General features: G+C 36.0%; 2 protein-coding genes and 1 long non-coding RNA gene across 3 annotated transcripts in view; 1 reads left to right on the plus strand and 2 right to left on the minus strand.

Annotated features, from left to right (window-relative positions):
* The window catches only part of acsl6 (acyl-CoA synthetase long chain family member 6), an 89,948-nt gene extending 80,588 nt beyond the window's left edge, over positions 1-9,360 (minus strand). Inside the window, exon 1 of the mRNA XM_062070157.1 lies at positions 9,229-9,360. Coding sequence (XP_061926141.1) covers positions 9,229-9,274 — 46 coding nt within the window. The 5' untranslated portion in view covers positions 9,275-9,360. The remainder of the gene's footprint in view (positions 1-9,228) is intronic.
* A 28,841-nt stretch (positions 9,361-38,201) lies between these two features.
* Positions 38,202-49,993, plus strand: irf1b (interferon regulatory factor 1b). Its single transcript, XM_062070159.1, has 10 exons — positions 38,202-38,330; positions 38,856-38,946; positions 39,028-39,127; positions 41,129-41,296; positions 41,371-41,402; positions 43,638-43,764; positions 43,834-43,935; positions 44,050-44,063; positions 46,529-46,652; positions 49,678-49,993. The coding sequence occupies exons 2-10, from the start codon at positions 38,860-38,862 to the stop codon at positions 49,845-49,847; spliced, it is 924 nt and encodes a 307-aa protein (XP_061926143.1). The 5' UTR covers positions 38,202-38,330; positions 38,856-38,859; the 3' UTR covers positions 49,848-49,993.
* Positions 49,994-57,136: 7,143 nt separating this feature from the next.
* Positions 57,137-72,089, minus strand: part of LOC133665434 (uncharacterized) — a 42,989-nt gene continuing 28,036 nt past the window's right edge. The window contains exon 3 of the long non-coding RNA XR_009828743.1: positions 57,137-57,522. This is a non-coding gene — a long non-coding RNA (uncharacterized LOC133665434). The remainder of the gene's footprint in view (positions 57,523-72,089) is intronic.

Raw genomic sequence — 72,089 nt, forward strand, 5'->3', positions numbered from 1 at the left:
AACATTGTGTTGCGTTCAGTGTCTATTATGGAGCATTTAGTTGTGTTTAGTGTCCAAGGAAATAGCTATGTGATGCGTTCAGCATCTTGGAGCATTGTGTTGCGTTCAGTGTCTAAGAAAATAGCAACGTGCTGCGTTCGGAGTCTACATCAGAGCATTGAGTGTCCAAGAAAATAGCTATGTACTGCATTCAGCGTCTATCTTGGAGCATTGTGTTGCGTTCAGTGTCCATGGAAATATATGCTGCGTTCAGTGTCTATCTTGGAGCACTGTGTTGCGTTCAGTGTCCAAGGAAATAGAAAGTGCTGCGTTCAGTGTCTATTATGGAGTATTTAGTTGTGTTCAGTGTCTATCTCAAGGCATTGTGTTGTGTTCAGTGTTTGAGGAAGTAGCATGGTGTTGCGTTCATTGTCCAACAAAAAGTAGTGTACAAGAAAGACATTTTTGTCCTGTAGTAACTGAAATAAAAAAAGGGTCCTCCAGGGGACACAAGTTTCTTCCAGGAGGTGAAAGTTTGTTGCTGCAGCTGGTGGGACAGAGAGGAGACACGCAGTCAGCGTTAAAAAAACAAAAGTGAGGTCTCTGAGTTTTCTGCTTTAATGTCCATCAATGGATTATGACCGCCATCGTACGTTATTTTATTTTCTTGCTTCCGAGTACGCCACTTTTAGGTTTCAATTAGCTTGGAAGTATGGAAATAAGGCCAGGATTTTTTTTGTATTATTATTAAAAAGTCATATATAATATATGACCACAAATAATACAAATAATAATTAGCTCTAATTAGGTCTAAATATAAAAAATAATCAATAGTATAAAAAAACCTTAGTATATGCAAAGAGACCATTTTTTTCAGGGCCGATACTGATACCGGTTATTAGTAGTCAAGGAGGCCGATAAGGGATATTTGGAGCCGATATTTATTTGCAGTACAAGTTATTTAAACATGAATATTCTTCGTTAATAAATAGCTCGTTAATAAATAGCTGGACAATGCTTTAAGGTGTTTTTTTAACATTATTTTTTAGGAGACGTGGGACCTGTAGCGACTAGTGTTGTCCCGATACCAATATTTCGATACTTTTCGGTACTTTGATACTTTTCTAAATGAAGGGCACCACAAAAAATGTCATTATTGGCTTTATTTTACGGTCCATTAAACATATGTTTCTTATTGCAAGTTTGTCCTTAAATAAAATAGTGAACAATAGACAACTTTTCTTTTAGTAGTAAGTAAACAAACAAAGGCTCTTAATTAGTCTGCTGACATATGCAGTAACATATTGTGTCATTTATCATTCTGTTATTTTGTCAACATCATTAAGGACAAGTGGTAGAAAATGAATGATTAATCCACTTGTTCATTTACTGTTAATATCTGCTGACTTTCTCTTTTAACATGTTCTATCTACACTTGTTAAAATGTAATAATCACTTATTCTTCTGTTGTTTGGATGCTTTACATTAGTTTTGGATGATACCACAAATTTAGGTATCGATTCGATACCAAGTAGTTACAGGATCATACATTGGTCATGTTCAAAGTCCTCATGTGTCCAGGGACGTATTTCCTGAGTTTATAAACATAATATGAATTTTTTAAAAAGGAAAAAAAGATTTTGTGACAATAAAAAAATATCGATGTAATCATAGTAGTATCGACTAGATACGCTCCTGAGCTTGGTATCATTACAGTGGATGTTAGGTGTAGATCCACCAATGGCGTTTGTTTACATTGTGATGCCGGTGAGATACGGTGTGTAGTGAAGCATGTTTAGCTATTCCTCGTCCTGCAGTGATAATGCTACTTGTAAGAAACTTACTTTATTTGTCGCCATGGAGGCGAGGATTAGTGATTTAGAAGTAGCTACCTTTATTACGTGTGTCTAAGAGGAGCATCAACATTTCAAAATATAGAAAATCTCCTGGGAAAATTGGTAAAAATATGGCATTTCTCTACATCAGAATACCTCACCATCTACTTAATTTTATACAATTTTATAACAGTTTATGGATTTAATACATTGTAAGGTTTCCTCGTGAGGAACCCTGAAATATTGTGAACATTTAAATAAAAACTATTCTCGGATCCTTCACGTAGATTATAGTTGAGACATTTTTCCAGCTGGATGACATCATTTCTTCCTGAATATTACAGAAAGTATGAGAATGTGTGAGCTGCTGCCTGTTCTTCTATAAATACTAAATGTAGTATTTAAAAGAGAGCAGGCAGCAGCTCACTTCTGTTGTGAAAAACAAAACAAAAAAAAGGTTGATAGCGATAAAAAAGGGTCGATACGTATATACGCCAATAATCAGCAATGATAAGGGTGAGAAAATATTCTAAATGACTAAAAATGACAAATAAATTCAAGTTAGAATGATTGTTTTGGGTAAAATGAAAACTTCACATTTGCTTTGCAGAACATTTGCTCGAACACTCAAGTGGCTCGACAGACGTTGACTTTCTATTGAGCTGGGATGAACGAGGCCGCGGTCGTGGATAAGCCCCGCCCCATCAGGCCATGACGGAGGCTGTCGCCAGTGATTAGCTAGCAGCTTGAAAATACCAAAGCTTATTATCCCTGGGAAGGAGGTTAATGAAGGGCCAACGAGGATCTCTTCTTCTCACTCTCTTATCTCCACGCCGTGCACAGATGTCTCGCTTTAAAGCGACCTCGTGACATCATCGGCGCCATCAACGCATCACTAGGATAGGGTTGAAACAGGGACACTGAAAAATCTTTCATAGGTTTGAATTTTTTTTTTTATAATAAATAGTTTTTACATTCATTTTATATTTAATTAGGTCCATAACGCGCATGAAAATCGATTGATAAATAGACAATTTATGATTTATTTAATAAACAACACATTGAATGGCAATGTCTGAAATGGGAAAATTGCCCCCACCAAGATGGCCGCCACGATGCTTAGCATGGCTGCTACATGCATCTACTTACTGTATATCCATGTACACGACACTGTTTCCATCAATATAAGTATGACGGCTAAACAGGAAGTAGAAGATGACTTAGCTTCGCACACTTTGCAGCGATTAGCGTGTGCTTGCTAACAGCGAGATTAAGACCTGGAAGCGTGCGAGGTGTGGCCGGCCCCTCCCCCGGCATCCTCAACACGGCTGAGTGACACACACACACACACACACACACACACACACACACACACACACACACACTGGTGATGGTGGCGCAGTGACACATGATGTTCCTTAACATAACTTGCTGAGCATAATAAACAAACCATACCATATACCGTATTGTACCATATACCATACCACACCAGACCATTCCAAATATCATACCAAACCATACCATATACCGTATTATACCATATACCATACCACACCAGACACCATACCATTCCAAATATCATACCAAACCATACCATATACCGTGTTATACCATACATCGCCAGACACCATTACATTTCAAATATCATACCAAATCATACCATATACCGTATTATACCATATACCGTACCACACCAGACACCATACCATTCCAAATATACCAAACCATACCATATACCATATACCATACCACACCAGACACCATACCATTCCAAATACCATACCAAACCATACCATATACCGTATTATACCATACATCTCAGTGGCCTAGTGGTTAGAGTGTCCGCCCTGAGATCAGTAGGTTGGAGTTCAAATCCCAGCCGAGTCATACCAAAGACTATAAAAATGGGACCCATAACCTCCCTGCTTGGCACTCAGCAACAAAGGGTTGGAGTTGGGGGTTAAATCACCAAAATGATTCCTGGGCGCGGCGCCGCTGCTGCCCACTGCTCCCCAAGGGGATGGGACAAATGCAGAGGACAAATTTCACCACATCTAGTGTGTGTGTGACAATCATTGGTACTTTAATCTTTAATCTTTAATACCATACCACACCAGACACCATACCATTCCAAATATCATACCAAATCATACCATGTACCGTATTATACCATATACCATACCACACCAGACACCATACCATTCCAAATATCATACCAAACCATACCATACACCGTATTATAACATATACCATACCACACCAGACACCATACCATTCCAAATATCATACCAAACCATACCATATACTGTATTGTACCATATACCATACCACACCAGACACCATACCATTCCAAATATCACACCAAACCATGCCATATTATACCATACCATATAATACCAAACCATACCATATACCTTATTACACCATATACCATACCACACCAGACACCATACCATTCCAAATATCATACCAAACCATACCATATACCGTATTATACATATACCATACCACACCAGACACAATACCATTCCAAATATCATACCAAACCATACCAGACACCATACCATTCACCATCCAAAATCGCTGCTGTTGTGTCCTTGGGCGGGACACTTCACCCTTTGCCCCCGGTGCCATTCACACCGGTGAATTGAATGATGAATGATAGGTGGTGGTCGGAGGGGCCGTAGGCGCAAACTGGCAGCCTCGCTTCCGTCAGTCTACCCAAGGGCAGCTGTGGCTACGAAAGTAGCTTACCACCACCAGGTGTGAATGAACGATGGGTTCCCATTTCTCGGTGAGCGCTTTGAGTATCTAATAATAGAAAAGCGCAATATAAAATCTAATCCATTATTATTATTATTATTATATTTGAAAGCAAAATGTTTATATTTATTATATTTTTCTTATTTTCCATAGGTCATAAAAAATATCAATATTTATCCATATAGACCGATATGAAACACTTATATCGTGATACATTTTTCAGTCGTATCGTACCATAAACCATACCAAACCATATATTGTAATATATACACTATACCAATCCATACTATACCAAACAATGTAGTGTACCATATACCATACCAAACCATACTCTGTACCATATACTATACTAATCCATACTATACCAAACAATGTAGTGTACCATATACCATACCAAACCATACTCTGTACCATATACTATACTAATCCATACTATACCAAACAATGTAGGGTACCATATACCATACCAGACCATACTCTGTACCATATACTATACTAATCCATACCATACCAAACCATTTAGTGTACTTTTTACAATATCAAACCATATACTGTAAAATATACAATACTAATCCATACTATACCAAACCATGTAGTGTACCATATACTATATCAAACCATATAGTGTACCATACACCATACCAAACCATATACTGTACCATATACTACACTAATCCATTCTATACCAAACCATGTAGTGTACCATGTACTATACTAATCCATACTATACCAAACCATGTAATGTACTTTTTACAATATCAAACCATATACTGTACCATATACTATACTAATCCATACTATACCAAACCATATAGTGTACCACGTACAATATCCAACCATATAGTATACCATATACCATGCCAAAACTTAAACCATACCAAACCATATGCTGTGCCATATATTATACAAACCAACTGGTGTACCATGTACAACATTTTGTATCATATACCATCCCAAACCATATTGTGTACCATAGACTATATACTGTATCATGTACAATTCCAAACCATACCGTTATCATATATTTTATACTGTTTCAAATACCATACCAAACCATATAGTGTACCATATACTTTATACTGTATCATTTACCATGCCAAATCATATAGTGTACCATACACCGTATACTGTATCATATATTATACCAAACCATATAGTGTACCATATAGTATATACTGTATCATATACCATACCAAACCATCTCGTGTAGTGTATACTATATACTGTATCATATACCATACCAAACCATGTATTGTAACATATACTGTATCATATACCGTACCAAGCTATATAGTGTACAATATACTGTATAATATACCATTCCAAACCATTCACCATATACTGTATCATATACTATACCAAGCCATATAGTGTACCATCTAGTACATATTGTATCATATACCATACCAAACCATATATTGTACCATATACTGTATCATATACCATACAAAGCCATATAGTGTACCATACGCCATAAACTGTATCATATACTATACCAAGCCATATAGTGTACCATATATTATATACTGTGTCATATACCATACCAAACCATCTTGTGTAGCGTATACTATATACTGTATCATATACTATACCAAGCCATATAGTGTACCATATAATATATACTGTATCATATACCATACCAAACCATATCGTGTAGCGTATACTATATACCACCTGAGGTTAACAATGAGACTAAAATTTCCCGGTCAGCCTAAACACACCACAGAGGAACAAAAAGCTGACTCTGCATTTACGCTGCAACCATTACACTCTGCCACAAAGTGATGAAGAGGAGGACACACTCCAAGCTGAAACAGCAACAGAGCACTTAAGATTCCAGTAGAACAACTGACGAGACATTCTAGAACGTGTTAGGGGGGAAAAAAGAACCACACACACACACACACACACACACACACACACACACACACACACACACACACACACACACACACACACACATGCACAGACGCACTGACTGACCACTTAATTAAGTACACCATCAGAAAGGAGGGAATACTCATTAAAGTCAGCCTTGTTATTTTTCAACCAATGGCTGTGAAGTCCATAATGTATTAAATTGAACATGTCGTATAATTCACAGTATTAAAAGTATAAGTTACAGTATTAGTAGTATAAGTTACAATATTAGACGTATGAGTTACAGTAGTAGAAGTATATGTTTACACGTTGTACTCGGGTTTACTCTGCACTAATTAACATCAATTATTAACCACCATGACAGGTGTGTTTTAACTGCTTTTATTCTTCTTTAAAACACTCTTATTTTTACTATTATCATATTCAGTGTTAGGAGTGCACAAAAAAAAAAATCGATTCACATCCCAACTGCAATTGTTAGTCATCACAATTCTAAATTGATTCATAATTTGAAAAAGGTGTGTGTGTGTGTGTATATATATATATATATATATATGTATATATATATATATATGTAATTTTTGAGCAATGACAGTAAAAAAAATAAAAATAGACTATATATATATATATATATATATATATATATATATATATATATATATATATATATATACACACACACATATATATATATACACATAGTACATACATATATATATATATAAAAAAATAAAAAAATATTTTTTTCTACTGTCATTGCTCAAAAATAATATATACATATATATATATACATATATATATATTATTTTGAGCAACGACAGTAAAAAAAGAAAAATAGACATATGTATGTATATATATATGTATACATTCACACATATATATGTATATATACAAATATATGTATGTCTCTTTTTCTTTTTATATATAGTTAGATGTAAGCACAAGTTAACACTTGCAGGGCATTACTGCCTGACGCACCTCCGACAGTGCCATGTGGTGCTGGCTGCAGGGTCGTCAGCCGGGAGCCACCCTTCACAGATGTTTCGCTCCTTTAATCCCGGAACATCTCTGGGTGGTGGAGCAGCGACAGGGACGTCTCCCTGCCACCCCCTGCAGCCAGCTGGAGGATCCATAGTGTACCCACATTCTAACCCCGGTGTTATTGCTGTTGTGTATATGGAATGAGTCCCAAGGGACTATGCATGGCAGGGACGTCCATCTCCCTGAGTCAAGCGTGGGCCTGACCGCATACCATAACATGGCAGCAGGGAAGCCTCCCTACTGCCCCTTGTCTACACGCCTTGCTTTCCCCACGCCTTGTCGTTTCTTCTGAGCCACAACCAGAAGCTCCCCTGTTCTGCCTCCTCTGCCAGGGACATATATAGTTATATGTATATATACATTTATATATATACACACAAATACATATATATATATACATATATATATATATATATATATATATATATATATATATATATATATATATATATATATATATATATATATATATATATATATATATATAAATATATATATATATACACACACATATATATATACACACATATATATATATATATATATATGTGTATACAAGTCTATTTTTCTTGTTATTACTGTCATTGCTCAAAAATAATAATGACTCAAAATAAATGTTGTTATAAATTATTGACCTATTTCAGGCATACATCACATTAAATATTGCATATTTTGCATTTTTGCCATAAAAACGGGGGTTTCTCTAACAAAAAAGCAATAAAAAAATACAAATGTAAACTTTATATCGACAGACAGATATGAAGTTGATCCACATATTTAAGTGTTGGAAAAAGAAAATGATCTGCCTTATTTTTTACGTTTTTATGACTGAGTCCCCCCCCAAGGACCATACTTGAGGGGAGCCATATATGTTAGAAAAAATAACATCTATATATTGTATTGGTTTTGAAAATAAAAAATATCAAAATGTATACGCTTTAATTTTTCAGTCTGCAGTGGGGGAAAAAAAAAAAGCAAAGATGAAAAAACATTCATTGGAAATTGTGCAGGTGTACCTAATACTGTGGCCTGCAAGATGACGGAGGTCAATGACCGACAACCTCCCACCACCGCCATGCTGCTCTCATTTCAGCACCTCGCTGGTGGACAGCTCCGTCCAATCAGCTGCCGCGTTTTCGTCTACGTCATCATCCCCGCTCCCCCCCCCCCCCCCCTCTCTTTTTAGCTCCATCCATGAGACATGGCGGAGGACACACATTAGAGGACAAGAAAAGACACGCCAAATAACGCGTGGAAAACAATAGTGGACGTCTGAGTAAAAAGGGCGGGGAATCGGGGGAAAATACCCGTATGTTTCCTTTAGTCACGTGTGCCCTGCCGCACAAAGTCATACATTCTCCATCTTCATTTAAAAACGAAATAACCCCGATGCGCTCTTTTTGACGTCATTTGACGTCACGTTAAAAAGGCGCTGCATTGACACGTGCACGCGCACCGTGCACGCCCCGGTCGTTATATATCGCCCTTCGTGCACGCCCGTGGGGAGGGCGGGGGGGGGGGGGGGGGACACCCACGCAAGTCCACGCAAAAAAATGCAGCACGGGTGGGAGAAGAGGACAGAAACGCCGGTATAGCGAACGAGGCGCGCGGCCTTGTCGTGCAAGAGAACAGGTGCGTCACGCGTGCACGCGGACAACCTGCATCCGTTCAGGTGCAAAGAATAATCATTTAAAAAAAAAAAAAAAAAGTGTGAAATAATTCCACTCACCCAAAAGGATCCACAGCGAGCAGGACACCAGCACGAAGGCGAGCATGTCTGTCTCATGCGGACGCGCTGATGTCCCCCAGCCGGGCACACGATCAGGACCGCAGCGGGGACTGCTGCAGAGACACCGGCAAGCTGGATTAACACCGGAGGGGAGGGGAGCGGGGGAGAGGGGGGAAGGGGGATGGTGGGAGGACAGAAAAAGAAGAAGAAGAAGAAGAAGAAGAAAACGAAGAAGAAGAAGACTTTAAAAAATGCAACATTTACAATTAAAATAAACCCCCCTTCTAAGTCCCCTCCCGTGACCTACAACGTGTAAAAATAAAAACAATGATGAAGGTGGTAAATGTGAAATAATAATTGTGCTGTAAAAAATGTAAATAATAGATGGGCGGATGTGGTCATTTCAAGAGCATGCGCGCTGACATGGGGCAATATTGCGTCACGGTGACGTGGTGGCGTCTAAGCCACGCCCCACTGAACGCAAGTAACCTCCGGGAGGGAGAAGCGCAAGTGAGCGAAAAAAGGGGAAGTCATATTAAGTCGTCATATTCATCTTCAGTCACAATACATTTATATATATATATATATATATATATATATATATATATATATATATATATATATATATATATATATATATATATATATATATATATATGTATGTATGTATGTATATATATATATATATATATATATATATATATATATATATATATATATATATACATATATATATATATATATATGTATGTACACACACATATATATGTATATATATACACATATATATATACATCCATCTATCTATATATATATGTATATACATATATACACATATACATACATATATACATATAGGCATATATATATACAGTAAATACATACATATATATATATACACATATATATACACATATTATATATATGTACATACATATATATATAGATATATATACACATATACATATAGATATATATACAAATATATATACATATATATATGTATACACATATGTACACATATACATACATATATACATATATATACTGTATATGTATACACATATGTACACATATACATACATATATACATATATATATATATATATATATATATATATATATATATATATATATATATATATACATGTATACACACATATATATATATATACATACATATATATACATACATATATATGCATATATACATATGCATATACATATATATATACATATAAACATATATATATATACATACACACATATATATATATATACATATATATACATATATACACATATATATACATATATACGTACATATATATACATACATATATATACATATATATACACATATACGTACATATATATACATACATACATACATATATGTATATACTGTATATGTATATATAAATGTATATATGTATATATATGTATGTGTATACATATATATGTATATATATGTACTATATATGTATATATACTGTATGTATATATATGTGTATATATATGTATATATGTGTATATATGTATGATTATATATATGTATGATTATATATACAGTATGTATGTATATATATACATATATATATATATATGTATATATATGTGTGTGTACATATATATGTACATACATATATATGTGTGTGTGTACATATATATGTATATACGTATATATGTGTGTGTACATATATATATGTATATATATACGTATATATATATATATATATATATATACACATGTATATGTATATATATATATATATATATATATATATATATATATATATATATATATACACATGTATATATATATATATATATATATATATATACATATACATGTATATATATATATATATATATATATATATATATATATATATATATATATATATATATATATATATATATATATATATATATATATATATATATATATATATATATATATATATGTATATATCATTATATTAGTGCTAACTTTTTTTTCTTTAATTCCGCAGCCATACACTTTACAGTCATATAATTTGGTATATGAATCATGCTAACTTGGTACTTGACACATGCCAAATTTTTCAATATTAGCAAAAACAACAGGTATTAAATGATAACCTACTCAGTGGCCTAGTGGTTAGAGCAGTGTTTTTCAACCTTTTTTTTTAATAAAGAAAATACGGAGGCACAACACCAGCAGAAAAGGTTAAAAAATGAAACTCCACCAGGTCGTCGTGCATTATTTTGAGTCTGTTGTTGTTTAGTGCTTTAGTTCCTGTCTTGCGCTGTTATTTTGGTGGCCCTTCCTTCCTGTTTTGTTGTTTGATTTCCTGTCACAGCTTCACGCCTCCCTTTGAGTGCTATTGCCTGACCTGCTTTGTGTTAGCAATCGAGACTATTTTAAGTTGTGCGTACGCTATCCTTCTTTGTGGGGGCATTGTTGCGTACTTGCCAACCTTGAGACCTCCGAATTCGGGAGATGGGGGCGGGGGTGTGTGTGTGTTGTTTAGGGGTGGGGGGGCAGGGTTGAGGTGGGCAGGGTTGGGGGGGCGGGGTTTGATGGTAACGAGGGGTGTATATTGTCACGTCCCAGAAGAGCTGGTGCTGCAAGGGGTTCTTGGTATTTGTTCTGTTGTGTTTAGAATAGAACATAATAGAATAGAATAGAATGGACTTTATTGTCATTATATTTGCATAAAACGAGATTAAGGGCTCCAACTTAAGGTGCGGTAGTGGGAACAAATATGGGGTAAAAATAAATTACACAACAGGTAATAAAGAAGAAATAACTAACAATTGAAATAAACAGACTACTATCCAACAAAAATAATAAGCAATCCTGTACAATATACAAAACACTGTAGAAATACAAAATACTGTACAATATACAGAACAGGACAAGAGTATCGGAGTAATAAATAGCAATCAGTGTCGGACGTATTGCACTTGAAGGGTAATATATATAAATAAACATTGATTGATTGATTGATAATATTGCACAGTAGGGTATTAGGGTAGGATATTGTATAGGGGTGAATTATTATTATAAGTTAGAGTTCAAGATGGTGACAGCTCTGGGAAAGAAGCTGTCTCTGAGTCTGTTTGTTCTGGCTCTGATGCACCTGTAGCGCCTGCCCAATGGTAGCAGGTCGAACAGGTGGAAGCCGGGGTGTGTGCTGTCCTTGGTGATGCTTTTTGCTCTGTTGAGACAGCGGGAGTTGTGTAAATCCTTCAGGGAGGGGAGGGGGCAGCCAATGATTTTTTGTGCAGACTTTATGACCCTCTGAATCGCCTGTTTGTCTGCTTCAGTGCAGCTGGCGTACCACACTGTTATGCAGTACGTCAGCAGGCTCTCGACAGCTGAGCGATAGAAGGTCACCATCAGCTGCCTCTCCAGTCTGTGCTTCCTCAGCACCCTCAGGAAGTGGAGTCTCCGCTGGGCCTTCCGGATGACCGCAGTTGTATTTTGGGTCCAGGAGAGGTCAGTAGATATAAGGGTGCCGAGGAACTTGAAAGAGCTGACTCTCTCCACTTCTGCAGTGTTTTTCCTGAAGTCAAAGATGAGTTCCTTGGTTTTTGTGGTGTTCAGTGCCAGATTATTCACTGAACACCACGCTGATAGTTTCAGGACCTCATCTCTGTATGCAGACTCATCCCCCCCTGAAATGGGACCCACCACCGTTGTGTCATCAGCGAATTTGATGATGGTGTTCTCTGGGTGGGCTGGACTACAGTCATGGGTGTAGAGGGGATACAGCAAAGGGCTCAGCACACAGCGCTGTGGAGAGCCGATGCTGAGTGTGCGGGAGGAGGAGAGATGGGGGACGAGTTTCACTGTCTGAGGTCGGTTGGTCAGGAAGTCCTTAATCCAAAGACAGGTGGGTGTTGGGAGGCCTAAGTCCAGCAGTTTGGTGACCAGGATGTCTGGAATGATGGTATTGAAGGCGGAGCTATAGTCGACGAAAAGCATCTTGACATAGCTCCCCCGGTGTTCCAGGTGGCTCAGTGCGGAGTGGAGAGCCACGGTTATGGCGTCGTCCGTGGAGCCCGGTAGGCAAACTGCTGTGGGTCTAGGGTCGGGGGAGGCAGGCTTGGATGTAGTGCAGGACCAGCTTCTCGAAGCGCTTCATGATGACAGGTGTGAGTGCTACTGGGCGATAGTCGTTGAGGTTGTTAGTGGCAGCTTTCTTGGGTACCGGGGTAATTGTGGTGGATTTAAGGCAGGGTGGGATGAGTGCCTGTGCCAAGGAGAGGTTGAAGAGGACGGTGATAATGTAGGAGAGCTGGTCAGCACATGCTTTGAGCCCCTTCCCGGGTACACCGTCTGGACCAGCCGCCTTCCTGGGGTTCACTGCCTTGAGCACCCGCCTGACCTCGTGCTCCTCAAGAGTGAGTGTGGGGGTGTTGGGGGCTGGGAGGGCTGGGGGTGGTGTGGTTGTGACTGTTTGTGATGTCTCAAAGCGAGCAAAGAAGCAGTTCAGCTCCTCTGCCAGCGATACATCCCAGTCCCCGGTTGCTGCGTCACAGCCTTTGTAGTGGGTGATGTGCTGTATGCCCTGCCACATCTGCCGTGGGTTGTTGCTTGAGAGGCGGTCTTCGATCCTCTCTTTGTAGTCCATCTTGGCTTCCTTGAGTCCTCTCTTCAGGTCAGCACGCGCAGCACTTTATAGAGCACTGTCACCTGACCTGAAGGCGGTGTCACGGGCCTTGAGGAGCATGCGCACCTGGCTTGTCATCCAGGGTTTCTGGTTTGGGTAAACCCGGATGCTTTTTACCACAGTGACATTTCCAATACAGTACTTTATGTAGGATAGTACCGACTCTGTGTGTGTGGGCAGGTCTTGGTGGTCTGACTGGCCTAGGTGGGGGGTGGGAAATGGCTTTATATGCCTCTTTGATATTAGAGTAAACATGGTCCAGTGTGTTTCCCCCTCTAGTTGGGCATTTAACATACTGGTAAAATTTTGGTAGTACTGTTTTCAGATTGGCTTTATTAAAATCTCCAGCAATAATGTGAGCGCCATTGAGGTGGGGCACGTAGCTGTTTATTTATTGTATTTAGCAGTAGAGAGAGAGCCATGCTAACATTATCATCCGGTGGTATGTAAACTGCCGTGATGATTACTACTGTTAGCTCTCTTGGCAGAAAAAAGGGTCTACATTTCAATGACATGAACTCTAGGTCGGGGGAACAGTGACTGTCTATGATAGTGCTGTTATTAGACCATACGTTATGTACATAAACACAGAGACCACCTCCCCTGCTCTTACCAGAGTCCTCGTTTCGGTCCCGACGTAGCAGCGTGCTGCCTGCTAGCTGCACCGCTAGCTAGGATTAGGGGGTGAAGCCAGGTTTCGGAAATTACCAAAAAACAACAGTCCTGGATGTAGCTATTTCCAGCTAGCTCAAGTTTTAGCTTGTCCATTTTGTGAGCGATGGATCTGGCGTTGGTGAGGTAAATGCTCGGCAGCGGAGGCTTGTGGGGCTGTTTCTTGATTCTCTCCATGAGACCAGACCGGCAGCCCCGCTTTTGTTTCCTCTCCCGCCGCCGCCTGCGTCGCCTGCTGGAGCCGATAACAATCCGCGGCGACTCCGGCGGTCTCGCTATCTCGTCGGGTATGTTGTGTGAGCGGTGGAAATCGCTCGAAACAGCTATCCTGTGTCGAAAACCAATGTCCAGTAGGTTTTGGTGACTGTGTTGTGTCGCGAAGGTAGACAGATATAACCAAAACAATATAAAACATAAAAGGAAGCACCGAAAGTGGGAGCTGTAGGCCGCTGCGTCCGTGCGCCATTATGTTGTGTTACGGGGTGTATTTTGTAGCGTCCCGGAAGAGTTAGTGCTGCAAAGGGTTTTGGGTATTGGTTCTGTTGTGTTTATGTTGTGTTACGGTGCGGATGTTCTCCCGAAATGTGTTTGTCATTCTTGTTTGGTGTGGGTTCACAGTGTGGCACATATTTGTAACAGTGTTAAAGTTGTTTATACGGCCACCCTCAGTATGGCTGTTGATCAAGTATGCATTGCATTCACTTGTGTGTGTGTGTGTGTGTAAAAGCCGCGTATATTATGTGACTGGGCTGGCACGCTGTTTGTATGGAGGAAAAGCGGACGTGACGACAGATTGTAGAGGACGCTAAAGGCAGTTCCTTTAAGGCACGCCCCCAATATTGTTGTTCGGGAGAAATTCGGGAGAATGGTTACCTCAGGAGATTTTCGGGAGGGACACTGAAATTCGGGAGGGTTGGCAAGTATGCATTGTTGATTGTCATGTCATGTACGGATGTACTTTGTGGACGCCATCCCCGCTCCACACGCTGTAAGTCTTTGCTGTCGTCCAGCATTCTGTTTTTGTTTACCTTGTCACAAGTTCAGTTTTGCATAGCCATCCCTAAGCTTCAGTGCCTTTTCCTTTCCCTTTTGTTCATCCATCCATCCATTTTCTACCGCTTGTCCCTTTTGGAGTTGCGGGGGGTGCTGGAGCCTATCTCAGCTGCATTCGGGCGGAAGGCGGGGTACACCCTGGACAAGTCGCCACCTCATCGCAGGGCCAACACAGATAGACAGACAACATTCACACTCACATTCACACACTAGTTTAGTGTTTGCCAATCAACCTATCCCCAGGTGCATGTTTTTGGCGGTGGGAGGAAGCCGGAGTACCCGGAGGGAACCCGGGCAGAGAACATGCAAACTCCACACAGAAAGATCCCGAGCCCGGGATTGAACCCAGGACTACTCAGGACTTTCGTATTGTGAGGCACATGCACTAACCCCTGTGCCACCGTTCATTTTTGGTTTAATCATTGCATACCATTTTACCTGCACTCCGCTGTGCTCTGCGTATTGGGATCACGACAAACCATCCTCGACGCGTTCCAACTTCTACAAAGCAATGAACTACCTGCTGCCACCTGCTGCCACCTACTGACGTGGAGGATTACATGGTTAACCTGCCGAGCTCTACACAGCACAGACACTCGTTAACGGCACATTATTTGCAGATTATAATTATTGATTTGCAAAAAAATATTTTTTTGGGACCAATTAGGTGAAGTTGCAAAATTTCCCACGGCACACCAGACAATATCTCACGGCACACTAGTGTGCCACGGCACAGTGGTTGAAAAACACTGGGTTAGAGTGTCCGCCCTGAGATCGGTAGGTTGGGAGTTCAAACCCCGGCCGAGTCATACCAAAGACGGAAGGTACTTTTCCTTGTTGATGTCTCAAGAAGGGTAGAAATACAAGAACACACACACACACACACACACACACACACACACACACACACACACACACACACACACACACACACACACACACACACACACACACACACACACACACACACACACACACACACACACACACACACACACACACACACACACACACACACACACACACACTTTCTACCTTCTTGAGACCTCCGAATAATGCCTACCTCTTTAGGACCAGTCTTTCTAGATATTTAAAGATGTGTATTTACAACATTAATAATATATACATACTATGCAAATAAAAAAAAGCTTGTTGTGAAAAATGAGTTGGAATTTCACAAGAAAAATGTCACAATTTTTTAGAATTTTGGCAGTATTATAATAAAAGTCGTCATTTTACTCAACGCAAGTCAAAACTTTACAAGAAAAAAGAAAAACATTTGTGCAATATCGTGATAAAAGTTAAAATTTTACTCAATAACAGTCACAATTATACAAGAAAAGCTTAACATTTTGGCAATTTTATGAAAAGAAACGTAAATTTACTCGACAAAAGTCACCATTTTATAAGAAAACTAACATTTTGGAAATATTATAACAATAATCGGAATTTTACTCCAAAAAATGTCACTGTTTTACAAGAACAACAAAAAAAAAAGGCAATTCTGTGATAAAAGTCAGGATTTTATATGACAAATGTCACCATTTTGCATTAAAAAGTAATAATATTACGAGAAAATATTGCAATATTACAGAAACAGAAATCATATTAGAAATTGTTCCCAATTTTTTAAGAAAAAAGTTGACACATTGTGAGAAAATTTTGAATTTTTTTGTTTATAATTGATTTTTAATTGATTTAATTATTGATTTAATTTATTTTTATTTACTTCAAGTTATTACAGTATGTCTCTATAAAGACTATAAAAATGGGACCCATTACCTCCCTGCTTGGCACTCAGCATCAAGGGTTGGAATTGGGGGTTAAACCACCAAAAATGATTCCCGGGCGCGGCCACCGCTGCTGCCCACTGCTCCCCTCACCTCCTAGGGGGTGAACAAGGGGATGGGTCGAATGCAGACGACAAATTTCACCACACCTAGTGTGTGTGTGACAATCATTGCTACTTTAACTTTAATTTTAACTAATCTAAAACGTCTGATATAAGAACTCCAATACAAGCCAATTGTTAGGATCCGCTGCTCGGATCACAGTTTGTTTACAGTTTAGTGTCACGTGTGTTTTGTTTCTGTTGCCATGACGGCAGATTTTGCTCACCTGCCTCTGGTTAGCGTTTCGGGACGCGCACCTGTTGCCCGAGCGCTAATCAGAGGGCTATTTAGTCTTCGCCCGGGCAGCACTCTGCCTGGCTTCCTAATTTGCTTTCATGCAACAACTAACGACCACCTTGTTTCCTGTGAGCTCTCATGCTAGATTATTTTGCTTACTAGCTCCCATGCTAGTCGTTTTTGTTTTCTCCTGTCTGATTTAGCTCTTAAATAAATCATTTTTCCTACCTGCAAGCTGTGTCCGAGCCGTCTGCATCCTCGGGAGAACACCACCGCACCACGATGCGACCCGGTCGTTACAGTAGGAAGCCAGCAGCAAGAAGTTCTCCCGCAACGAGCACGTCGGAGGAGATGGACGAAGGTGCGTGGATGGTGTTGCGAGCAATGGAGGCGGAGACTCTCCGCTATTCCCCCTCGGAGCGCCAGGACCTGATCTGGGGTCCTAACGGAAAGTTGGTCCCAATCCACTCCGTTTGGCCCGAGGACATCGCCACACCTCCGCACCACCGGACGCGTCAGCGAAGACGGAAGCCACCAAAGAGGTCTTCACTTCGCTGCAAAGACGCGCCACTCCCACAGACTCCCCCACCACCGGTACACAGTAAGCAACATTCAGCCCAAGATTCCCCTCCTCACATGTTTGGCAACCCTATCGACCACTTTGCCAAACATTTCACCGATTGGGCTGTCAGTCAGCTGGAGACCCACACAGATGACGTCATCCCGCCCACTGTGGATGACGTCAGAGACGAAGAATTTTTTTTAAATTCTTCTGCTCCTTTTTATCAGCCACCTCCTAAGGACTTGAATTCTAAGATAAGACATTATCAGGACATTTTTGTGAAATGTAAATCTAGTCAGTCCCGGTCACCTGACTTTCTAGCTCCACCCCCAGTGACTATTGCTCCGCCCACTGCACATATTTTTTCCCCCTGTGCTCCCACCCAGTCTCAAGTGGGGAGTAAGAAAAGACATTTTGGACAATTTAGAGGAGAGGATTCAGCCCTCCCCCGGACCTCCCACCACCCACCCTTGAAGACGGTTCCAATCCGCAAGGAGCGCGTCTGGGATCCGCTTTTTGAGGGGGGGGCTAGTACTGGGAGCTGTGCGAGTGGGGTGGCACAACGGCGTGCTAAGCCGCAACCTCCTGCTCGGCCACCGCCACCTGTCCTTCGGCCTGCTAAGCCGCAACCGCCAGCTAGGCCACCTGCACCTAAGCTAGCGCCAAGGCTAAGGCTAGCACCAGCTCCACCACAGGTTCCAATACCTGCACCTCGGCTGGTTCCCACACCAGTACCTGCACCTCGGCTGGTTCCCACACCAGTACCTGCACCTCGGCTGGTTCCCACACCAGTACCTGCACCTCGGCTGGTTCCCACACCAGTACCTGCACCTCGGCTGGTTCCCACACCAGTACCTGCACCTCGGCTGGTTCCCACACCAGTACCTGCACCTCGGCTGGTTCCCACACCAGTACCTGCACCTCGGCTGGTTCCCAGACCAGTACCTGCACCTCGGCTGGTTCCCAGACCAGTACCTGCACCTCGGCTGGTTCCCACACCAGTACCTGCACCACGACTGGTCCCCGTACCAGTACCTGCACCACGACTGGTTCTCGCACCAGTACCTGCTCCACGGCTGGTCCCCGCACCAGTACCTGCTCCACGGCTGGTCCCCGCACCAGTACCTGCACCACGACTGGTCCTCGCACCAGTACCTGCACCACGACTGGTTCTCGCACCAGTACCTGCACCACGACTGGTTCTCGCACCAGTACCTGCACCACGACTGGTTCTCGCACCAGTACCTGCACCACGACTGGTTCTCGCACCAGTACCTGCACCACGACTGGTTCTCGCACCAGCACCTGCACCACGACTGGTTCTCGCACCTGCGACTCCGGCTGCCACGACAGCGACTCCGGCTGCCACGACAGCGACTCCTGCTGCCTCGACAGCGACTCCGGCTGCCACGACAGCGACTCCTGCTGCCACGACAGCGACTCCTGCTGCCACGACAGCGACATCTCAGCGACCTCGAGTGGTCCGGCGGCGCAAGCGGAAAGCAGGTCCCCGCATGCAGCCCTCGAGGTCAGTGAAGGGACGTCAGTGGCGCAAACAGCAGCGACATTCAAGACTTTGTTGCAGGACTCAGAGGCTGCTGAAATTCTGGCGCCACTCACGCCCACCTTCTCGGCGGCCACGAATGTGGCCTTACCGTGGTCGCCCGCCTCGCCAGCGGTGGCGGCGTTCCATTCGCCGCCGCCACCTGACCCTTCCCCGGTGGATTCGGGGACACGTGGCCTGGCGACCCACCACCAAGTCACCCCCCCGCCCGCCCTTGACTCGTGAACTATTGCTTTTTTTTTTGGGGTTCCAGTTGTTTTTTTTGTTTTCAAGGGACATCTGGAATCTGTCCTTTTAGGGGGGGTACTGTTAGGATCCGCTGCTCGGATCACAGTTTGTTTACAGTTTAGTGTCACGTGTGTTTTGTTTCTGTTGCCATGACGGCAGATTTTGCTCACCTGCCTCTGGTTAGCGTTTCGGGACGCGCACCTGTTGCCCGAGCGCTAATCAGAGGGCTATTTAGTCTTCGCCCGGGCAGCACTCTGCCTGGCTTCCTAATTTGCTTTCATGCAACAACTAACGACCACCTTGTTTCCTGTGAGCTCGCATGCTAGATTATTTTGCTTACTAGCTCCCATGCTAGTCGTTTTTGTTTTCTCCTGTCTGATTTAGCTCTTAAATAAATCATTTTTCCTACCTGCAAGCTGTGTCCGAGCCGTCTGCATCCTTGGGAGAACACCACCGCACCACGATGCGACCCGGTCGTTACACCAATGTCTCTTAGTTAACAGCTTGTCTCTATTTGAGAGCCCTTTAAGAGTATTTACTTAAAACAAAGTAAAAGTGAACATACACAAATAGACTATGTCAATATAATTTACATGAGATACTAAATAACTGCTCTGTGGCAGTCCAACATAAAAGAAACGCATTAAAAACGAATGTGCTAGCTCGATGCTAATATGGACATGCTACTGATTAGCACTAGGGATTTTACATGGCAATTTAACTGCGGCAAATTTGGAAATGAAAACACGTTAAAATCAAACAGCTGGTATGTAATAAACAATACTTACAGTACAGACACTTTGTACGACTCAACAAAAGACGAGACTGGCAATAGCAGCGACTACTTCCTGACTACGGCAACACACCTAGGACATATTGAAATGAATGCGTACTTCATTGCTTTAACATTTGCCTGTGACTTTCAAATAAAAAGAATGGGTAACAATAAAAACCGCTGTGATTTTATTTTGCACTGAACAGGAAGTGAGTTTTGTTTTTCTGTAATTGGACAGTAGTTTTTTGTGACAATATTAAGTAAACACCATAACACATGTCAACATGAAGAGAACCTTTTTTTTACAGATACGGCCCTTTTAGCGCTCACATTTTATGTCGACCTGTGTTAACATGTTCATCTAAACGGGAAGATATAAACATCCCGGTGAGAGCAGACATTGTACAGTAAGTGGTTGTTTTATTATGTTCATAGTTTGTATACCATGTTTAGCACTTAGCAATACTGCTACGTGATGCTTAGAGTTTCACTAAAGCTGGATCTGTTTAGCACATATCTTCTAAATCTTGTAGATCATCCTCCTTATATTCAGGCTCAAAAATATAAGTTTCTGGCTCATCGTTTGTCCCAAAGCAGTCTTTGTTGTCTCTAATGAAGTCTGCCATGATTAGTAGTGTTGTTGTTGTTGAGGGGAAAAGTGAACCTTGTGCTGCTTCTGTGAAATGAATACGCAGCCGTATGCTTAAAATGACCAAAATAGGTAAATATTACGTTATTATGAATGTTACTATATATTACATGTTATTATGAATGTTACTACGTTACATATATACTCACATCAGGTAAATATTACGTTATTATGAATGTTACTATATTACATATATACTTACGTCATGTAAATATTACATGTTATTATGAATATTACTACATTATATATATATACTTACATCATGTATATATTACATGTTATTATGAATGTTACTACATTATATATATATACTTACATCATGTATATATTACATGTTATTATGAATGTTACTACATTACATATATACTTACATTGTGTAAATATTACATGTTATTATGAATGTTACTACATTACATATATACTTACGTACATAATGTAAATATTACATGTTATTATAAATGTTACTACTTTACATATATACAGGTACTTACATCATGTATATATTACATGTTATTATGAATGTTACTACATTACATATATACTTACATCATGTATATATTACATGTTATTATGAATGTTACTACATTACATATATACTTACATCATGTATATATTACATGTTATTATGAATGTTACTACATTACATATATACTTACATCATGTATATATTACATGTTATTATGAATGTTACTACATTACATACTGTATATACTTACATCATGTATGTATTACATGTTATTATTAATGATACTACAATACATACATACTTACATCATGTATATATTACATGTTATTATGAATGTTACTACATAACATATATAATTACATCATGTAAATATTACATGTTATTATAAATGTTACTACATTACATGTATACTTACATCATGCATATATTACATGTTATTATGAATGTTACATACATTACATCATGTAGATATTACATATTATAAATGTTACTACATTACATATATACTTACATCATGTATATATTTAATATTACATGTTATTATGAATGTTACTCCATTACATGTATACTTACGTCATGTATATATTTAATATTACATGTTATTATGAATGTTACTACATTACATATATACTTACATCATGTAAATATTACATGTTATTATGAATGTTACTACATTACATATATACTTACGTCATGTAAATGTTACATGTTATTATGAATGTTACTACATTATATATATATACTTACATCATGTAAATATTACATGTTATTATGAATGTTACCACATTACATATATACTTACATCATGTATATAATACATGTTATTATGAATGCTACTACATTACATATATACTTACATCATGTATATATTACATGTTATTATGAATGTTACTACATTACATATATACTTACATCATGTACGTATTACATGTTATTATGAATGATACTACAATACATACATACTTACATCATGTATATATTACATGTTATTATGAATGTTACTACATAACATATATAATTACATCATGTAAATATTACATGTTATTATAAATGTTACTACATTACATGTATACTTACATCATGCATATATTACATGTTATTATGAATGTTACATACATTACATCATGTAGATATTACATATTATAAATGTTACTACATTACATATATACTTACATCATGTATATATTTAATATTACATGTTATTATGAATGTTACTCCATTACATGTATACTTACGTCATGTATATATTTAATATTACATGTTATTATGAATGTTACTACATTACATATATACTTACATCATGTAAATATTACATGTTATTATGAATGTTACTACATTACATATATACTTACATCATGTAAATGTTACATGTTATTATGAATGTTACTACATTATATATATATACTTACATCATGTAAATATTACATGTTATTATGAATGTTACCACATTACATATATACTTACATCATGTATATAATACATGTTATTATGAATGCTACTACATTACATATATACTTACATCATGTATATATTACATGTTATTATGAATGTTACTACATTACATATATACTTACATCATGTACGTATTACATGTTATTATGAATGATACTACAATACATACATACTTACATCATGTATATATTACATGTTATTATGAATGTTACTACATTACATATATACTTAAATCATGTATATATTTAATATTACATGTTATTATGAATGTTACTACATTACATATATACTTACGTCATGTATATATTTAATATTACATGTTATTATGAATGTTACTACATTGCATAGATACTTACATCATGTAAATATTTAATATTACATGTTATTATGAATGTTACTACATTACATATATACTTACATCATGTATATATTTAATATTACATGTTGTTATGAATGTTACTACATTACATATATACTTACATCATGTATATATTGCATGTTATTATGAATGTTACTGCATTACATATATACTTACATCATGTATATATTACATGTTATTATGAATGTTACTGCATTACATATATACTTACATCATGTAAATATTACATGTTATTATGAATGTTACTACATTACATATATACTTGCACCATGTAAATATTACATGTTATTATGAATGTTACTACATTACATATATACTTACATCATGTCTATAAAAGGATTATGGAGGTTTTTTGGAGGTTTTTTTAGAGCGCTTTATAGGCGGAATAGAGAGACTCCCATTACCTGACTTTTGCTAACTTTTATTTATGATTTAGAATGCTTAAAAAAGAAAAAACACATGCGAATTGGCAAAAAAAAGTGCAGTTCCCCTTTAAATAAACCAATTAAGAAAAGAAAAGACATACATTCGAAAGCTTGATCATTTTTCAGTACTTAGTATTGGATGTGAAAAAAGTGTCTAAGTTGTTATTGCAATACTTTTATTTCTATTTTTGCAAGCTGGCAGTTTGACAACAACGTGATGTGAGGGAGAAATCCAAGCACGCTTATGCAAAAAGTCCATAAAAGTCCCCCTCTTGCACTCAGATGGACTGTCGGGAAGTCCCTGAAGGCCCTGAATATTAAATTAAGACTGAATAATAAGGACTGACTAAATATACAAACTAAATATTAAGGACTGAATAAGGACTAAATAATAAGGAGTGAAATTAGCACTGAATAATAACGACTAAATAAATGAATCTTTAATAAGCATTGAATATTAGGACTGAATATTGAGGACTAAATAAGGACTTATTAAAAACTGAATATTATAACTGATTATAAGGACTTAATACTAATAATGTAATAAGGCTCTAATACAGGGGTGTCAAACTCATTTTAGATCGGGGGGCCACATGGACAAAAATCTATAAATATATTGCACTTTTGCATATGCATCCACGTTTATGGTTGTATGTTATATTGTCTTTATATTCCAGCGAGTTAATCCATTTTTGGGGGGGAATTGAGGGGATTATTATTATGATGCGTTCAAGAGTCTTATGGCCTGAGGGGAGACGTGGTTACAGAACCTGGAGGTTCTGCTACGGAGGCTGCGGAACCTCTTTCTAGAGTCCAGCAGTGAAAACAGTCCTTGGTGGGGGTGGGAGGAGTCTCTGCAGACTTTCTGAGCCCTGGTCAGGCAGCGGCTTTTTGCAAACTAAATATTAAGGACTGAATAATATGACTGAATAAGGAGTGACGTTTGCGCGTTACGTCAATGGTTGAAGCGGAAGTATTGGGATACAATGTGTCCCAATACTTCCGCAATCTTTTGCAATTTGTTTAATGAACAATGAAGACTGCAAAGAAGAAAGCTGTAGGTGGGATCGGTGTATTAGCGGGTGGCTGCAGCAACACAGCCAGGAGGACTTCGACTTGGATAGCAGACGCGCTATCCGACGCTAGCCGCCGACCGCATCGATGATCGGGTGAAGTCCTTCGTCGCGCCGTCGATCGCTGGAACGCAGGTGAGCACGGGTGTTGATGAGCAGATGAGGGCTGGCGTAGGTGGATAGCTAATGTTTTTAGCATAGCTCTGTGAGGTCCCGTAGCTAAGTTAGCTTCAATGGCGTCGTTAGCAACAGCATTGTTAAGCTTCGCCAGGCTGGAAAGCATTAACCATGTAGGTACATGTCCATGGTTTAATAGTATTGTTGATATTCTGTCTGATCTTATTTCTTTTGTTTCTATCTGCAGTTAAGCCCGATGCTATCACGTTAGCTCCTTAGCTAAAGTGCTTCACCGATGTATTGTCGTGGAGATAAAAGTCACTGTGAATGTCCATTTCGCATTCTCGACTCTCATTTTCAAGAGGATATAGTATCCGAGGTGGTTTAAAATACAAATCCGTGATCCACAATAGAAAAAGGAGAAAGTGTGGAATCCAATGAGCCCTTGTACCTAAGTTACGGTCAGAGCGAAAAAAGATACGTCCTGCACTGCACTCTAGTCCTTCACTCTCACGTTCCTCATCCACAAATCTTTCATCCTGGCTCAAATTAAAGGGGTAATCGTCGCTTTCTCGGTCCGAATCGCTCTCGCTGCTGGTGTAAACAATGGGGAAATGTGAGGAGCCTTTCAACCTGCGACGTCACGCTACTTCCGGTACAGGCAAGGCTTTTTTATCAGCGACCAAAAGTTGCGAACTTTAGCGTCGATGTTCTCTACTAAATCCTTTCAGCAATAATATGGCAATATCGCAAAATGATCAAGTATGACACATAGAATGGATCTGCTATCCCCGTTTAAATAAGAAAATTTCATTTCAGTAGGCCTTTAATAAGGACTGAATATCAAGGACTAAATAATATGACTGAAGAAGGACTTATTAAAAACTGACTGGTTATAAGTACTTAATATAAGGTCTAATCATTTAAATTAGTAATAAGGCCTGAAAGGACACAGACTGAGTGGACTTTCCCATGAGACAAACTTGAAGAAAAATCAGTAGCTTTCAAAATATGAATACAAATAGACGGAGTAGATATAGAAAGGGTAAAATAAACTAGATTTTCGGGAGTATTAATAGATGATACAATGAACTGGAAATCTCATGTAAAAAAATATACAACATAACGTGGCAAGAAACATTTCAATAATGAACAAGGCAAAATACGTCCTGGGCCAAAAATCACTTCATATTCTTTACTGCTCGCCAGTGTTACCATATCTGAGTTATTGTGTAGAAATATGGGGAAATAATTACAAATGTGCGCTTCATTGTTACAAAAAAGATCAATTAGACTGATACATAATGTTGGATATAGAGAACATACAAACCCTTTATCTATTAAGTCACAATTATTGAAATTCAACAATTTGGTGCATTTGCAAACAGCTAAAATGATGTATAAAGCAAACTATAACCTGCTACCTAAGAATGTACAATAATTCTTCTCAACAAAACAGAATAATTTTTCTATGTGCATATGTATGCGTGTATGTACACTACCGTTCAAAAGTTTGGGGTCACATTGAAATGTCCTTATTTTTAATGAAGATAACTTTAACCTAGTCTTAACTTTAAAGAAATACACTCTATACATTGCTAATGTGGTAAATGACTATTCTAGCTGCAAATGTCTGGTTTTTGGTGCAATATCTACATAGGTGTATAGAGGCCCATTTCCAGCAACTATCACTCCAGTGTTCTAATGGTACAATGTGTTTGGTCATTGGCTCAGAAGGCTAATTGATGATTAGAAAACCCTTGTGCAATCATGTTCACACATCTGAAAACAGTTTAGCTCGTTACAGAAGCTACAAAACTGACCTTCCTTTGAGCAGATTGAGTTTCTGGAGCATCACATTTGTGGGGTCAATTAAACGCTCAAAATGGCCAGAAAAAGAGAACTTTCATCTGAAACTCGACAGTCTATTCTTGTTCTTAGAAATTAAGGCTATTCCACAAAATTCTTTGGGTGACCCCAAACTTTTGAACGGTAGTGTAGATATATATATGTATATATATATATGTATATATATATATATATATATATATATATATATATATATATATATATATATATATATATATATATATATATATATATATATATATATATATGTGTGTGTGTATGTGTGCATGTATGTGTATGTATATGTATGTATAATGTATACATATGTGTGTGTGTGTGTATTTTACCTCTGTTTTAAATGTTATTTTTTAGTCTGTCCTTTGCCTGTATTTCTTTGTGGTGTACAGCCCTTTGTTCTCAAAGGAATCAAACAAAGCACCGATATGATTCAGTTTAAGAGATTGTTCAAAATACAAGTGTTCACAAAGTACACAGAACAAGAATTATGAGGAACATATTGAACCTTTTTTTTTTTCTTGAGACACAGATTTGTTTGCTTACTATAGTATATTATTCATTTATTATTTATTTGTTCACTGTTCTGTTACAGAGAATAAGGAAATGGGATAAAGTTGCTAGGGTATGAAAAGGGGTAGGATTTAATAAGCTCTGCTTCTTCCTACTCCTTTTCGGACGTGCTGTAATGAAACAACTGGAATTGTGTCATGCATTACATTGTATCGTATGCATGTTCAAAATAAACTGAAACTGAACTGAATGTCAAGGACTAAATAATATGACTGAAGAAGGACTTATTAAAAAAACTGACTGGTTATAAGGACTTAAAATAAGGCCTAATAATTTAAATTAGTAATAATAAGGCCTGAAAGGACACAGGCTGAGTGGACTTTCCCACGAGACAAACTTGTAACAACCATCTGGAAGAAAAATCAGTAGCTTTCAAAATAAAGCCGACGTCAGAAAATGTGCTTCAATTTTGACCCGACTAGAGGATGTCAAATCATCTGTTTTGTGGAATGTAAGAGTGTACATGTGTTTTGGGAGGACATCAGAGATTGGCTGAGAGACAAGGGTGTGGAGATGTCCCCATTCACTATAGCAGACCTGGGCAAATTAAGGCCCGTTAAGCTTTTCAATCTGGCCCGCCGGACATTCCCAAACAATTGTATTAGATTTTTAAGATGGAAACTGTAGCTGCCATTATGATGTGCAGTGATATTTTCTTTGATTTACTTTTAGTTAATTTTCCTGAAGGAACTCTCCTGAAGGAATCAATAAAGTACTCTCTATCTATCTGTTTTCAAATGACCGTAAGTCTTGAACTATACAAAGTATTTCAATGGTTGGAATCTGCGCTTTTGCATGCATTACTAGTTACTATGGCAGGGGTCACCAACCTTTTTGAAACCAAGAGCTACTTTTTGGGTACTGATTAATGCGAAGGGCTACCAGTTTGATACACACTTAAATAATAAATTGCCAGAAATAGCCAATTTGCTCAATTTACCTTTAACTCTATGTTATTATTAATAATTAATGATATTTACACTTAATTGAACGGTTTAAAAGAGGAGAAAACACGAAAAAAATGATAATTAAATTTTGAAACATAGTTTTTCTTCAATTTCGACTCTCTAAAATTCAAAATTCAACCAAAAAAAAGAAGAGAAAAACTAGCTAATTCGAATCTTTTTGAAAAAATTTAAAAAAGAATTTATGGAACATCATCAGTAATTTTTCCTGATTAAGATTAATTTTAGAATTTTGATGACGTGTTTTAAATAGGTTAAAATCCAATCTGCACTTTGTTAAAATATATAACAAATTGGACCAAGCTATATTTCTAACAAAGACAAATCATTATTTCTTCTAGATTTTCCAGAACAAAAATTTTAAAAGAAATTCAAAAGACTTTGAAATAAGATTTAAATTTGATTCTACAGATTTTCTAGATTTGCCAGAAGAATTTTTTTGAATTTTAATCATAATAAGTTTGAAGAAATATTTCACAAAATATTCTTCGTCAAAAAAACAGAAGCTAAAATGAAGAATTAAATTAAAATTTATTTATTATTCTTTACAATAAAATTTTTTTTTTTACTTGAACATTGATTTAAATTGTCAGGAAAGAAGAGGAAGGAAATTAAAAGGTAAATAGGTATATATGTTTAAAAATCCTAAAATCATTTTTATCAGATCGTAGGTGGGTTTTTTTACCCTTCGCGTTCATAGTTCGCTGTTTGTTGCATTTTTGTTGCGTTTCGCTTGATTGTAAAATATGTCGATCGAGAGACGGTGTGACGTTCATATGTTGTCAATATTCAGTGTTTTATCGTTCATAGTTAATATTGTAAATCCCACATTCTTTATTTTCATGTACATTCTGGGTGTCTGATTCAGTAAAAATTTTTTTTAATTCCATTCCGTTTTTTCAGGCGGTCTGTCATAACATTTTTAGCATTCAATCAGACATTATTGTGAGGTTCTGTATTAGTGTTCCTAAAAATAGATATACCGGCCCCCAGACACTTTTTTTCCCTGTAAATTTGGCCCCCCAGTCAAAATAATTGCCCAGGCCTGCACTATAGTATAGATCAGGGGTGTCCAAACTTTTTTCCACTGAGGGCCGCACACAGAAAAATTCAAGCATGCGGGGGCCATTTTGATATTTTTAATTTTCAAACCATAACAAAATATATGGATTTTGTTTGTTTTTTACCTTTAGAGCTCCAGGGGACCATAAAGAGTCTAAGTCTTTAAAATGTTAAAAACAAGTCAAATTATTATTATTTTTATTTATATAACGCTTACAGTAAATCTGTACAGTATATCAACTTCAGGTTGATATAAAGTTTAAAAAAACAAAAAGGTTTTATGCCTTTTCTGTCAAAGACAACTTAGTTTTTTATAATAAAACTGAAATATGCAGTATTTCCCCCACTGCCCAAAACATTCAGAAAGTAATGTTTGATGTGAAGTAATTAGAGCCTTAAAAAGATCAATAATGCAGGACACCATTGATTTTAATTCATTATTATTTTTGAGTAATCACAGTGAAAAGATAAATAATCCCATTAAGTATATTTGGGATCCAAAAGTTGCCCCACTCATAAAGTGATACATTTTTATTAGTTTTTTTTTACTTTCAACACTTAAGTTACGAGCTCAACTTCAGATATATCTGTCCATTTTACGTTTGAACTATTATTTTGTTTGTATTATGCTCTTTTGTCAAATAAAATGTTGATGTTTTTGTATGGCAACCACACAATATATGCAATATTTCCCACATAAAACATTTTAAAGTGAAATATTTGAAATAATTGGAGCCTTGAATAGGTCAATAATTCATTATAACATTGATTTTTTATTTTTTTTTAGCAGTGGCAAAAAAAGAAAAAAGAAAGATAGACAAAACAAAAAAAAAGCCTGCATGGTAGCTTTGTGTCAACATTGCAACTTTTTCTAGTTAGATTTCACCTCATTCCACTTTTTTAAATGTTTTTTTAATTTTTGCAATAGCATTTCCAGAATGTGTGGCGGGCCGGTAAACAATTAGCTGCGGGCCGCACTTTGGACACCCCTTGGTATAGATCAAGTTTGGTATTTTTTATAAACGACTGTAACATAGAAATGTTTGTCAACATTATTATGTTTCAGGCAAAAACATTTCTACATAAATGTCGATTTATGAAAGTAAGGCCTACATTTTCTAATTGGCTTAATGGGTTACAATTATCAATCGAATCTTGGAGAATGATTAAGAGTACATAAGCCCTTAAATTGATATCTTTGTTAAAAACATTTAAAGTGATTTAGGTAGCCCTTTTTGTCTTTTTTGGTTTATATTGTTTATTATTATGAATTAATTTATGTATTTATTTCGGCAGACAGACATATATATCAACACTTCATCACTCTTTGTAGTTTGACAGACAAAAGGGATACGGGAAAAAAGCAACAATGCTTATCCATGTCCCGCCCCTAATTTACAATCAACTTATATGTTGGTTATATATGTTGGTTATATAGTCCAAGTTTCAACAGCAGATTTGATGGATGCATGACAATTTCAGAACAGGTATAACATATGATAATGGATGATAATGACAAGTCAGTATACATCCACCAATATGGATATAATAGCATTGAGTGACCATCTTGCCTGGGTATCTTTCGTATTCTGAAGCCTCGTCTGGTGTGTTATGTTCCTTATTCCACAGTGAGTTATTTTGCACCTGTGTCCCACAGTTGAGATAGTCCAAACAACTAGTCATGTTTTTGATAGTTTCCCAACAACACATTTTTTTACCGCAAGGTTGAACTCTCTTAGGCTCGAAGAGAGTTTAATTTCTCCACTCACATTGCCCAAAAGTTTCACCCCCGCTATAGATAACGTTTGAGCCTTGAAAGTGGAATTTACTATGTTGTGTTGGTAGAAAATGGATGGATGGATGGATGGATGTTTGAATTTCAGGACACCCCTGAATTGGGGCTGGGCGATATATCGATATACTCGATATATCGCGGGTTTGTCTCTGTGCGATATAGAAAATGACTATATCGTGATATTCGAGTATACATTCTCACGCAGTTGCTTTTATCTGCGGGCATTACACTGCAAGCGTTTCCCACTCTTTCTTGTCTCTCCTTCTCACAGACTTAAAACAAGCGCACCTTCTTACATACGTCACGTGTGCAACATCACACGCTCCCGCGGCGCAGACAGGTAGCGACATGGTAACGTTAGCTGTGATGCTAACGGTGCGGTGCGGGTGGTAATACGAGAGAAAGAAGGTGCCAATCTGGTCACAAATGAAGGAAAAATGAATTCCCAAGAAAAACATTGTCTGGCGGTGGTTTGGCTTCAAGCGGGAAGATGTCGAACAAGTATGCGGCAAAAGCGTTGCTACGAAAAGTAGCACCACTGCTAATGTAGCATCATTTGAAAAGTCACCCGCTAGAGCAGTGTGCCGTGAGATACAGTCTGGTGAGCCGTGGGAGAGTATGTAATTTCACCTATTTGGGGTAAAAATATTTTTTGCAAACAAGTAATTATAATCTACAAATAATGTGCCGTTGTTGAGTGTCTGTGTTGTCGAGAGCTCGGCAGCGTAACCATGTAATACTCTTCCATATCAGTAGGTGGCAGCCGGTAGCTAATTGCTTTGTAGATGTTGGGAACATGGTTTGTCGTGATCACAACATGCAGATGACAGTGAGAGGCAGCGTGCAGGTGAAAAGGTATCTAATGTTAAAACCAAAAATAAACAAAAGGTGAGTGTCCCTAAGAAAAGGCATTGAAGCTTAGGGAACGAAACTAAAACTGAACTGGCTACAAAGTAAACAAAAACAGAATGCTGGACGACAGCAAAGACTTACTGCGTAGCAGAGACGGCGTCCGCAATGTACATCCGAACGTGACGTGACAATCAACAATGTCCCCACTAAGAAGGATAAAAACAACTGAAATATTCTTGATTGCTAAAACAAAGTAGATGCGGGAAATATGGCTCAAAGAAAGACATGAAACTGCTACAGGAAAATACCAACAAAACAGGAAAAGTCAACAAAATAGGAGCGCAAGACAAGAACTAAAACACTACACACAGGAAAACACAAAAAAACTCAAAATAAGTCACGGCGTGATGTGACAGGTGGTGACAGTACACCTACTTTGAGACAAGAGCTATAGTGACACATGGTTGGTTATGGTTTAAAGGCCTACTGCAAGCCACTACTACCGACCACGCAGTCTGATAGTTTATATATCAATGATGAAATCTTAACATTGCAACACATGCCAATACGGCCGGGTTAGATTAGTAAAGTGCAATTTTAAATTTCCCGCAAAATATCTTGCTGAAAACGTCTCGGTATGATGACGTTTGCGCGTGACGTCACAGATTGTAGCGGACATTTTGGGACAGCATTGTGGCCAGCTATTAAGTCGTCTGTTTTCATCGCAAAATTCCACAGTATTCTGGACATCTGTGTTGGTGAATCTTTTGCAATTTGTTTAATGAACAATGAAGACAGCAAAGAAGAAAGCTGTAGGTGGGAAGCGGTGTGTTAGCGGCCATCTGCAGCAACACAAACACGTAGCCGGTGTTTCATTGTTTACATTCCCGAACAATGACAGTCAAGCTTTACCATTGGCCTGGGACAACAGAGACTCTTACCAGGAGGACTTTGAGTTGGATATGCGCTACCGTGAGTACGCAGCTACGGCTTCCAAACATTTGATCGCTTGCCCGTACGTGCGTGCCGCTATGTGCATGTCACGTATGTAACTTTGGGGAAATATATGTGCTGTATGAACTTTGCGGAGGTGAACGGTACTTTGGGCTGTGGGATTGAGTGTGTTGTGCGGGTGTTTGATTTGTATTGGCGGGTTATATGGACGGGAGGGGGGAGGTGTTTGTTATGCGGGATTAATTTGTGGCATATTAAATATAAGCCTGGTTGTGTTGTGGCTAATAGAGTATATATATGTCTTGTGTTTATTCACTGTTGTAGTCATTCCCAGCTGAATATCAGGTCCCACCCGCCTCTTACAGCATCTTCCCTATCTGAATCACTTCCACTGCCCTCTAATCCTTCACTCTCACTTTCCTCATCCACAAATCTTTCATCCTCGCTCAAATTAATGGGGAAATCGTCGCTTTCTCTGTCCGAATCGCTCTCGCTGCTTGTGGCCATGATTGTAAACAATGTGCAGATGTGAGGAGCCTTTCAACCTGTGACGTCACGCTACTTCCTGTACAGGCAAGGCTTTTTTATCAGCGACCAAAAGTTGCGAACTTTATCGTCGATGTTCTCTACTAAATCCTTTCAGCAAAAATATGGCAATATCGCGAAATGATCAAGTATGACACATAGAATGGATCTGCTATCCCCGTTTAAATAAGAAAATCTCATTTCAGTAGGCCTTTAAAGTCATATCCAACATATTAATGTACTAATATGATCCACTTCAAGAAACTCTTCAAACTTAAAGTGTTTACAAAGTACAAAGAAGAAGAACCATGATAAACATTCTGAATTTATTTAATTCATCCATTCTTTCACTCTCAAAATAATCTTACTTATCTCATCATATAAAATGTAACTTACTTCACCAATTATTATTTATCTATTTTTATTGTGATTACTTATGGAGTACATTGTGAATAAATTGAGAACAGGAAGTGAACAAAAAAGTTTAGCAACTGTTATGTAAAAGAAAAGGGGTAGGATTAAATACGCTCTGCTTCTTCCTACTCCTTTTCGAACATGTTGAAAAGAGAAACTGGAAATTGTGATGTATCATGTTGTATGCTTGCATGTTCGAAATAAACTCAAATTCAAACTCAAACTCAAACAATTGTTACGACAACTTTTTATTGTCAAAATCGGCTACTGAGTTTCATTTTTTAATGATTTCCGCTGGTGGTGTGCCTCCGGATTTTTTCAATGAAAAAAATGTGCCTTGGCTCAAAAAAGGTTGAAAAACACTGCGCTAGAGAATAAGGAGTGCTTGAAACGCCGCATGTCAACATCTCCGTTCGGTGCCACACCCACAAAATGCCCAAGCAACTATTTCGACATCAACACCGTATGAAACAAATAGTCGACAACAGAAGGAGATAACGTCCGCAGGAACCTACCACATAGCGAAGGACGTACACTATTTGATTTCCTATTATGCAGCTCATTTTTATTTGGCAGTTATTTAAATATCTTGTGTGACATCATGCACAGAAGTGCACTTTATTTGTTTTTAACTATTGTAGTGGCGTTCTGTACAAAAAGTGCACTTTAATTTAGTGTTATTTTGATATGTCATCTTAGTGACATCATGCACAAAAGTGTATGTTTTAAAATGTCTCTGACAATCTTGCACTTTCTGTTTTGAAATGACATGAATGTTTGTGCCACTGCTTCATAACTCTTTAATAAATACAGTTTTGGTAAATTGACTTAGTTGTGATTTTCCTCTCTGCATGAAAGTTTAAAATGAGCATATATTAATGCAGTATGAACAAGAATGTTTTAATGTAGACACATAGAATCATCATACTGCTGTGATTATATGCATCAAGTGTTCATCCAAGGCAAAATATCGAGATATATATCGTGTATCGTGACATGGCCTAAAAATATCGAGATATTAATAAAAGGCCATATCCCCCAGCCCTACCCTGAATTCATGTGGACTATCTCTGAGTGAAAACAGACTCTGTATATTTGTGAGGCCATAAATATAACTTGAAGGCTACTGTATTGGATTATATCATGTAGTTTAAGAAAATTACTTATCATGAACAGATCACTGGTATGAGCTCTATGTGGGGTAGAATAATGTATTATTATTTATTAATATTAACCTCTGAAGGCTTTAGTGGCCACATGCATGGACAGCACCTTTTAGCTCTTATTTCCAAAATTGTGTACACTACTGAATTGGGGTTTTATGGCCCTTTTTTGGACACTTATACTGCCATTTGGTGGTGTCAGAAGAGTACAATGGAATTTGGAAAAAAATAATTAGCATGTCATTAAACATGAAGTACACGTTTATGTACTTATGGAATAAGTACATCATATCAAAAGATGATTCTTAGATTTTTATTCTAATTAGGGTCCAATAAGCCCAAATAGCAAAGACAAATAAAAAAAGCATGTAAAAAAACAGCTTGGGCCTTAAAGGCCTACTGAAACCGACTACTACCGACCACGCAGTCTGATAGTTTATATATCAATGATGAAATCTTAACAATGCAACACATGCCAATACGGCCGGGTTAACTTATAAAGTGCAATTTTAAATTTCCCGCGAAACTTCCGGTTGAAAACGTCTATGTATGATGACGTATGCGCATGACGTCAATCGTTGAAATGGAAGTATTCGGACACCATTGTATCCAATACAAAAAGCTCTGTTTTTATCGCAAAATTCCACAGTATTCTGGACATCTGTGTTGGTGAATCTTTTGCAATTTGTTTAATGAACAATGAAGACTGCAAAGAAGAAAGCTGTAGGTGGGATCGGTGTATTAGCGGCTGGCTGCAGCAACACAACCAGGAGGACTTTGACTTGGATAGCAGACGCGCTATCCGACGCTAGCCGCCGACCGCATCGATGATCAGGTGAAGTCCTTCGTCGCTCCGTCGATCGCTGGAACGCAGGTGAGCACGGGTGTTGATGAGCAGATGAGGGCTGGCGTAGGTGGATAGCTAATGTTTCTATCATAGCTCTGTGAGGTCCCGTAGCTAAGTTAGCTTCAATGGCGTCGTTAGCAACAGCATTGTTAAGCTTCGCCAGGCTGGAAAGCATTAACCGTGTATTTACAGGTCCATGGTTTAATAGTATTGTTGATTTTCTGTCTATCCTTCCAGTCAGGGGCTTATTTCTTTTGTTTCTATACGCAGTTAAGCCCGATGCTATCACGTTAGCTCCGTAGCTAAAGTGCTTCGCCGATGTATTGTCGTGGAGATAAAAGTCACTGTGAATGTCCATTTCGCGTTCTCGACTCTCATTTTCAAGAGGATATAGTATCCGAGGTGGTTTAAAATACAAATCCGTGATCCACAATAGAAAAAGGAGAAAGTGTGGAATCCAATGAGCCCTTGTACCTAAGTTACGGTCAGAGCGAAAAAAGATACGTCCTGCACTGCACTCTAGTCCTTCACTCTCACGTTCCTCATCCACGAATCTTTCATCCTCGCTCAAATTAATGGGGTAATCGTCGCTTTCTCGGTCCAAATCGCTCTCGCTGCTGGTGTAAACAATGGGGAAATGTGAGGAGCCTTTCAACCTGTGACGTCACGCTACTTCCGGTACAGGCAAGGCTTTTTTTTTATCGGCGACCAAAAGTTGCAAACTTTATCGTCGATGTTCTCTACTAAATCCTTTCAGCAAAAATATGGCAATATCGGTAAATGATCAAGTATGACACATAGAATGGATCTGCTATCCCCGTTTAAATAAAAAAAAAATCATTTCAGTAGGCCTTTAAGAGGTTAAATCCTCTCTGTATTTGCTTTTGTTTTCTTTCCTTGTTGTTGAAAGTGCCTTGACTGTTGAGTGAATTATAAATGTATGTTTGTTGTTCAATTAAAAAAAAAAAAAAAAAAAAAAAAATTGGACCCACTCACCTCGCGCCGGTGACGTCACCTGGCCGGCAGTTGCTCCTTAGCCAGTAGCACAGCGCCCCCGGTGGCCACTTTAATCACCGCAGCATTTCCAAGAAGGCGCCGGTTTACAGTGAAGGAGCCTGGCATGCATGGTGTGTGTGGGTGAACTTCGGTATCTGGTGGGAGGAGGGAGGACACATGCGTGGGTGTGCTCATCAAGACTTCCTTATTATAAATGCTGACTTTCTAGTAAACTTATTACAAAAAAGTCACTTACAAATGAGCCCCATTCCCCCCCCCCCAATACCTCTTGTAAATACAAGAGCAATAAATACATCTTTATGTTCATAAAAAGCAAAATAGTAATAAAAATAATACATTATTTGTCCTAATTTTTGTGTTCCTTACCTTTTTCAAGAGATGTTTATATTTTTTTAAATGCACTGTATGCACGTATCTTTCTAAATAATGTCGCATTTTAGTAATAACGTTCAACCATTTAACGCACATTAGTAGTTTTAATTTAGTGCACATGAGTACAAATGCCGCTTTTTTTTGTTTGTTTTTTATGTCGTCCAAAGCAAGAGTAAAATATGTTTACTTGCAAGTACATAATATGTGGGCTCATCGTAAACAAGCCCGCCAACTTCCGCGTCTCCCGAAACCACGTGATTTATCAGAAACAGCGAGAGCAGCGGCTGCTGGGCGAGTGCATTGCGCATGCGTGCTGTAGGGGAATTTCCCTTTTGGCGTGCGCTTATAAATAAGAGCTGGGCTCGCAAAGACTCTGCACTTCATGCTCGCTTTGCAGGAGAAGAAGAAGAAGAAGAAGAAGAAGAAGAAGAAGACGTAGGAGAAATATCCCTGGGAATATATTTTCTTTTATTTTGAAAGGATCAGACACTTGTAAGTGGCCATTTTTACGTCTCCTAAAAATGTAATTCTTTAAAAGTTTTTATTTATTTGAATGCTAAAAGGCGGCATGCTTAAATTTCCCCCCCTAAATTATATATATTTTAAACATTTAACTAAAACTTGCATGAGGGGGAGTTGTTTCTATAATGAAAAATACAGTTCACAAAATTGTAAAATAATTAAATATATATTTTATATTAATTAACACATGCATTTATTCACTCCCAAGTTTAATTCATTGATGACATATTTAAGTAATCATTTAAAAAATATTTTTTCATTCATCCTCCACACTTAAATAGCCGCCATGACTCTTGTAATTACGCACTACCTCCTCCGGGGGAGTATTTCCTGCACGCACGCGTGCATGCCGTGACCTCTTTGCGCCCTCCCGCGCCGACAAGTGTGGGCAATAAATCCACAAGCATGGGCGGAGGGAACTCTCAACTTTTTTCACACACTTTTTTATCTCCTTGATGTTTCACTTCTATGTATTTTTTTTAATTTTTTAACTAGCGCCATGCCAGTCGACAGGATGAAGATGAGGCCGTGGTTAGAGATGGTGATCGACTCCAACAAAATCCCTGGTCTGACTTGGCTGGACAAGGTGAGAGACTGGAGGACGAGCCACCCGTGGACTCAAGGGGGGGTGGAGAGAAAGTAAACTAAACCCTAAACGGCGTTCTAGGAGAAGACCATGTTCTCCATCCCGTGGAAGCATGCGGCTCGACATGGATGGGATCTGGACAAGGACGCTTGTCTCTTCAAAGAGTGGGCCATTCACACAGGTAAGCTCTTGCACACATACACACACACACACACACACATACAAACACACTCACTAAACACACATTCTTGTATTTGTTACCTTCTTGAGACCGCCGAATAATGCCTACCTCTTTAGGACCACCCTTACGAGATATATATAAATTTGTATTTACAACATTAATAATATGTACATACTATGCCTAATATAAAAAACGTAAGCTTTTAGTTAATTATAACCGACAACAACAAAAAAATCCTGACTTTGGAGCAATGTTCACGGACTAAAGTATTTGGCTCTCTATTAGATGCAATGGTTTTCCGGATTGGGACCATGATTTTGGTCCTAACTTTTGGAAGGTACTTTTCCTTGTTGATGTCTCAAGAAGGACAGAAATACAAGAAAACACACACACACACACACACACACACACACACACACACACACACACACACACACACACACACACACACACACACACACACACACACACACACACACACACACAGATTCTTGTATTGGTTACCTTCTTGAGACCTCCGAAAAATGGCTACCTCTTTAGGACCAGCCTTTCTAGATATATAAAGATTTGTATTTACAACATTAATAATATATAAACACTATGCAAATATAAAAAAGGTAAGCTTTTAGTTAATTATAATCGACAACAACAACAAAAAATCCTGACTTTGGAGCAATGTTCACGGATTCGAGTATTTGGCTCTCTATTAAATGCAATGGTTTTCCGGATTGGGACCATGATTTTGGTCCTAACTTGTTCACCGGTCCTCATATGGAAGGTACTTTTCCTTGTTGATGTCTCAAGAAGGGTACAAATACAAGAACACACACACACACACACACACACACACACACACACACACACACACATTCTTGTATATTCTACCTTCTTGAGACCTCCGAATAATGCCTACCTCTTTAGGACCAGCCTTTCTAGATATATAAAGATTTGTATTTACAACATTAATAATATATACATACTATGCAAATATAAAAAAGCTTGTTGTGAAAAATGAGTTGGAATTTCACAAGAAAAAGGTCACAATTTCACAAGAAAAACTTATAATTTTGGAAGTATTATAATAAAAGTCGTCATTTTACTCAACGCAAGTCAAAACTTTACAAGAAAAACGGAACAATGTGCAATATTATGATAAAAGTTGACATTTTACTCAATAACAGTCGCAATTTCACAAGAAAAGCTTAAAACGTTGTCAATTTTATGAAAAGAGTCGTAAATTTACTCGACAAAAGTCACAATTTTATTAAAAAAACTAACATTTTGGCAATATTATAACAATAATCTGAATTTTACTCTGCAAAATTATGACAAAAGTCGTAATTTTACTCAAAAAAATGTCACTATTTTACAAGAACTGTGATAAGTCAGGATTTTATATGACAAATGTCACCATTTTGCATTAAAAAGTAATAATTTTTCATTAAAAATAATAATTTTACGAGAAAATATTGCAATATTACAGAAACAAAAAGAATATAAGAAATTGTTCATAATTTTATAAGAAAAAAGTCCACACATTGTGAGAACATTTTGAATTTTTTGTTTGTAATTGATTTTTAGTCTTCATTATTTACTTCAAGTTATTACACTATGTCTCTATATACATATTTATAGCACGGGAAGTCGTAAAATCAGCTCTTCACCTGGCGGGTTTTTTCGAGGATGAATAGGGAAGTCCTTCTTTAGCTGCCATCTTGTTTTATCATATATTGCTGCCTTTGCACCTGTCAATGTTTACTTTTGTATGCACATTAAATCAAGAAAAAAATCCAGACTTTGGAGCAATGTTCACGGACTCTAGTATTTGGCTCTCTATTAGATGCAATGGTTTTCTGTATTGGGACCATGATTTCGGTCCTAACTTGTTCATATGGAAGGTAATTTTCCTTGTTGATGTCGCAAGAAGGGTCCAAATACAAGAACACACACACACACTCACACATTCGCACAGTAAAAGCTGACCCAAGCAAACTTGCGCAGGGAAATACAAAGAGGACGGATCCCGCGACGCCAAAACGTGGAAGGCCAACTTTCGCTGCGCCATGAACTCGCTGCTGGACATCCAGGAGGTGAAGGACAGGAGCATCCACAAGGGACAGTCGGCCACGCGCGTCTTCCGCATGCTGCCTGTGGCTAAGAAGCAGAGAGGTGAGTGATTGACAGCTTTTTGGCCGTGATTGTCCCCAGCACACCTTTGACATGTTTGACTTTTCCTTCGGCAGAGAAGCGGAGCAGAGTGAAGTCCAGGAAGCAGGTGAACATTCTTGTTGTTTTACGACTCAAAAGATTACAGTCGAGATAACGTCGACGCAGACACACGTTTCCTTATCAACAGTAGCTACTTTTTTTTTTGCTTCTGGAAAAAATTTGCACAATTGTTAAGCTAAGCTAACTTAGGGCCCTAAGCACAATTGTATTGTGAGGCCCCCCTCAACATGAATATTGTTCATACTCAAATTATGTGAAGTAGGGAAGGGATTCATAGGGGGTTGGGGTAATCATTTTGCAATGCAGTCTACTAAAAACGATGGAAAGTGTCACTCTACATAGCAACTAACGCTGTGGTCAAAAGTTGGAATTGTCACAAAACACATCTTATGATATTTCTACTGCCATCTGGCGGCTAAAGTGGATAATGTACTCCCCCAACTTGTCACGTTTCACGTGTCAGGTTAACCGGGACAAATAGGGCCATATAAATCCCCCTCCTAATGTAAAACATTTTTTATACTTTTCGACTCAAACATGAACCAAATAAGTTTTTTTGAAAAATGTATTTTATATATATATATATATATATATATATATATATATATATATATATATATATATATATATATATATATATATATATATATATATATATATATATATATATATATATATATATATATTAAAAAAATATATTTTTCCAAAAAAATAATTGAACCAAATTAGTTGTTTTTGTAAAATGTATATATATATATATACATTTTAAAAAAACTAAATTAGTTTTTTCGAAACATTTATTTTATATATATATACACATTAAACATTTTTTATACTTTTCGACTCAAACTTGAACCAAATTAGTTTTTTTGAAAAATGTATTTTATATATATATATATATATATATATATATATATATATATATAAAATTTATTTTTCAAAAAAAATAATTGAACCAAATTAGTTTTTTTGAAAAATGTATTTATATATATATATATATATATATATATATATATATATATATATATATATATATATATATATATATATATATATACACGCATTTTTCAAAAAAACTAATTTGGTTCAATTATTTTTTTGAAAAATATATATATATATATATATATATAAAATTTATTTTTCGAGAAAAAAAAAAGAAAAAAAAAAAAAAAATATATATATATATAACATTTATATTTCAAAAAAACTAATTTGGTTCAAGTTTGAGTCGAAAAGTATAAAAAATGTTTAATGTATATATATATATATATATATATATATATATATATATATATATATATATATATATATATATATATATATATATATATATATATATATATATATACACATATACACATATAGTACAGGCCAAAAGTTTGGACACACCTTCTCATTCAATGTGTTTTTTTTATTTTCATGACTATTTACATTGTAGATTGTCACTGAAGGCATCAAAACTATGAATGAACACATGTGGAGTTATGTACTTAACAAAAAAAGGGGAACTAACTGAAAACGTGTTTTAGTTTCTTCAAAATAGCCACCCTTTGCTCTCTCAATTGCTCTGTTTATTGCTATTCTGAATGTTGCTGGGTCGGGTTTGGTTTTGGAATTGGATTGCATTATTATGGTATTGCTGTGTGTTGTTTTGTTGGATTGATTAATACAAAAATTAAATTTTTTTTAAAAAAAGCAGCAAAAAAAATTAAATAAAAAATAATAAAATAGCCACCCTTTGCTCTGATTACTGCTTTGCACACTCTTGGCATTCTCTAGATGAGCAAAGGTGTGTCCAAACATTTGGCCTGTACTAATATATATATATATATATATATATATATATATATATATATATATATATATATATATATATATATATATATATATATATATATATATATACAGTATATATATATACACATATAATTATATTATATATTTTATAGAATACATTTTTAAAAATACATTTTTAGGCCATCTCCATGCAACCAGAAGGAGCTTTTCTAACCTGTAACCTGTTTTGATGATTACTACACCAAATAATACATTGCGAGAGTCGGTGTGAATCGAGAATCAATTCTGAATCAAATTGCACCCCAGGATTCGGATCAAATCGAATCGATTCACAGCCCTAATTATCCGTCATATTCATTGCACTCGTTGACTTTTACACAGGCGGACATTTCGTTCGCTCGTTTGTCCCGACCGCTTGCGATGAGTCCATTTGTGTCGCGTAACACTGGACGGTCCAAATCTAACCACCTGTGGCGTCCCTCAGGTCCAGATGGCGCAGGAGGAGACGGACGGCAGCGATACGCAGTCGCCGCCCGAGTCGTCGCAGCCGTGGGACATCCCACTGGCCCAGGAGAACGTGGTGGACAGCACGGTGGACGTGGGGATTCAAGGTGAGGCAGGACCAGAACCAAAAACGAACGCGTCCCTCCGGGTTTCTAACTCTCCGCCGATCCCCTCAGACACGCACTTGTCGTACTTGCCGTTTGATGGCGAGATGGCGGAGGACCGACTGGGGAACAATTTCATCCAACAGTTCCAGATTTCACCAGAACACAGCCCCGGTGAGGAGACAACGCCAGCACTCTAGCGTGACGCCAAACGGCGAGGAGAACACAAATACTCACCATGTCTTCTTTCTCTCTCCTCCGCCTCCGCAACCTTCCACGGACATCCAGAGTACGTCGCAGAGGTGAGCATGGCCGCCTCATTGTTGCTCCAAATCAGGGGGTGTCCAAACTTTTTCCACTGAGGGCCGCACACTGAAGGAAAAAAAAAAAAAAAAAGCTGTTTTGATATTTTCAAAAGCAATACAATATATAGATTTTCATTTTACCTTTAGGGCTTCCCTCAAATTTGGTTTGGGGACCCAGAAGGGTCTCAGTTATAAAAATGGAAAAAAAAGTCAATTTGTTTTTAATTCAACGCTTACAGTAAATTTCTTTTTTTCTTTTTTATTTAGTTTAATAACATTTCTAAATCAACTTCAGATTTACCTGTAGATATAAAGTTAGACATATTTTTTTTAAATGTATTTATTTTATTTATTGTTTTATGAGTTTTTTGTCAGACAACCCTGTTTTTTTTATGGGAAAAACAACAAAATATGCAATACCCTCCCCCCAAAAAAACATTTTCAAAATAGAATATTTGTTGTTCCACTTTCAACCCTTGAGTCTGTAGATAAGGGGTGTCAAACTCATTTTAGATCGGGGGCCACATGGAGAAAAATCTACTCCAAAGTGGGCCGGGCTGGTAAAATCACGGCACGATAACTTAAAAATAAAGACGACTTCAGATTGTTTTCTTTGTTTAAAAATAGAACAAGCACATTCTGAAATTGTACAAATCATAATGTAGTTGGTTTTATATTTAATAAATATAAAAATAAAAATAACATAAATAATAATACATATAAATAATAAATCATTAATACAAATAAATATACAAATAAATAATAATAAATATATAAATTAAAAATAGATATTAATAATACATATACATATTAAAATAAAGGTATAATCCTACCTTTATTTGTCGTTATATATATTTTCTGTATAAATTATGTGTTCATCAGTCAACTCATTGGTGTTCATTTTTAATCTATCAAGATAAAAAAAAAAAAAAAAATTATTGTATGTTATTTATGTAGTTTGATCGTTTTCCTCGACTGATGTGCTAACATCATGTGTTTTTTTTTTTTTTTTACATATCTACATCATCTACAAATATACAAAGAATTGCTATTGCGACATCTAGTGGACACATTTAGAAAAGCTGTTTCTTTCATTCAAAAATTAGCAAACTCATACCTGTTGGCGGGCCTGATCCGGCCCTCGGGCCGTACGTTTGACACCCCTGCTCTAGATACACTTTAGATCTATCTGTTATTTATAAGTTTTAATTCTTTTGAATATTTTTTTTGTGTGCGTTAGTTTTATGACCTTTTTGTCAAAGAATAATTAGTTTTTGTATGGTAAACACACAAAATATGCAATACCCCCCCCCCATCCCCCCCAAAAAACATTTTCAAATTAGAATAATTGTTGAGAAGTAATTGAAGCCAACAATTCATACCAACATTGATTTTAATTCTTTTTTTTTTTTAGCAGTGACAGTTTAAAAAAAAAAAAATCACAATAAAGTAAAATTAAATATAAGTCATTGTTTTTCCACTTTCAACCCTTGAGTCTCTAGATACACTTCAGATCTAGTTTACATTTTTTAGAATATTTTTTGTGTGTGTTAGTTTCATGACCTTTTTGTCAAAGAATATTTAGTTTGTGTAAATGGTAAATGGGTCATACTTGTATAGCGCTTTTCTACCTTTTTTTTTAAGGAACTCAAAGCGCTTTGACACTATTTTCCACATTCACCCATTCACACACACAAATTCACACATTCACACACTGATGGTGAACACACAAAATATGCAATATGATTACCCCCCAAAATATTTCAAAATGGAATATTGGGTGTGAAGTAATCGGAGCCTTGAATAGGTCAATATTTTGATTTTGATTCATTATTATTTTTTGAACAATGACAGCTTAAAGACAAAAATAAGAATTCCACTTTGAAATATTTTTTTGGGGAAATATTGCATATGTTGTGTGTTTGCCATAAAGGGCATAAAACAAACAACAAAAAAACCATACAAAAATAAATAAATTATATATATATATATATATATATATATATATATATATATATATATACATATATACATACATACAGGTATATATATATATATATTTTTTTCAAAATAAAAAAAAAATAAAAAAATAAATATATATATTATATATGTATATATTTATTTAAATGTTTTGTTGGTTGTTTGTTTTATGCCCTTTATGGCAAACACACAACATATGCAATATTTCCCCCCAAAAATATGTCAAAGTGGAACCTTAAATGGGTCAAATAATTCATAACAACATTGATTTTGATTCTTTATTTTTTTTTGAGTAATGACAATTTTAAAGATATTTCACCTGTTTGCTCTTTTGTGTTTTATTTTTAATAGTATTTTTAGAGTGTTAAAAAATTAGCTGCAGACCGCAAACGGCCCCCCGGGCTGCAGTTTGGACACCCCTGGTCTAAACCATCAGTTTGATTGACAAAAGACAAAACTAAACTGCCGTGTCACTCCTTCAGATTTGCCAACAAATGGAGAGAGACGCTCAAAACATCGCCACCATGAACAGTTTAGACATTTGGGGCTTCCTGAGCAATGAGGCGAGGACCAGCCCGGGGAGCCAGGGGAGTGACGCTTACTCAGGTAAGCGAAGTGGCCCCCAGGTCTACAGCTATTTTACTAAAGTCTTTTACAAAAGGGAAATACTTTAGGCTAGTAACAGCTACACAACAGCTCAGCACACAACAGCACACAAGCTAGAGTGTACTTCATTCAAACTGTAGTAGTTTATTCCAGACATGTCAAAAACAGAAGAAATAAAAATAATAGTGACAAACTGATGTAGAAACAAATACTTCACAATGAAAACAATACATAATGATAAGGTTTTTCATATACAAAAAGGGGTGGGAAGAGGAGAAACTTAATTACTCTCACTTCTTATACATAAAGGAACAACGTAGCCTTTTGTCATTACATTGATTAATGTACTGGTCTAAATGTAATATATTTTCATTTATCTATATCTAAATACAGTACATGTACAAGTATCAGTGACTAAGTAACATAAACAAATAAGTAAATAAATACCCACATGATGACAAGAATAACTAGAAAATTCCCGCGGAAATTTTGATGGGCCTGCTATCTGTAGTCTTGTCTTTTTGCCGTCCATTAAAAGGGTATGTACCCAATTAAATTGAACCATTTTTAAAAATTTGTTAATAGCGTTCTAACACGAAATGTTGTGAAATGAAGTGAAGTGAATTATATTTATATAGCGCTTTTTCTCTAGTGACTCAAAGCACTTTACATAGTGAAACCCAATATCTAAGTTACATTTAAACCAGTGTGGGTGGCACTGGGAGCAGGTGGGTAAAGTGTCTTGCCCAAGGACACAACGGCAGTGACTAGGATGGCGGAAGCGGGGGTCGAACTTGGAACTCCTCATGTTGCTGGCACGGCCGCTCTACCAACCGAGCTATACCGCCTCAAATAACACCCTTTACACTTCAAAAAAGAGCTGACATAATATAGGATTTTAGGAAAAGAAATACTAAAAACTAGTGAAATTATCTGTCCATGCAGCTAAGCTAATTTTACTTGATAAGACATCCTAAATTAAAATGTGTAAAAATAGAAATTAGCGGGAGAATAGAAATAGGTGTTTTTTTCCGGAATACAAGCATTATTAAAATTGCAATTCTTAATTTAAGCCTCCTTGGGATGTTGTCTTTTTAAAAAAAACAACATTTGTTTTTAAGGCAAACAAGTCCCAGGAATACAATTTACATATCAAATGTTCCCTTTCCCCCCAAAAAAACAAGACACCCACAAAATATAAAAATAAAATAATGGAAAATAAATGAATTCAAGTAAGTAAATAGAAACACAATAAATTCATTGTTTCCCATTAACTGCCAAGATACCTGTGGCGGTGGGGGCGTGCATAGGGGCGTGGTCACCATGACATCATCAAGTAATTTGCATAATTCACTACAATGATATGATTTTCTCTAAAAAGAATCAAAAAATGTATACTTACTAAATAATAATAACAGTTTTGTTTTAAACGTTCATCCATCCATCCATTTTACAATATATTTACAACACTTTATGTACATATTTATATACAGATTTGAACAATAAGTTATTCACTGAAATAAATTTATTAATTGTGGTTCTTACAAAAAAATATATCATATAAAAATATAAAAGCTAAAATGTCTCTTAAAGCTCTGCCCCTTTAATTAGTGCATACTAAATAATTTAACTTTAGCCTACTACTACAACCATATTATTTACCAGCAACATAAAGTGAAACAGAGGCAGAGGTGTCCTGCCACAGTCAGTAACAAATAAACAGAAAACAGTAGTGGTGGTAGATAGTCACAAAGCTTCATCAAACATCTGATCCACTGAACAAAGAGCTCCAAAAATCTTGATCCTACACTTCTCTTTTGTAAAGTAAATCTGAACAGCCGATATGGGCATCTACATCAACTATATGATTTGCCTGAGAAGCTGGACAGGAAAAAAAAAAAAAAAAAAAGAAAAGATTTTTGTGGCGGCCTTAATTCTTTCGTGGCGGGCCGCCACAAATAAATGAATGTGTGGGAAACACTGAAATTTAAATTACAGTACATAAAATACATACACCAGTCAAATGGGTGCAGGTAAATATTGATGTTGCAGAATCTTTAAAAAAGATTTTCTATGTGGGGACATCTAAAATATTTTATTTGAATTGTTTTTTTCCCTCAATTTTAACATTTTTAAACTACAATAGACAAAGTATAATTTTTCACGCTAAAATTTAAGATTATGATGTAAAGTCAATGACTTAAAATAAGAAAATAGCTTTTAAAACTAGGGAAATTACTAGAAATATAATTTAAAATCCTGACAAGTGGCAAATAATTTGCAGTGCAGTCACCTTGACGCTCTTTTCATCTAATAATAATTCAATATTTACTAATTGCTAATCTAGTAATGCTGCCTTAGGCTGATGTGTTCCTAACTTAAAGTACCGCTGTCGGCGCGAGCGAGACCTTTCCGACGGTGTAACATATGTGGGGGTTCGTTGGCCGCTTCGTCTCGTATTAATCATAAGAGAAATGTATACTAATAAAAGTTGAATAATATGGGCTGCTTGCATTGCAGCAGGCCCATAATTACGTAAAACACCTAGTGATTGTTAGAAATTATGTTTATTAAAAATCTATCGCTTTTTATTGAACAATATTGCAGTCTAAAACAACGTACTTGTCCTAATAATTAATAAGTATCAAGTGTAGTTGCATATTACGCAGTCATTCGCATGAGGCAAACATGCTAGCAGCTACACAACAGCTAAGCACAGAATAGCACACAAGCTAGACATACGTAATCATCATTGAAAAATAAAACAGCACATTTGTCAATATAAACAAGTATCAAATAATTACCGTTGCATACTACCTACACATTAGAAAGTATCCAGTAACAAACGTGTCCGCATCATTCAACTTACAGCGTCGGGAGTTAACGAAATGAATTATTGTGGCCAACAGGTGTCCCCCCAAAAAAGCAATGAGCTAACGTCGGCATTCCAAATTCATTTAATTGCTTAGATTTTCCGACACGAGTGGAATTTTAATAGTTTGTGTTTTTTTTTTTCCTCCTTCAGACAGTGCCCAGTCCGTGCGAACAGTCGACGACGGAGACGACTTGCGGTACACCACGCTGAGCTCGGAATACGTGCCCATGGATGACAAATTTGGCTCGATCCACGGCTATCAGTTGTTCGATACGAGCTTCGACGTACTGATTTCCCGGGACCGCTTTGAAGATTGCTGAGTCAGCAAGACTTTTTTGTGCGCCACTCTCAGGAAAACGAAGCAGTGTCATCGTTGGACCATGTGACTTTTTGTATTATAACTGAATGTATCTGTACATAGTTGTCTTTTACATGTGTGTATTTTTTTTAAAATAAAAACAAAACAAATACATGTGAAGGAGTACGGCTTTATTATTATACAGCGTGAGACAATGTCATCTAACCAGTAAATATGATATAAAACAATTTAAACTAACCAGTAAATATGATGTAACACAATTTAAACTAACCTGCAAATATGATGTAACATAATTTAAACTAACCTGTAAATATGATGTAACACAATTTAAACTAACCAGTAAATATGATGTAACACAATTTAAACTAACCTGTAAATATGATGTAACACAATTTAAACTAACCTGCAAATATGATGTAACATAATTTAAACTAACCTGTAAATATGATGTAACACAATTTAAACTAACCAGTAAATATGATGTAACACAATTTAAACTAACCTGTAAATATGATGTAACACAATTTAAACTAACCTGCAAATATGATGTAAAACAATTTAAACTAACCTGTAAATATGATGTAACACAATTTAAACTAACCTGTAAATATGATGTAACACAATTTAAACTAACCTGTAAATATGATGTTACACAATTTAAACTAACCTGTAAATATGATGTAACACAAAGTAAACTAAACTGTAAATATGATGTAACACAAAGTAAACTCAACTGTAATTATGATGTAACACAAAGTAAACTCAACTGTAAATATGATGTAACACAAAGTAAACTAACCAGTAAATATGATGTAACACAATTTAAACTAACCTGTAAATGTGATGTAACACAATTTGAACTAACCTGTAAATGTGATGTAACACAATTTAAACTAACCTGTAAATATGATGTAACACAATTTAAACTAACCTGCAAATATGATGTAACACAATTTAAACTAACCTGCAAATATGATGTAACACAATTTAAACTAACCTGCAAATATGATGTAACACAATTTAAACTAACCTGTAAATATGATGTAACACAATTTAAAATAACCTGTAAATATGATGTAACACAATTTAAACTAACCTGTAAATATGATGTAACACAATTTAAACTAACCTGCAAATATGATGTAACACAATTTAAACTAACCAGTAAATATGATGTAACACAATTTAAACTAACCTGCAAATATGATGTAACACAATTTAAACTAACCTGCAAATATGATGTAACACAATTTAAACTAACCTGTAAATATGATGTAACACAATTTAAACTAACCAGTAAATATGATGTAACACAATTTAAACTAACCTGCAAATATGATGTAACACAATTTAAACTAACCTGTAAATATGATGTAACACAATTCAAACTAACCTGTAAATATGATTTAACACAATTTAAACTAACCAGTAAATATGATGCAACACAATTTAAACTAACATGTAAATATGATGTAACACAATTTAAACTAACCAGTAAATATGATGTAACACAATTTAAACTAACCAGTAAATATGATGTAACACAATTTAAACTAACCTGTAAATATGATGTAACACAATTTAAACTAACCTGTAAATATGATGTAACACAATTTAAACTAACCTGCAAATATGATGTAACACAATTTAAACTAACCAGTAAATATGATGTAACACAATTTAAACTAACCTGCAAATATGATGTAACACAATTTAAACTAACCTGCAAATATGATGTAACACAATTTAAACTAACCTGTAAATATGATGTGACACAATTTAAACTAACCAGTAAATATGATGTAACACAATTTAAACTAACCTGCAAATATGATGTAACACAATTTAAACTAACCTGTAAATATGATGTAACACAATTTAAACTAACCAGTAAATATGATGTAACACAATTTAAACTAACCTGCAAATATGATGTAACACAATTTAAACTAACCAGTAAATATGATGTAACACAATTTAAACTAACCTGTAAATATGATGTAACACAATTTAAACTAACCTGTAAATATGATGTAACACAAAGTAAACTAAACTGTAAATATGATGTAACACAAAGTAAACTCAACTGTAATTATGATGTAACATAAAGTAAACTAAACTGTAAATATGATGTAACACAATCTAAACTAACCAGTAAATATGATGTAACACAATTTAAACTAACCTGTAAATGTGATGTAACACAATTTGAACTAACCTGTAAATGTGATGTAACACAATTTAAACTAACCTGTAAATATGATGTAACACAATTTAAACTAACCTGTAAATATGATGTAACACAATTTAAACTAACCTGTAAATGTGATGTAACACAATTTGAACAAACCTGTAAATATGATGTAACACAATTTAAACTAACCTGTAAATATGATGTAACACAATTTAAACTAACCTGTAAATATGATGTAACACAAAGTAAACTCAACTGTAAATATGATGTAACACAAAGTAAACTCAACTGTAATTATGATGTAACACAAAGTAAACTATACTGTAAATATGATGTAACACAAAGTAAACTAACCTGTAAATATGATGTAACACAATTTAAACTAACCTGTAAATGTGATGTAACACAATTTAAACTAACCTGTAAATGTGATGTTACACAATTTAAACTAACCTGTAAGTGTGATGTAACACAATTTAAACTAACCTGTAAATGTGATGTAACACAATTTAAACTAACCTGTAAATATGATGTAACACAATTTAAACTAACCAGTAAATATGACGTAAAACAATTTAAACTAAACTGTAAATATGATGTAACACAATTTAAACTAACCTGTAAATGTGATGTAACACAATTTAAACTAACCTGTAAATGTGATGTAACAAAATTTAAACTAACCTGTAAATATGATGTAACACAATTTAAACTAACCTGTAAATGTGATGTAACACAATTTAAACTAACCTGTAAGTATGATGTAACACAATTTAAACTAACCTGTAAATATGATGTAACACAATTTAAACTAACCAGTAAATATGACGTAAAACAATTTAAACTAAACTGTAAATATGATGTAACACAATTTAAACTAACCTGTAAATGTGATGTAACACAATTTAAACTAACCTGTAAATGTGATGTAACAAAATTTAAACTAACCTGTAAATATGATGTAACACAATTTAAACTAACCTGTAAATATGATGTAACACAATTTAAACTAACCAGTAAACATGATGTAACACAATCTAAACTAACCAGTAAATACGATCAATTTAAACTAACCTGTAAATGTGATGTAACACAATTTAAACTAACCTGTAAATGTGATGTAACACAATTTAAACTAACCTGTAAAAATGATGTTACACAATTTAAACTAACCTGTAAATGTGATGTAACACAATTTAAACTAACCTGTAAATGTGATGTAACACAATTTAAACTAACCTGTAAACATTATGTTACACAATTTAAACTAACCTGTAAATATGATGTAACACAATTTAAACTAACCTGTAAATATGACGTAACACAATTTAAACTAACCAGTAAATATGATGTAACACAATTTAAACTAACCTGTAAATATGATGTAACACAATTTAAACTAACCAGTAAATATGATGTTACACAATTTAAACTAACCAGTAAATATGATGTAACACAATTTAAACTAACCTGTAAATATGACGTAACACAATTTAAACTAACCTGTAAATATGATGTAACACAATTTAAACTAACCTGCAAATATGATGTAACACAATTTAAACTAACCTGTAAATATGATGTAACACAATTTAAACTAACCAGTAAATATGATCTAACACAATTTAAACTAACCTGTAAATATGATGTAACACAAAGTAAACTAAACTGTAAATATGATGTAACACAAAGTAAACTCAACTGTAATTATGATGTAACATAAAGTAAACTAAACTGTAAATATGATGTAACACAATCTAAACTAACCAGTAAATATGATGTAACACAATTTAAACTAACCTGTAAATGTGATGCAACACAATTTGAACTAACCTGTAAATATGATGTAACACAATTTAAACTAACCTGTAAATGTGATGTAACACAATTTGAACAAACCTGTAAATGTGATGTAACACAATTTAAACTAACCTGTAAATATGATGTAACACAATTTAAACTAACCTGTAAATATGATGTAACACAATTTAAACTAACCAGTAAATATGATGTTACACAATTTAAACTAACCTGTAAATATGATGTAACACAAAGTAAACTAAACTGTAAATATGATGTAACACAAAGTAAACTATACTGTAAATATGATATAACACAAAGTAAACTAAACTGTAAATATGATGTAACACAATTTAAACTAACCTTTAAATGTGATGTAACACAATTTAAACTAACCTGTAAAAATTATGTTACACAATTTAAACTAACCTGTAAATATGATGCAACACAATTTAAACTAACCTGTAAATGTGATGTAACACAATTTAAACTAACCTGTAAATATGATGTAACACAATTTAAACTAACCTGCAAATATGATGTAACACAATTTAAACTAAACTGTAAATATGATGTAACACAATTTAAACTAACCTGTAAATATGATGTAACACAATTTAAACTAACCTGTAAATGTGATTTAACACAATTTAAACTAACCTGTAAATATGATGTAACACAATTCAAACTAACCTGTAAATATGACGTAACACAATTTAAACTAACCAGTAAATATGACGTAACACAATTTAAACTAAACTGTAAATATGATGTAACACAATTTAAACTAACCTGTAAATGTGATGTAACACAATTTAAACTAACCTGTAAATGTGATGTAACACAATTTAAACTAACCTGTAAATATGATGTAACACAATTTAAACTAACCAGTAAATATGATGTAACACAATTTAAACTAACCTGTAAAAATGATGTAACACAATTTAAACTAACCTGTAAAAATGATGTAACACAATTTAAACTAACCTGTAAATATGATGTAACACAATTTAAACTAACCAGTAAATATGATGTAACACAATCTAAACACACCAGTAAATACGATCAATTTAAACTAACCTGTAAATGTGATGTAACACAATTTAAACTAACCTGTAAATGTGATGTAACACAATTCAAACTAACCTGTAAAAATGATGTTACACAATTTAAACTAACCTGTAAATGTGATGTAACACAATTTAAACTAACCTGTAAAAATTATGTTACACAATTTAAACTAACCTGTAAATATGATGTAACACAATTTAAACTAACCTGTAAATATGATGTAACACAATTTAAACTAACCTGTAAAAATGATGTTACACAATTTAAACTAACCTGTAAATGTGATGTAACACAATTTAAACTAACCTGTAAAAATTATGTTACACAATTTAAACTAACCTGTAAATATGATGTAACACAATTTAAACTAACCTGTAAAAATGACGTAACACAATTTAAACCAACCAGTAAATATGATGTAACACAATTTAAACTAACATGTAAATATGATGTTACACAATTTAAACTAAGCAGTAAATATGATGTAACACAATTTAAACTAACCTGTAAATATGACGTAACACAATTTAAACTAACCTGTAAATATGATGTAACACAATTTAAACTAACCTGCAAATATGATGTAACACAATTTAAACTAACCTGTAAATATGATGTAACACAAATTAAACTAACCTGTAAATATGATGTAACACAATTTAAACTAACCTGTAAATATGATGTAACACAATTTAAACTAACCTGCAAATATGATGTAACACAATTCAAACTAACCTGTAAATATGATGTAACACAATTTAAATTAACCTGTAAATATGATGTAACACAATTTAAACTAACCAGTAAATATGATGTAACACAATTTAAACTAACCTGCAAATATGATGTAACACAATTTAAACTAACCAGTAAATATGATGTAACACAATTTAAACTAACATGTAAATATGATGTTACACAATTTAAACTAAGCAGTAAATATGATGTTACACAATTTAAACTAACCTGTAAATATGACGTAACACAATTTAAACTAACCTGTAAATATGATGTAACACAATTTAAACTAACCTGCAAATATGATGTAACACAATTTAAACTAACCTGTAAATATGATGTAACACAAATTAAACTAACCTGTAAATATGATGTAACACAGTTTAAACTAACCTGTAAATATGATGTAACACAATTTAAACTAACCTGCAAATATGATGTAACACAATTTAAACTAACCTGTAAATATGATGTAACACAATTTAAACTAACCTGTAAATATGATGTAACACAATTTAAACTAACCAGTAAATATGATGTAACACAATTTAAACTAACCTGCAAATATGATGTAACACAATTTAAACTAACCTGTAAATATGATGTAACACAATTTAAACTAAACTGTAAATATGATGTAACACAATTTAAACAAACCAGTAAATATGATGTAACACAATTTAAACTAACCTGCAAATATGATGTAACACAATTTAAACTAACCTGTAAATATGATGTAACACAATTTAAACTAACCTGTAAATATGATGTTACACAATTTAAACTAACCTGTAAATATGATGTAACACAAAGTAAACTCAACTGTAATTATGATGTAACACAATTTAAACTAACCTGTAAATATGATGTAACACAATTTAAACTAACCTGCAAATATGATGTAACACAATTTAAACTAACCTGTAAATATGATGTAACACAATTTAAACTAACCTGTAAATATGATGTTACACAATTTAAACTAACCTGTAAATATGATGTAACACAAAGTAAACTCATCTGTAAATATGATGTAACACAAAGTAAACTAAACTGTAATTATGATGTAACACAAAGTAAACTAAACTGTAAATATGATGTAACACAAAGTAAACTAAACTGTAAATATGATGTAACACAAAGTAAACTCAACTGTAAATATGATGTAACACAAAGTAAACTCATCTGTAAATATGATGTAACACAAAGTAAACTAAACTGTAAATATGATGTAACACAAAGTAAACTCAACTGTAATTACGATGTAACACAAAGTAAACTAAACTGTACATATGATGTAACACAAAGTAAACTCAACTGTAATTATGATGTAACACAAAGTAAACTAAACTGTACATATGATGTAACACAAAGGAACCTAACATGTAAATATGATATAACACAATGTAACCTAACATTTAAAGATGATGTAACACAATGTAACCTAACATTTAAAGATGATGTAACACAATGTAACCTAACATGTAAAGATGACGTAACACAATGTAACCTAACATGTAAATATGATGTAACACAATGTAACCTGTAGGCATGTTCAAAATAAAATAATATATATAACCAATACAACTTTGTAAGGGGTATAAATAAATAAAAAAAGGGAAAAAAAAGTGCATAAGGTGTATAAATAAAAAATAAAAATTGGTTTATATTAATACATGCATTTTCAATAATATTCAAAATATATTTTGTGCATGTTTTATTTTACATATATGCTAATAATAATTTTAGTAATGGAAAAAAGTAGGGAAGTACGTGCACGACTCAGCGAGAATGTAGCAGCTTTCCTCTTTTTTGCTGCACTTGCCGGATGGTCACCTGGACCGGTTCTGCTCCAGTTGGAACTGCCGCTCTGTCGGACAGAAGAGACAGAATATTTTGTATTGTTTTTTTTTAATTGGTTACACATTTCCACATGACAATTGGAATCTGTCACAAATTTGCCGATGCAAAAGTGTTCTCTTCATGTAAAACTTAGGGCCTGATCTACTAAGATCCAAATAGCAGGCGCTAAACAGCGTGTGCAAACTATACAAGTGTGCGTCCTTTTAGTTCAGGAGAACCTGTCTGTCCTGACGGAACATTTGTGGCTGGATACCCGATGGACGTGTGGGAGAAGTGGTGCGTCACGTGCCTGGCGATTCATTTCCGTTGAGGACATCGAAGGTAATCTACCTATTTGGAATTACGATAACGGGGCATCTGCTAAATTTGGATCGAGTGTTGCCATGATTGCTGGGATAGGCATTGCTGTAGGCACTCAGACTGTGGCGATTTCTGAACTGAATCGCAAACTGGATAACTACTTGGAGAAGCTTTCCGCTCTGCAAGGCGAAATGATGATACATTTGAGGACCAGTAACGGACAATTAGAGTAGATATTGCGATGTATCTACTCGACCTAACCCAAACATCCTGGGAACAGCATCTTGTCTTTGTGTGGTGATACAAGTTAATTAGTCTGATAATAAAATCTCTTGCAATAAAGGTATCAAAATCTGATACCCTTTGATTTTTTGTGAATCGGTACTTGGACTTGGAGGAATTCTGTCAAAAAAGTACAGAATTTGGTACCCATCCCTATAGAATACATAATATATTTTAGTCATATTTAAAAGACACACTACTACCCCAATAGTACAAAAAAAGACAGACGTATACAAGTATTACTATTACTAATGATGCATATTAAAAATGATTACACTTTCTAGTATGTGATTTCTATAGTGCATATTACTGCATTATATGTTGTATTCTTACTGAGGAAAACTAAACCTAATTAAAAAATAGAGAATACTGCTACTGCTATAATAATGATAATAATAATAATTTGCTTTATAAACATGAAATATAGATACTACCACTACGCAAATTGTAAATGACTACACATTCTATTATCTAATTAAATCAAACCTTACTTATATAGCACTTTTCATACACAGGCAAGTGGCAAACACACACACACACACACACACACACACACACACACACACACACACACACACACACACACACACACACACACACACACACACACACACACACACACACACACACACACACACACACACACACACACACACACACACACACGAACACACTATTTTTTGTATTTGCAAACCTTACAAAAGCACCCGATTTTGGTAGAACTCGCATAGATACATTAATACAGGCATTATTAGACATATTGCATGTTTGGTTTTGGAGTTTATATTTATATAACTTTCCTATTTAGTATGAGAGTATATAAACATATAATGCATTCATAAATGCCGATTTCTGAACTAAATCACAAACTGGATAACTACTTGGAGAAGCTTTCCGCTCTGCAAGGCGAAATGATGATACATTTGAGGACCAGTAATGGACAATTAGAGTAGATATTGCTATGTATCTACTCTACCTAACCCATTTATTGAGTGTGACAGTTATACTGTCATATTGAGTAAAAAAATTATTTTTGTATTTGCAAACCTTACAAAAGCACCCGATTTTAGTAGAACTCACATAGATACATTAATACAGGCATTATTAGACATATTGTATGTTTGGTTTTGGAGTTTATATTTATATAACTTTCCTATTTAGTATGAGAGTATATAATCATATAATGCATTCATAAATGGCGATTTCTGAACTAAATCACAAACTGGATAACTACTTGGAGAAGCTTTCCGCTCTGCGAGGCGAAATGATGATACATTTGAGGACCAGTAATGGACAATTAGAGTAGATATTGCTATGTATCTACTCTACCTAACCCATTTATTGAGTGTGACAGTTATACTGTCATATTGAGTAAAAAACGAATTTTTGTATTTGCAAACCTTACAAAAGCACCCGATTTTAGTAGAACTCACATAGATACATTAATACAGGCATTATTAGACATATTGCATGTTTGGTTTTGGAGTTTATATTTATATAACTTTCCTATTTAGTATGAGAGTATATAATCATATAATGCATTCATAAATGCCGATTTCTGAACTAAATCACAAACTGGATAACTACTTGGAGAAGCTTTCCGCTCTGCGAGGCGAAATGATGATACATTTGAGGACCAGTAATGGACAATTAGAGTAGATATTGCTATGTATCTACTCGACCTAACCCATTTATTGAGTGTGACAGTTATACTGTCATATTGAGTAAAAAACTAATTTTTGTATTTGCAAACCTTACAAAAGCACCCGATTTTAGTAGAACTCACATAGATACATTAATACAGGCATTATTAGACATATTGCATGTTTGGTTTTGGAGTTTATATTTATATAACTTTCATATTTAGTATGAGAGTATATAAACATATAATGCATTCATAAATGGCGATTTCTGAACTAAATCACAAACTGGATAACTACTTGGAGAAGCTTTCTGCTCTGCGAGGCGAAATGATGATACATTTGAGGACCAGTAATGGACAATTAGAGTAGATATTGCTATGTATCTACTCGACCTAACCCATTTATTGAGTGTGACAGTTATACTGTCATATTGAGTAAAAAACTAATTTTTGTATTTGCAAACCTTACAAAAGCACCCGATTTTAGTAGATATCACATAGATACATTAATACAGGCATTATTAGACATATTGCATGTTTGGTTTTGGAGTTTATATTTATATAACTTTCATATTTAGTATGAGAGTATATAAGCATATAATGCATTCATAAATGGCGATTTCTGAACTAAATCACAAACTGGATAACTACTTGGAGAAGCTTTCCGCTCTGCGAGGCGAAATGATGATACATTTGAGGACCAGTAATGGACAATTAGAGTAGATATTGCTATGTATCTACTCGACCTAACCCATTTATCGAGTGTGACGGTTATACTGTCATATTGAGTAAAAAACTAATTTTTGTATTTGCAAACCTTACAAAAGCACCCGATTTTAGTAGAACTCACATAGATACATGAATACAGGCATTATTAGACATATTGTATGTTTGGTTTTGGAGTTTATATTTATATAACTTTCATATTTAGTATGAGAGTATATAAACATATAATGCATTCATAAATGGCGATTTCTGAACTAAATCACAAACTGGATAACTACTTGGAGAAGCTTTCCGCTCTGCGAGGCGAAATGATGATACATTTGAGGACCAGTAATGGACAATTAGAGTAGATATTGCTATGTATCTACTCGACCTAACCCATTTATCGAGTGTGACAGTTATACTGTCATATTGAGTAAAAAACTAATTTTTGTATTTGCAAACCTTACAAAAGCACCCGATTTTAGTAGATATCACATAGATACATTAATACAGGCATTATTAGACATATTGCATGTTTGGTTTTGGAGTTTATATTTATATAACTTTCATATTTAGTATGAGAGTATATAAGCATATAATGCATTCATACAGTAAATGAATAAAAACATAACATTGAGAGAATAATACTGGTAATAATAGCAATAGGTACATTAGAAAACAACACGTTTCAACAAGTTTAAAACCTAAGAAGAGTTTAACATAATTACATTATGCAATTTATACATTACACGAGTACGTCGGTGACATATGTGCATAAAAGTGCAAAATACAATAGGACAAAAGTTATTTAGACACAATTTAATTCCATGTCAAATGACTCATTCCTTCATTATCTTTAATTGGATCAATCAAAAGCGTGGGGTTGGCTTTACAATGAAAACAACATAACGAGTGTATTTGGCATTTACTCTGCAATTACTACTCGTCCTCTTTACACAGCGCGTGATGCCTTCAGGGACCAGTTGAGCAATCGAGTCGGTAGTTTCCACATGCAGACACCAAACAGTCTGCAAGTAGCCAACCTCTTTTTTTTCCTCTTTTGTCTTGTGACAACAACGTGAGGTAACTTCCACCCCAAATCATCCTGCTGGTATTTCCCTGTGGTTTTTTTGTCTCCAGTCAGCAACAATGCGGTCATGACTGATATTTCACGGGAAGCCTCCAAAAATACACAATTTGCTCAACGGTTTCGGATTGCATCACACCACACCACAGATTAGAGTAGAAGGCCCGACATTATTGTTGGTAAACAACATGGACGGTTCACAAACACGCACACCTCCAAAAATTCCATAAGAAAGTTTACTGTTTGCCTAAATCAGGGGTGTCCAAAGTGCGGCCCGCAGCTAATTGTTTAGCGGCCCGCTACACACTCTGGAAATGCCATTGCAAAAATAAAAAAAACATAAAAAAAAGTGGAATGAGGTGAAATCTAACTAGAAAAAGTTGCAATGTTGACACAAATCTGCCATGCGGGCTGTTTTTTTTCTTTTGTCTATCTTTATTTTCCTTTTTTTGTCATTGCTCAAAAAAAAAAAGAAGACAAAAAATCAATGTTATAATGAATTATTTACCTATTCAAGGCTCCAACTACTTCAAATATTTGACATTAAAATGTTTTATGTGGAAAAAATATTGCATATATTGTGTGGTTGCCATATAAAAACATCCACGTTTTCTTTGACAAAAGAGCATAAAAAACACAAAATAATAGTTCAAACGTAAAATTGACAGATATATCTGAAGTTGATGTTGTAACTTAAGTGTTGAAAGTAAAACAAATAATAATACAAAATTATCACTTTATGAGCGGGGTACCTTTTGGATCCCAAAGATATTTAGTGGGATTTTATTTATCTTTTCACTGTGATTCATCAAAAATAATAATATGAAAATAAAATCAATGGTGTCTTGCATTATTGATCTTTTCAGGGCTCCAATTACTTCACATCAAACATTGCTTTCTGAATGTTTTGGGCGGTGGGGGAAATACTGCATATTTCAGTTTTACTATAAAAAACAAAGTTGTCTTTGACAGAAAAGGCATATGTAATAATAGGCAATAATAATTTAAATTGTTTTTAACATTTTGATGACTGAGACCCTTTACGGGCCCTAGGAGCCCTAAATGTTAAAAAAAAAAAAAAAATCTATATATTTTGTTATGGTTTGAAAATGAAAAATATCAAAATGGCCCCCGCATGTTTGAATTTTTCGGTGTGCGGCCCTCAGTGGAAAAAGTTTGGACACCCCTGGCCTAAATGAAGACACAAAAATGGCATTTTCTGGTTCCTTTAAAAAAATAGATAAAAACAACCAAAACGGCCTCACACACTTTTAATTTGTCGGTCTCTGACCCTTAGTGGAAAAGTACAATATTTGGTACCCATTCATAGTTAGCGTGTCACTTTATTTCTAATCTTTTCTTAGGTGGAAAATGAATTCAGAATTCAAACAACGGGATGAGTTCATGCAACATCCTGCAACACATGGAGTCCAGATACTGACGTTTTAGACCATTGCATAACTCAATGACTGCTTGCTTATTCAGTCGTGTCAGATGAAACAAACATTTAGCTGTTTGGCCACAATAAACAGCAATATGTTTGGAGGAGAAAAGGTGAGGCCTTTAATCCCAGGAACACCATTCCTACCGTCAAGCATGGTGGTGGTAGTATTATGCTCTGGGCCTGTTTTGTTGCCAATGGAACTGGTGCTTTACAGAGAGTAAACGGGACAATGAAAAAGGAGGATTACCCTCCAAATTCTTCAGGACAACCTAAAATCATCAGCCTGGAGGTTGGATTTTGGGCGCAACTGGGTGTTCCAACAGGACAATGACCCCACACTAAGGGTGTAACGGTACGTGTATTTGTATTGAACCGCTTCGTTACGGGGGTTTCGGTTCAGTTGTACCGAACGAGTTTCCACACGGACATATTAAGTAGCGTACCGCACGTTGTGTAAACAATGCACACCGAGGCGCAACACACGGCATGCTACGACAACAAAGCGATAGCGGTTTGCCGACATTGTCCAGCAGCGGTAGGGTATGCTTCTGGCAACACGTCAAACATGCTAACCCATTTGAAGCACCCCCAAGTGAACATCGCTTCAACGAAGAAAAAGACGAGCGTGGTGCAAACACCGCATTCAAGCAGCCTCTCCTCGGCGAGTCAGACAGGGCTAAAGCAATAACAAATGCCGTTGGTGTTTTTATAGCAGCAGATTTAACACCATATTGCATTAAAAACACGATTTTGACCCACTTCTTCTTTCTGCAGACAATGTGGATAAACTGATTTTTCTGGCAAAAAACATGAAGATTGAGTGAAAGTCACCAGGGTTAAAGGCTGGGGGGGGGAAGAAAAGTTAATCTGAGGCTGAGTTGACTTGAAACTGTTTAATGTTGCACTTTTTATATGTAGAAGAAAAGTTTAGTCATTTTATTTAATCTGAGCAACAATTTGAGGCAGTTTAATGCTGATTTACGTGGACCCCGACTTAAACAAGTTGAAAAACGTATTCGGGTGTTAACATTTAGTGGTCAATTGTACGGAATATGTACTGTACTGTGCAATCTACTAATAAAAGTCTCAATCAATCAATCAAAAAAAGCACTTTATATGTAGAAAGGTTTTGTTAAAGGCCTACTGAAATTACATCTTTTTATTCAAACGGGGATAGCAGATCCATTCTATGTGTCATACTTGATCATTTCGCGATATTGCCATATTTTTGCTGAAAGGATTTAGTAGAGAGCATCGACGATAAAGGTCACAACTTTTGGTCGCTGATAAAAAAAAGCCCTGCCTGTACCGGAAGTGGCGTGACGTCACCGGAGGAAGGACTCCTCACATTTTCCCATTGTTTACAATGCAGCGAGAGAGATTCGGACCGAGAAAGCGACGATTACCCCATTAATTTGAGCGAGGATGAAAGATTCGTGGATGAGGAACGTGAGAGTGAAGGACTAGAGTGCAGTGCAGGACGTATCTTTTTTCGCTCTGACCGTAACTTAGGTACAAGCTGGCTCATTGGATTCCACACTTTCTCATTTTTCTATCGCGGATCACGGATTTGTATTTTAAACCACCTCGGATACTATATCCTCTTGAAAATGAGAGTCGAGAACGCGAAATGGACATTCACAGTGACTTTTATCTCCACGACAATACATCGGCGAAGCACTTTAGCTACGGAGCTAACGTGATAGCATCGGGCTTAACAGCAGATAGAAACAAAATAAATAAACCCCTGACTGGAAGGATAGACAGAAAATCAACAATACTATTAAACCATGGACCTGTAAATACACGGTTAAGCCTGGCGAAGCTTAACAATGCTGTTGCCAACGACGCCATTGAAGCTAACTTAGCTACGGGACCTCACAGAGCTATGCTAAAAACATTAACTATCCACCTACGCCAGCCAGCCCTCATCTGCTCATCAACACCCGTGCTCACCTGCGTTCCAGCGATCGACGGAGCAACGAAGGACTTCACCCAATCATCGATGCGGTCGGCGGCTAGCGTCGGATAGCGCATCTGCTATCCAAGTCAAAGTCCTCCTGGTTGTGTTGCTGCAGCCAGCCGCTAATACACCGATCCCGACTACAGCTTTCTTCTTTGCGGTCTTCATTGTTCATTAAACAAATTGCAAAAGATTCACCAACACAGATGTCCAGAATACTGTGGAATTTTGCGATGAAAACAGAGCTTTTTGTATTGGATTCAATGGTGTCCGAATACTTCCGCTTCAACCATTGACGTCACACGCATACGTCATCATACATAGACGTTTTCAACCGGAAGTTTAGCGGGAAATTTAAAATCGCACTTTATAAGTTAACCCGGCCGTATTGGCATGTGTTGCAATGTTAAGATTTCACCATTGATATATAAACTATCAGACTGCGTGGTCGGTAGTAGTGGGTTTCAGTAGGCCTTTAAGAAACCATTCTGAGCCTCATATTATTTAGTTTAAATGTTATATATGTTGACCACATTAACCCTGGCAATGGACCCTGTGTGTATATGTATGTTATTGTTATGCTTAACATTCATGACTGCCTGCTGTTGCACTGATCAGCCTAGTGGTGGCTCACATCCATCACACACAGAGCTATTTCTATTTTTGGGCAGAATTATTATAGTGTTCCCAATGTTAAAAGGATAAAGCCATTGTTTACAAATTTGGTAAATAAATAACCAAAAAATGTACATTTTGTTGTTTTCTTACTGTACCGAACCGTGACCTATAAACAGAAGTACGTACCAAACCAAAGTTTTTGTGTACCGTTACACCCTTACCCCAAACACACATTAAAAGTGGTAAAGGAATGGCTAAATCAGGCTAGAATTAAGGTTTTAGAATGGCCTTCCCAAAGTCCTGACTTAAACGTGTGGACAATGCTGAAGAAACAAGTCCATGTCAGAAAACCTACAAATTTAGCTGAAATGCACCAATTTTGTCAAGAGGAGTGGTCAAAACTCCAAGCAGAAGCTTGTGGATGGCTACCAAAAGCGCCTTATTGCAGTGAAACTTGCCAAGGGACATGTAAGCAAATATTAACATTGCTGTATGTCAGGGGTGTCCAAAGTGCGGCCCGGGGGCCATTTGCGGCCCGCAACTAATAGTTTACCGGCCCGCCACACATGCTGCAAAAATTGCAAAATTGATAATATTGCAAAAATTTAACAAAACATTTTAAAAAGGTGGAATGAAGTGAAATCTAACAAGAAAAAGTTGCAATGTTGACACAAAGCTGCCATGCAGGCTGTTTTTTTTCTTTTGTCTTTGTTTATTTTTCTTTTTTTTTGCCATTGCTAAAAAAAAAAAAAAAAAAAGACTAAAAATCTATGTTATAATGAATTATTACTTAAAAAATCTCACTTTAAAATGTTTTATGTGGAAAAAATATTGCATATATTGTGTGGTTGCCATATAAAAACATCAAAGTTTTATTTGACAAAAGACCATAATACAAACAAAATAATAGTTCAAACGTAAAATCGAAAGATATATCTGAAGTTGAGCTCGTAATTTAAGTGTTAAAAGTAAAAAAAAACTAATAAAAATGTATCACTTTATGAGTGGGGCACGTTTTGGATCCCAAATATATTTAGTAGGATTTTATTTAACTTTTCACTGAGATTACTCAAAAATATTAAATAATTAAAATCAATGGTGTCCTGCATTATTGATCTTTTAAGGCTCTAATTACTAAATACTGCATATTTCAGTTTTACTATAAAAAACAAAGTTGTCTTTGACAGAAAAGGCATAAAACCTTTTTTTTTAATTTTTTTTTTACTTTATATCAACCTGAAGTTGATATAGAGATTTACTGTAAGCGTTAAATCAAAAATAATAATAATTTGACTTATTTTTAACATTTTAATGACTGAGACCCTTTATGGTCCCCGGGAGCCCTAAAGGTAAAAAAAAAAATCCATATATTTTGTTATGGTTTGAAAATGAAAAATATCAAAATGGCCCCCGCATGCTTAAATTTTTCCGTGTGCGGCCCTCAGTGGAAAAAGTTTGGACACCCCTGCTGTATGTATACTTTTGACCCAGCAGATTTGGTCACATTTTCAGTAGACCCATAATAAATTCATAAAAGAACCAAACTTCATGAATGTTTTTTGTGACCAACAAGTATGTGCTCCAATCACTCTATCACAAAAAAATAAGAGTCGTAGAAATTATTGGGAAACTCAAGACAGCCATGACATCATGTTATTTACACGTGTATGTAAACTTTTGACCACGACTGTAGCTTATAAACAAGTGGAGATAAATGCGTATTTACAATTTTTTTTTTTTTTTTACAATTTAATGCGTTCTGTACGACTGCCAAACGATCCCTGGAATGCTAACAAATCCTTGTCGACCCCGCAAAAAAACAAAAAAGATAATGTGCAGATTTATTGACTTGGAACATTTTTATTATAAAACGATACAAACTATGCTTGTATCCTGATGAGAAGCATATCTGCAGAAAACCTGCTTTTTCACATTGGCACAATATTTACACAAGATGTCACCAATGGGAGAAAAATCGTTACTAACTAAATCCAGAGGAGTGGGCGTGTCTTGGACAAACTACGGGCCCGGGGGGTGGACTGGGGTAAGGCGTGGGTGTGAACCAGTAGATCAGTCAGCTGATTTATGGGAAACGACAGAGCTGAACTGGTGCAGAGTCAGAAAAAAATGGCACGCTTGTCCCATCGAAAACTTGAAGACATTTAAGACATTAAAAACATTCAAGACTGCACTTTTTGGGGGGAATTTTGTCTATTATTCACACTCCTTATGTAAGGCAAGAACACGTTTGTTTTTTCTTTTTTTTATGCATTCTGAGTCGTAAAATATGGCAAGTAAAAGGTGGCTAACAATGCAGGTATTTACATGGCGTGAACTGAATGTTAACCAAGTATTAGTGATATTGTTATTATAAGCGCTAACACAGAGGAACTATTTTTACAGAGAGCTAACTAGCTTTTGCTGCTACAAAACACAAAACCAGTGAAATTGGCACGTTGTGTAATTTGTAAATAAAAACAGAATACGATGATTTGCAAATCCTTTTCAACTTATATTCAATTGAATGACTGCAAAGACAAGATATTTAACGTTCAAACTGGAAAACGTTGTTATTTTTTTGCAAATATTAGCTCATTTGGAATTTGATGCTTGCAACAAGTTTTGAAAAAGCTGGCAAAAGTGGAAAAAAAGACTGAGAAAGTTGAGGAATGCTCATCAAACACTTGTTTGGAACATCACACAGGTGAACGGGCTAATTGGGAACGGGTGGGTGCCATGATTGGGTATAAAAAGGAGCTTCCATGAAATGCTCAGTCATTCACAAACAAGGATGGGGCGAGGGTCACCACTTTGTGAACAAATGCGTGAGCAAATTGTCGAACAGTTTAAGAAAAACCTTTCTCAACCAGCTATTGCAAGGAATTTAGTGATTTCACCATCTACGGTCCGTAATATCATCAAAAGGTTCAGAGAATCTGGAGAAATCACTGCATGTAAGTGGTAATGCCTGTGACCTCCGATCCTTCAGGCGGTACTGCATCAAAAAGTGACATCAGTATGTAAAGGATATCACCACATGGGCTCAGGAACACTTCAAGCAACCACTGTCAGTAATTACAGTCGGTCGCTACATCTGTAAGTGCAAGTTAAAACTCTCCTATGCAAAGCAAAAGCCATTTATCAACAACACCCACAAACGCCGCCGGCTTCGATGGGCCCGAGCTCATCTAGGAGTGACTGATGCAGAGTGGAAAAGAGTTCTGTGGTTTGACGAGTCCACATTTCAAATTGTTTTTGGAAACTGTGGACATTAGTAGCATTAAACAGGCACTGAGTGAGCACAATGTGTCCGTCATGTCCTCATGTGTCATGTCTTTGTATTGTTTTCGGACTATAATGTGCAATAATGTTATGTGTGTATATATGCATATGTATGGATATGTGCATGTGTGTGGATGTATATATATATATATAGATTCATATCTTCTTTTTTATCTTTTTTTACTATTTATATTACTAAATTATTGTGTATGCACCTTAGGGGATATGCTCCAATTTTATTGTTCTTTGAACCTGTTCACTGTAATAATGACAATAAAACTCTATTCTATTCTATCGTGTCCTCCGGACCAAAGAGGAAAAGAACCATCCGGATTGTTATAGGCGCAAAGTTGAAAAGCCAGCATCTGTGATGGTATGGGGGTGTATTAGTGCCCAAGACATGGGTAACTTACACATCTGTGAAGGCACCATTAATGCTGAAAGGTACATACAGGTTTTGGAGCAACATATGTTGCCATCCAAGCAATGTTATCATGGACGCCCCTGCTTATTTCAGCAAGACAATGCCCAGCCACATTCTGCAGGTGCTACAACAGCGTGGCTTCGTAGTAAAAGAGTGCGGGTACTAGACTGGCCTGCCTGTAGTCCAGACCTGTCTCCCATTGAAAATGTGTGGTGCATTATGAAGCCTAAAATAGCACAACGGAGACCCCCGGACTGTTGAACAACTTAAGCTGTACATCAAGCAAGAATGGGAAAGAATTCCACCTGAAAAGTTTCAAAAATTGGTCTCCTCAGTTCCCAAACGTTTACTGAGTGTTGTTAAAAGGAAAGGCCATGTAACACAGTGGTAAAAATGCCCCTGTGCCAACTTTTTTGCAATGTGTTGCCGCCATTAAATTCTAAGTTAATGATTATTTGCAAAAAAAAATTAAGTTTCTCAGTTCAAACATTAAATATCTTGTCTTTGCAGTCTATTCAATTGAATATAAGTTGAAAAGGATTTGAAAATCATTCTATTCTGGTTTTATTTACCATTTACGCAACGCGCCAACTTCACTGGTTTTGGGTTTTGTAGTTCTGATTGGATCCTGTGCCGTTTTATTGGTGAAATGGAGTCAAACGTCACGAAAGCTTACGTTGTATTGGCGAAACAGAGTCATGTGACAGTGCCTGTCGGAAGAAGGCGCGCTGACAAAATGAATTCGTCTTTGCAAGTCTTAGACAATAGATTATAAATAATGATATGAATAAATGTAACGGTGGTAATGCAACTTAATGTAACAGAGTAAAAGTAGCGTTTCTTCTTCTTGGTATTTTTATGTATTTTATGCATTTTTATCTATTTATCTATGTTGTTATGTTTTTATGTGTTATTATGAATTTGCACTAAATTAGTTTTGCTTACAATTTCGTTGTACAATGTACAATGACAATAAAGATATATTCTATTCTATTCTATTCTAAATAGGCCTACTGAAAGCCACTACTACCGACCACGCAGTCTGATAGTTTATATATCAATGATGAAATCTTAACATTGCAACACATGCCAATACGGCCGGGTTAACTTATAAAGTGCAATTTTAAATTTCCCGCTAAACTTCCGGTTGAAAAAGCCTTCGGAGGACGACATATGCGCGTGACGTAGCCCGGGAACAGAGGTATGCCTTCCCCATTGAATACAATACAAAAAAGCTCTGTTTTCATTTCATAATTCCACAGTATTCTGGACATCTGTGTTGGTGAATCTTTTGCAATTTGTTTAATGAACAATGAAGACTGCAAAGAAGAACGTTGTAGGTGGGATCGGTGTATTAGTGGCTGGCTGCAGCAACACAACAAGGACTACTTACTTGGATAGCAGACGCCTAGCCGATGCTAGCAGACCCACCGCACGGATGATCGGGTGAAGTCCTTCGTCGCTCCGTCGATCGCTGGAACGCAGGTGAGCACGGGTGTTGATGAGCAGAGCAGATGAGGGCTGGCTGGCGTAGGTGGAGCGCTAATGTTTTTATCATAGCTCTGTGAGGTCCGGTTGCTAAGTTAGCCTTAGCGTCGTTAGCAACAGCATTGTTAAGCTTTGCCAGGCTGAGATCTATTAACCGTGTAGTTACATGTACATGGTTTAATAGTATTGTTGATCTTCTGTCTATCCTTCTAGTCAGGGATTTATTTCTTTTGTTTCTATCTGCTGTTAAGCCCGATGCTATCACGTTAGCTCCGTAGCTAAAGTGCTTCGCCGATGTATTGTCGTGGAGATAAAAGTCACTGTGAATGTCCATTTCGCGTTCTCGACTCTCATTTTCGAGAGGATATAGTATCCGAGGTGGTTTAAAATACAAATCCGTGATCCACAATACAAAAATGAGAAAGTGTGGAATCCAATGAGCCAGCTTGTACCTAAGTTACGGTCAGAGCGAAAAAAGATGCGTCCTGCACTGCACTCTATTCCTTCACTCTCACGTTCCTCATCCACGAATCTTTCATCCTCGCTCAAATTAATGGGGTAATCGTCGCTTTCTCGGTCCGAATAACTCTAGCTGCGTTGAAAACAATAGGAAAATATGAGGGAGTGAACAACTGACAACGTCACGCTACTTTCGGTAGGGGCAAGGTTTTTTTTTTTATCAGAGACCAAAAGTTGCGAACTTTATCGACGTTGTTCTATACTAAATCCTTTCAGCAAAAATATGGCAATATCGCAAAATGATCAAGTATGACACATAGAATGGATCTGCTATCCCAGTCTAAATTAAAAAAAAACATTTCAGTAGGCCTTTAAAGCTACTCTCAAAAATTTGCGTTACTACCCACTTCTGGTAATGTTACAGTATACTTGTTAAATAAAACCTCTGTCTTGTTTTTAATGAATACTTGGGCTTACTACGCTACTGTATTTCATTGTTGGTCATTATGGTGAAACTTGGAGAGGCAAGTTTTGTCTGAGGTGATACTTGGTGGAAAAAGTTTGAGAACCACTGATTCAGAGGATTTTTTGAAAAAAAAAAAAAGGTAGATTTTATGGTAAAAAAAACAACATATTTTTTCTGTAAAATTGAGGTCAAAACTGTTCCAGGAGTTTGCTGCAGTGACATCCACTTGACACTCTGCCCCCTCCCCTCATGGACATGTTGAATGCTAACATAACAGCTTCCTGTACTGTACTTCCTGTCACACTCTTTCTTGGATGACTTGACTGTAAATACGCCTTGTGGTACTTTTTAAGTACCACAAACATCCATCTTGTGTCTTGCAGCAAACATGCATGCATCTCCTCCAGCACA

Source organism: Entelurus aequoreus, linkage group LG14, assembly GCF_033978785.1.
Source record: "Entelurus aequoreus isolate RoL-2023_Sb linkage group LG14, RoL_Eaeq_v1.1, whole genome shotgun sequence".
Lineage (NCBI taxonomy): Eukaryota > Metazoa > Chordata > Actinopteri > Syngnathiformes > Syngnathidae > Entelurus > Entelurus aequoreus.

What these genes read in the sequence shown, in the direction of transcription:
- irf1b (XM_062070159.1), top strand. Translation starts at nt 38,860, where the DNA reads ATGCCAGTCGACAGGATGAAGATGAGGCCGTGGTTAGAGATGGTGATC. An exon ending in GAGTGAAGTCCAGGAAGCAG is followed by an intron (nt 41,403 to 43,637) that starts GTGAACATTCTT and finishes GGCGTCCCTCAG; the next exon opens with GTCCAGATGGCGCAGGAGGA. An exon ending in GGGGAGTGACGCTTACTCAG is followed by an intron (nt 46,653 to 49,677) that starts GTAAGCGAAGTG and finishes TTCCTCCTTCAG; the next exon opens with ACAGTGCCCAGTCCGTGCGA.